Source organism: Ovis canadensis, chromosome 14 (assembly GCF_042477335.2).
Source record: "Ovis canadensis isolate MfBH-ARS-UI-01 breed Bighorn chromosome 14, ARS-UI_OviCan_v2, whole genome shotgun sequence".
In the NCBI taxonomy this organism is placed as follows: Eukaryota; Metazoa; Chordata; class Mammalia; order Artiodactyla; family Bovidae; genus Ovis; species Ovis canadensis.
The window spans coordinates 54,529,304-54,601,392 of record NC_091258.1 but is presented as its reverse complement, the minus strand read 5'-3'; positions in this window follow the sequence as shown (position 1 = coordinate 54,601,392).

Below are 72,089 nucleotides of genomic sequence, written 5' to 3'. Positions count from 1 at the left end.
AACTTTCTGGGCCTCTTTTTCCTGATTTTACAAGTGAGGGATTCATGTTTCATAACATTTTTGATTCTTTCTAGCTTTGATGTTTGAAGATTCTAAGTGGTCCTACTTGGCCTCTTGCAAGTTATTATTGCTCTTTCTAACTATGGCAGTGGTGGTGCCCCAGAAGGAAGATGAAAGAAGGAAAGGATGGTGGAAAGGAGGCCTATTACAAGATAGTATAACAGAATTACTGTACAGTACACATGAAACTTACTCAACATTGTGAATCAACTAAATTCCAATATAAAATAAAGATTAAATTTTTTTTAAAGAAGAGGAAAAAGGAAAAAATGGATTACCAAATGTAAGGCATAAAACCAAAAATTTCTGGGAAGAAAATAGAAAAAAAATTGTGACCTTGGGCTAGGCAAAAATTTCTTAGATATGGCACAAAAGGTATAAACCAAAAGAAAAACAAAAATTAAGCTTCATCAGAATTAAAAACCTTTTCACTGGAGAAAACCACTAATAAAATAAAAAGGCAAGAATATATTAATAATTCTTATAACTTAATAATCAAAAAAACATAAAACCTGGCTGAAATATGGTCAAACGATTTCAACAAGTGCTTCAACAAAGAAAATTCAAAGAAGGCAAATGCATGTATGAAAAAATGTTTAATATCATTGGTTATTCAGGAAATGTAAATTAAAAAAGAGATGTATACCCATTAAAATAACTAATATACAAAAACTGATACTATCAAGTGTTAGTAAAGACTACAATCATAAGTCTCATGTAGTGAAGGTGAGAAAGCAAAATGGTTCAGCCACTTGGAAAACAACTTGGCAGTTTCTTATAAAATTGAATACCTATGTACCTTATGACCCAGAAATTCCACTCCTAGATATTTATTTCCTAAGAGAAATGAAACATATGCCTATGTGAAGACATGTGTGCAAGTATTCTTAGTAGCTTTATTCATAATAGCCTAACACTGGAAATAACTCAAATATCCACCAGCCTGCAAGTGGATAAACAAACTGTGGTATATCCATACAGTGAAATAGTTCTTAGCAATGAGTGAAAAAGAAAGAAGTACTGATACTTATTACCACTTGGATGAGCCCAAAAGTATTATGCTGCATGAAAGTCGGGCAGAAAACAATACATTCTGTCTGATTTCATTTATTTGAAATTCCATAGCAACAGAAAGCAGACCAATAGTTGTGTAGGGCTCATAGTCAGCTACACAAGAGGATTTGGGGGTGATGGACATTTTTGAAATCTTGATTATGTGGCCATTGTGTCACTATAAACCTGTACAAAACTTATGAAACTGTACATTTTAAATTGTTAAATTTTATGGAATATCTCAAAAATGCATCAAAATGCATCAAAAATGTGCATTTGAGAGTGACAAAAATATGCACTTACTTGGGTGCCAGACACCGGATCTGTCATGGTGGGGTGTTGGGTTTCTTACTAGGGTCACCTTGAAGTAGCCTTGAGGGACAGGATGCCCTAATTCTAGGTCTGACTGTGTCACAAGCAGGGATGCTGGGGTATCCCCCACCCCCCACCCCCAGTGGATTCCTCTCCCAAAGGCCACCGCCATTGGATTCAAAGTTCTTCCATGAAACTTTGTAGGGAAGGTGAGGAGTTGGGGTGTTCAGAGACAAGATAGCCTGGAGGACAGCTTGATCATTGCCCCTAACTGATCAGTCGCTTGGGGATGGGAGGAGGGTGACAGCTGGCTGATGGAGCCGGCGCTGGCACAGTATTCCATGAAGTGGCCACGTCTCTCTTAGGGACAAGGGCATCAGTACAAAATTTGTCCTCTGCTTGTCCATGCACTCATATTAACTCACCAAAATAATTTCAGGAAATCAAGTGCCCAGAATGTCTGAGTAATTTGTTGTGGAAATTGAAGGAAGGGTGTATATTGAGCACATGGGTCACAACAATGCAAAACAGAAGAGCTGTCTGATGAGGCAGGAAAAAACCCAGAGGAGGTGACTCTGCAGTCATCACTCCTGGGCCCCATGATTGTGCCTTGCACACCACTGCACACAAGCAGCCTAGAGGGTGATCCCAGGTGGGCATCATTCTGAGGGAAGAGTCTCCTAGAAGCAGAAGGGACCAGGAGGATAAGTGCACTCTCCATCTTTCTAGGGCTGACAGGTCCCCTTTCAGCTTCCATCTGCTCCCTCCACTTAAGGATTTTCTCTCCTTCCATATCCATGTGGTAGAAGAGGGTTGGGCCACCGTCTAGATGTTCTCAGCACTTCAGGACCACCAGTCTACCAGAACCTCAGATCCAGGTTACAAACTCAGGGGAAAGACTGACCCAGTAGAATTAGGTACATGCCTCTGGTCCAAACCACTGGGCCCTGGGCCTCAATTGCCCAACAGAGCCCTCGGGGCATGGAAAGCTGATGGGTAGTAGGATTTCCAAGCGGTCTCTCTAAGGGATCTGGTGAAATTCTTAAAGTTCTGTAACAGTGGAATTCTGTGCCTCTCTGTGCATCTCTGATCTCCAGAAGTGACTGGTTTTGTCTGCTAATGCTCTAAGGACTTCAGAGGATGTGCTTGGCAGGAAGGAGCTGCTGCTGGAGGGCAAGGTTGCCGAGGCCTGAAGTTATTTTCAGAATCCCTTTCTCCTTCATATTCCAGTGGAGATTCCTGGCAGGGAGCTAACCCCTTCCAGTGTCTCCCAGCAGCCCTCCTCACCACCTCGCAATGTGCAGAGCTCTCCTTCCAAAGTGGGCTGCTAGCACAGTGCTCCACCCGAGAAGGGCATGGAAGTGACAACCACGACAGATTGTGAGTGGAATTTTTGTTCCTTTCCCTCAGTCTTCAGCTTAGCAGAGCACTGGGGAAAGCAAACAACCACTTGTTTTCAGATCTTCACTGTTCTCCTCCATAAAATGTGCATAGTTGCCTGGTCTGCCACCTCAGAACACAGAGAAGATCGACATGAAAACTCAAGATGAACAGCCATCAAAATCGTGACATGTTCCTTGATGCTGGGTCTCAGAACTAGACTTCAGGGGGCTGGGGCTTGGGGCAAAAGCCTGACTCATCCTCATCTTTTTCCAAAAAGACAGAGAAAAGCTTCCTGAACCTCTCAGGGTAGCTGAGGGGATAGAAAAAGCAGAGTTTTCTCCTGGCCAAGGTATGAGTTTCCAGATGAGTGTGTGTGTATAAATGCATACACATATAGAAGTGTGGGGCTCTTCTCGTGCAACTTTGGGGCAAATTTAGCAAAACGCAGATCCTTTAACAACCAGCAGCAGGGCTCATGGTGGTAGAGGTGCTCAGGTTTCATTGTTCATCCGTCCCCAGAGCCAGGGAGATGTGTGGTTTTGGGCACTGAGGGTGGAGCAAGAGGGGCAGGAAGGACAGTGTTGGTGTCAGTAGGCCATGTACATTACGATTCAATCCAGGACCAGCTACATAATTTGCAGAGTCCAATGCAAAATGAAAATAGAACACTTCATTTAAAGATTATTAAGAATTTCAAGATGGCAATAGGAGTACCATAAACCAAGTATGGAGCCCTAGTGAGCACGGGGTCCAGGGAAGACTACAGGTGACATGATTGTGATGGTGGCCTGGATTATAGCTCATCAATTTATACCCAGTCTGCAAGAATTTTACCCTCAGCCCTTTCCCAAGCCCTGTCACCACAGGCACACCCGCCTCTGTCTCTGGGCCCTGTCTCTGGGCCAAGTCACCATGGCCTCCCTCCTGGCACCCAACTCCGTGTCTTACACTCAGGATGGATATTTTAACTGCTGGTTGGATTGGCCTGAGATAGTTAACATTTGGTTAAATGCTGGAATTGTTCATCTGATGAAATTGCCACATTTATTTTTATGTCCTGATTCCTCGGCAAATGTGTGCACTGCTCATCAAGAGCTGCAGCCTGGAAGGTGTGCGCTTCCCTCCCACAGCAGGTATTCATTCGCATCCACCCGTCATTTGGCATGGCTTGGCTGAGGGGAAACTTGAATAAGACACCAGGGTAGGAAGACACCCTTGTAGGTTAAAATCAGAGAACCGTGCGAAAGTTCTGCTTTGAGGTGTGACCGAGCTGTCCTGGGACAAACAGCCCTCCGCAGTGGCCCGGGAGGACCTGCAGCTTGAACTCCTGCTCTTAGGGTTTACTGGAACAAAGCCAGTGCTGCCCAGGACCCAGACTACAGATGACATAAGGACGAGGACCAGGGTCGGCTGGCAACTGTGTCCAGAGGCAGAGCTACGTAAGATCAGATCAGGGCACCCCTTCCAATAGCCAGGCTGTTCAAAGAAGAAAAGGATACCAAGAAAGGCCCTTCTGGGCTGAGAGGGCAGCTGGGTTGGGTCATTGGTTTGCTGACTTAGCCTTCCTCCTCGCCCTGGTCTTTGTCATGGTGGACACTTACTGCTAGACTCTGCTCTGAAAAACCCACAGGGATGATCACACATACTGGTCACAACAACTGTATGAGATACACTCTACTTTCCTCCCTTTTTGTAAGAAAAGCATCAGAAGCAGAAAAGTGGTGGAGCCTGATTTTGAACATGGTATTGGGAGAGCAAGCTTGCTTTATTATATTACCCTCCACCCACTTCCAGCCCAGGGAGCACTTTTAAAAATACAAATGGCTAGGCTCTTTGTCCAGAGATTCTGGTCAATTTGGCCCAACAGGCATGTGCATGATTTAAAACTTCCCCAGGCGACTCTGAGCCCCAGACTAGAGGGTTAATGTTGAGAGTCATAGGGCCAGAGGGGTTCCAAGGTCCCTCCCAGCCCCAGGACCCCCTGATGCTCTGATTCTACCTTTTGTACAAAGGATGCTTTGCTCATGCTTTGTAGGGCGGCTCAAATTCCACTTCCCTCTCCTAGTCTCAGAGCCAGATCTAATCACAGGGCCATTTTCCCCTGTCTTTTGTGCCTTACAAAGAATAAAATTAGCCAAATGGATAAAAGCTCATTGTAGGAATATGTAGAGCATTTCAAAGTCTATTTATCAAAAGACTGACCACTGCATTTATCCCATGGAAGCTCCAAGCGCATAGTGACTCTGTCATTTAATTTTGAGGACAAAAAAAAAAAAAAAATCAACAAGAGATGCAAAGTCATAGCCAGCAACTGGAGAGATTTTGTGCTGGACATGGTTTCTCTTTGCAGAGACAGCCAAGTTCAATGCCATCCTCCTTAGGGTGCTTCTCCCGCCCCCAAATTTTTTTTGTTGTTTAGTCTCTAAATCATGTCCGATTCTTTGCAACTCCATGGACTATAGCCCACTAGTTTCCTCTGGATTTTCCAGGCAAGAATACTGGAGTGGGTTGCCATTTCCTTCTCCAGGGGATATTTCCAACCTAAGGATCAAACCCTTGTTTCCTGCATTGACAGGTGGATTCTTTACCTCTGAGTCACCAGGGAATCCCCACCCTCATCCCCAGGTATCTGATCATTAAAGGAAGGAATAGGAACAGTTTAGCTATGTTGCATCTTGCCTTGTCTCCCAGCACGCCAGCTCTTTGTTCTCACTAAGCCGTGTCACTTGACCTAAGCCTAGAAAATGCCCGTCCCCACCAGATGCCATTCCCCACTGGTCACCGCTCTGCTATCATAACACCTCATACCAATGTGTGGTCAAAATGCATAATGGGGTCAGTAGTGATGGGTCCAGAGCTCCTGGAAGGCATTATTTTTAAGAACATGAATTTGTTCAGTCCTTCAGTTAACAAATGTTTATTGAGCACCTAATTTTCCTTATGCTCTGCAGGTTTTCACCACTAAATTGTATTTTGTGCTAGTGTTTCCAATGGCTCAGTAGCACACTAGATCCATAATGTCAATGTGAAGTTTTCATCTTCATTCACACAGGCAACCCTGTCACGGTATGCCCTTTCTCTGCACTATCTGCCTACCCAATGCTGCAGGGCAACTCCTGCATCTATCAGAGCACCTCCATCCTGAGGGACATTGGCTGGTTCATGGAGAAACAGAGCCCAGCCCAGTTCAGTTGTACCCTGGAGAGGGTACAGCCAGGACCGTGCTCTGTAGGACATACCCGTCTCCTGACTGCTGCTTTGCCAGTGCCTCAGACACTTGGCCAGACACCTCACAACCTGCTCAGCTTTGAGGACACACACATTCAGAAGTGAATTTCTTTGATATGGGATATTGAAAACAGTGATGTACATACATATCCATCCATGCCCTTTCCTTAAATCAATCTTCCCATTTTCCCGATATGGAAATTTACACACTGAAGCACACAGATATACTAGGTGAGTATGTCATACAGTACCTTTCCTCCCCCAAAGCCAATTCAACAAGTCTTCACATTAAATCTGGAAGTAGGACTGAGTGCTGGCTGCATGCCAAGAAGTGAAGCACACACAAGGAGCGTGTGAGACATGATTTCTGCCTCGTGGCAGCCCATAAGCTGTGCTCAGACTTGAGAGACGGCCGGCCACGGCAGCCAGGAGCCCCATCCCCCACCGGTTCCAGGAGATAGCCCGGCACAGAAAACCCTCCGCCCAGCCCTGAAGGATCCTTCCTCTCCCGAACTGCAGCCAACCCAGGGTTGCCAAATGTACCTCAAGACCAGTTAGTCTCCCCAGCTTCCCGGACCCCACCTTGATCAGCCTTTGCGGATCAGAGATGGTCTCAATAGCTCCCCTTTCTGCTTCATAATGTGTATTCTTCTTTCTAATGTCTCCTTGAACCCCTGTCCAGGAAACTGATCAGAGAGACTCCTTTGTTGTATGGTTATGAATCAACGGATGGTTCATTTTGTCTTGGACTTCATTTTCCCTTTGTCAGCTAACTCATCAATGACACAACCAGAGCAGCTGTCCAGATGAAATCGGGTGCCAGATGTATTCAGAGATGGGCAGGAGAAGATGGGCTGAGGGGTCCAGAGTGATTTCTCAGAGGAAGTCCGACATGAAGGAGGCCTTGCCATAGGAGCTGGGTAGAGCAGCAGGGAAGGCAGTGAAGAAAAGGATGACCCAGAAGGAATAGGTGCTTTTGTGGAAAAGAGCCATGAACAGAGGTGGGTGAGGACAGTCCTGAATCCCTTCCCTTGGGTGTATGCTTCAGAAATATAAATCCCAAATCAAGACAATTCACAAGCAAATGTTTAGGATGTTGAGAGGAAGGCCAAGTGTTTAGGTAACATCATGAAAGTCCATATATTAAACATTTCTGGTATTATCCAAACAAAGTTGTGACATTTAAACTTCGCCCATCTTCAATCAGTGATAACAGGTGCTGGGCAATATCATGCCATGTACATGCTTTACTCTCTGGAATATTTTCTGAATGTCCTGTCTGTGAATTATCAAGAAGATGCTTGCATGCATTTTATCTTGCTTTATTGTAAGTGATTCAGTCAATCAGTTAATGCATATTAAGTCCTTACCATGTGCTAAGCACTGCTCTAGGCTGGGAAATAGAGAAGGGGGAAAAAAAAGAAAAGGAGCCTGCTCACACAGAACTGACATTCTAGTTGAGGGGACTGACATCTTCTCATCGCTGTTGCTCTCCAGCTTTCTCGAATTTTCCAATGCCTCTGGCAGAGTGTTGCAATTCTAGCTGGTTCTTGGTCAAGAGCCTCTGGGACATCATATGCACAAGTCCACAAAATGATACATCACAGACCTGTTCCTCCCAAGAGAGAATCCAGGCCTGTGGATGTGGCTGTAGATGGGGGCCTCTACCAAAGAGAATGGATACAGCGGTCTAGGAAGTGAAGCTCGGAGATGAGTTAGGCAAGTGATTCACATTGGAGTCCAAGGACTTGTGAGCTGAAAGAAAGATTCAGAGAAGACCACTTCAGACACTGGAATGAGGCTGCAGTCCATCCACTCACTCAGTAAACATTAGTGAGTGTTGCTGTATGACAAATGCTCTACTGAGTACTGCACCCTGGGAAAGCAAGAGTAAGAAAGACAGAGGAGGTCCTTCACCATCTTGCATCCAGTGATGGAGACGACTTAGCAAGTGATCACATGAAAGGGTGACGAATGCATAAGAGAGAAAAAAACAGAGCTCCAGAAACATTCTATAGGGGCACCTAAACTGATCTAAGCGAGAAAGTTTCAGTGAGGCTCTGGACAAAGACCAGATTTTTAAATCCAGGTCTGAAGAGTGAGGAGGAGTGAGCAAAGTGGAGCACATACAGAGGCAACTCACATACCTTGTACAGTAAGTCCCCTACATACAAACAGGTTCTGTTCTGCAAGTGTGTTCTGAAGTCCAAATTGTCCATAAGCCCAGCAAAGTTAGCGTAGGTACCCGACTAACACAGCTCTGTGGTACTGTACAGCAATCAGTTTATAATCTTTTTCACACCAATAATGCATACATAAAAAACAAACACAAAAAATAAAGAAACACTTTTATAGTGCAATACCTTGAAAAGTACAGTAATACAGGACAACGGCTGGCATATAGGGGCTGGCAGGCATGTTCCCATTTTTGAAAATTTGCATGTAGGGGACTTACCAAATGTTTGAGTGTCTGCAAGAAACTTCTTGTAACCATCAGAGTTCTTAATTACAAACACTAGAAATCATCTCTAGATAACTTCAGATGAGGAGGAGTTTCTTGGAAGAATATTAGATGTTGTTTAAAGGACAGGAGGGCTTCAGAACCAGGCAGGAGCCCAAGGAAGCTGGACCTCCTAGACTGTTCGGTTCACTTCAGTCACTCAGTCATGTCCGACTCTTTGCGACCCCATGAATCGCAGCATGCCAGGCCTCCCTGTCCATCACCAACTCCCGGAGTTCACTCAGACTCAGATCCATCGAGTCAGTGATGCCATCCAGCCATCTAATCCTCTGTCGTCCCCTTCTCCTCCTGCCCCCAATCCCTCCCAGCATCAGAGTCTTTTCCAATGAGTCAACTCTTCACATGAGGTGCCCAAAGTACTGGAGTTTCAGCTTTAGCATCATTCCTTCCAAAGAAATCCCAGGGCTGATCTCCTTCAGAATGGACTGGTTGGATCTCCTTGCAGTCCAAGGGACTCTCAAGAGTCTTCTCCAACACCACAGTTCAAAAGCATCAATTCTTTGGTGCTCAGCCTTCTTCACAGTCCAACTCTCACATCCATGCATGACCACAGGAAAAACCATAGCCTTGACTAGATGGACCTTAGTCGGCAAAGTAATGTCTCTGCTCTTGAATATGCTATCTAGGTTGCTCATAACTTTTCTTTCAAGGAGTAAGTGTCTTTTAATTTCATGGCTGCAGTCACCATCTGCAGTGATTTTGGAGCCCAAAAAAGTAAAGTCTGACACTGTTTCCACTGTTTCCCCATCTATTTGACATGAAGTGATGGGACCGGATGCCATGATCTTAGTTTTCTGAATGTTGAGCTTTAGGCCAATTTTTTCACTCTCCACTTTTACTTTCATCAAGAGGCTTTTTAGCTCCTCTTCACTTTCTGCCATAAGGGTGGTGTCATCTGCATATCTGAGGTTATTGATATTTCTCCCGGCAATCTTGATTCCAGCTTGTGTTTCTTCCAGTCCAGCATTTCTCATGATGTACTCTGCATATAAGTTAAATAAGCAGGGTGACAATATACAGGCTTCACGTACTCCTTTTCCTATTTGGAACCAGTCTGTTGTTCCATATCCAGTTCTAACTGCTGCTTCCTGACCTGCATACAGTTTTCTCAAGAGGCAGGTCAGATGGTCTGGTATTTCCATCTCTTTCAGAATTTTCCACAGTTTATTGTGATCCACACAGTCAAAGGCTTTGGCATAGTCAATAAAGCAGAAATAGATGTTTTTCTGGAACTCTCTTGCTTTCTCCATGATCCAGCGGATGTTGGCAATTTGATCTCTGGTTCCTCTGCCTTTTCTAAAACCAGCTTGAACATCAGGGAGTTCACGGTTCACGTGTTGCTGAAGCCTGGCTTGGAGAATTTTGAGCATTACTAGCATGTGAGATGAGTGCAATTGTGCGGTAGTTTGAGCATTCTTTGGCATTGCATTTCTTTGGGATTAGAATGAAAACTGATCTTTTCCAGTCCTGTGGCCGCTGCTGAGTTTTCCAAATTTGTTGGCATTTGAGTACAGCACTTTCACAGCGTCATCTTTCAGGATTTGAAACAGCTCAACTGGAATTCCATCACCTCCACTAGCTTTGTTCATAGCGATGCTTTCCAAGGCCCACTTGACTTCACATTCCAGGATGTCTAGCTCTAGATTAGTGATCACACCATCATGATTATCTGGGTCATGAAGATCTTTTTTGTACAGTTCTTCTGTGTATTCTTGCCACCTCTTCTTAATATCTTCTGCTTCTGTTAGGTCCAGACCATTTCTGTCCTTTATCGAGCCCATCTTTTCATGAAATGTTCCCTTGTTATCTCTAATTTTCTTGAAGAGATCTCTGGTCTTTCCCATTCTGTTGTTTTCCTCTATTTCTTTGCATTGATCGCTGAAGAAGGCTTTCTTATCTCTTCTTGCTGTTCTCTGGAACTCTGCATTCAGATGCTTATATCTTTCCTTTTCTCCTTGGCTTTTCGCCTCTCTTCTTTTCACAGCTATTTGTAAGGCCTCCCCAGACAGCCATTTTGCTTTTTTGCATTTCTTTTCCATGGGAATGGTCTTGATCCCTGTCTCCTGTACAATGTCACGAACCTCATTCCATAGTTCATCAGGCACTCTATCTATCAGATCTAGGCCCTTAAATCCATTTCTCACTTCCACTGTATAATCATAGGGGATTTGATTTAGGTCATACCTGAATGCTCTAGCAGTTTCCCCTATTTTCTTCAATTTAAGTCTGAATTTGGCATAAGGAGTTCATGATCTGAGCCACAGTCAGCTCCCAGTCTTGTTTTTGCTGACTGTATAGAGCTTCTCTATCTTTGGCTGCAAAGAATATAATCAATCTGATTCAGTGTTGACCATCTGGTGATTTCCATGTGTAGAGTCTTCTCTTGTGTTGTTGGAAGAGGGTGTTTGTTATGACCAGTGCATTTTCTTGGCAAAACTCTATTAGTCTTTGCCCTGCTTCATTCCACATTCCAAGGCCAAATTTGCCTGTTACTCCAGGTGTTTCTTGACTTCCTACTTTTGCATTCCAGTTCCCTATAATGAAAAGGACATCTTTTTTGGGTGTTAGTTCTGAAAGGTCTTGTAGGTCTTCATAAAACCATTCAACTTCAGCTTCTTCAGCATTCCTGGTTGGGGCATAGACTTGGATAACTGTGATATTGAATGGTTTGCCTTGGAGACGAACAGAGATCATTCTGTTGTTTTTGAGATTGCATCCAAGTACTGCATTTTGGACTCTTTTGTTGACCGTGATGACTACTCTATTTCTTCTGAGGGATTCCTGCCCACAGTAGTAGATATAATGGTCATCTGAGTTAAATTCACCCATTCCAGTCCATTTTAGTTCGCTGATTCCTAGTATGTCGATGTTCACCCTTGCCATCTCCTGTTTGACCACTTCCAATTTGCCTTGATCATGGACCTGACATTCCATGTTCCTATGCAATATTGCTCTTTACAGCATCAGACCTTGCTTCTATCATCAGTCACATCCACAGCTGAGTATTGTTTTTGCTTTGGCTTCATCCCTTCATTCTTTCTGGAGTTATTTCTCCACTGATCTCCAGTAGCATACTGGGCACCTACTGACCTGGGGAGTTCCTCTTTCAGTTTCCTATCATTTTTCCTTTCCATACTCTTCATGGGGTTCTCAAGGCAAGAATACTGAAGTGGTTTGCCATTCCCTTCTCCAGTGGGCCATGTTCTGTCAGACCTCTCCACCATGACCCGCCCGTCTTGGGTTGCCCAGCAGGAATGGCTTGGTTTCATTGAGTTAGACAAGGCTGTGGTCCTAGTGTGATTAGATTGACTAGTTCTCTGTGAGTATGGTTTCAGTGTGTCTGCCCTCTGATGCCCTGTTGCAACACCTACCATCTTACTTGGGTTTCCCTTACCTTAGGCGTTGGGTATCTCTTCATGGCTGCTCCAGCAAAGCACAGCCGCTGCTCCTTACCTTGGATGAGGGGGTATCTCCTTACCGCCGTAGTCAAGCTTATCCCATAGGAAGGGTTCATTAGGACATTATTGCTGAAGTCCCATCACTGGGCACTTGTCTGGACGATCTGAGTTTATGAACTCATGTGTGTGTTAGTCACTCAGTCATGTCCTACTCCTTTTGACCCCATGAACGGTAGCATTCCAGGCTCCTCTGTCCATGGAATTTTCCAGGCAAGGATACTGGAGCGGGTTGTCATTTCCTTCTCCAGGGGATCTTCCTGACCCAGGGGTCAAATCTGGGTCTCCTGCATTGCAGGCAGATGAGCTTCTAGGGAAGCCCACATCAACTCATGAAAGATGCCAAAGAGCAGAGAAAGGGAATATCTACATCCCTTTGGGTGTAGATTCACGCTGGGGATTTCCCCTAATCAAAGTAAACTATTCAGATGCTGGGCAACCAACACATGACAAATACCCACAAAAACTTTATGTGGTTGAAGCAGAGAACAAAATAAAAAGAAGAAAGAAATGGAGAATTCCCATTGGCAATTAGCAGACACCAGTAGGCCCAAAAGTCTGAAACTGGGTTAGGGAGTTGGACCTTTATCCTCAGAGCGATAGAAAGCCATTCATGGTTGTTCAGTGGGGATGGGAGCGGTGGTGATGGCAGTGACAGGCACGTGGAGACATCGCTCACTGTTGGAGTGTGGGGATGGATGGAGGGTGAATGGCTGGAGGCCAGAGAGTACTCGATAAGAAATCGCAGAAATGAGGTGGGGGAGAAGAGTAGGAGTCTGAGTCAGAGCTGGAGACAAGCCCAGGGATCTGATGGGTATCTAGGAAATAGGATCAGAGTGAAAGTGAAGTCACTCAGTCATGTCTGACTCTTTGCGACCCCATGAACAGTAGCCTGCACCAGGCTCCTCCGTCCATGGGATTTTCTAGGCAAGAGTACTGGAGTTGGTTGCCATTTCCTTCTCCAGGGAATCTTCCTGACCCAGGGATCGAACACAGGTCTCCTGCATTCTAGACAGACACTTTACCTATCCTACTTTATCCTATCTAGGAAATCGGATCAGAGTGAGGGAGGGACAAATGCTTAAGAATAAGCCCTAGGCCATTGGTTTGGGCTACAGGGTGCTCAGTGATAGACCTCATAGATGCAGGGGCTCCTAAGGAGGTCCAGCTCAGGGATGATGGGGAGAGGCAGAGCTAAATGTCTGTGAAGCATCTGAATGTTCTTTCTCAGTGGGGCTCAGGAGAGAGGACTTGGCTGAAGAGGGCAAGCAGGGGTCAGCAGGCCACAAATGGTGAGGCCAGACTCCCAAAGACATCCCTTTTTTCCTCAAGAGGTGCTAAGGAGTACTTGCCCCAGGGTAGGGTGTGAAAGCTAATGGAGTCATATTAGAAAAGGACAAACAGATTACCAGGGTCAAGGGTGAATAGAGGTGAGAGGTCATGTGTGGAAACTCGTCCTTTGGATCTAGTGGCAGGAAGTGCATGGTGTACGCAACTTCACTGCAGAGAAGCAGAAGGATTTTCTCTGTGTATTTAGGAGGAAGAAATCACAGGGGTGAAGACAAGAGTTGGAGGTGGCTGTGAGGGTGAGAAAGAATTTCTTCCTAAATATGAGAGATTTGAGCACTTGCAAATATCAGCAGAAAGGAAGCAGGGAGAACCTACCCTTGTTTAAAGCTTATGATGAGCCAGCTACTATTATGAGTGTTTTCTATGTACTAATTCTTTCAATCTCCAAAACAAGCACATTAGATGGAAACTTGTATCATCTTTTTGCAGATGGTGGCAGCAGGCACGGAGAGCCCAGGTACCATCCTTAAAGTCACCAGGCTAGGTAGTTTGGCTCTGAGATAGAGCATTTCAACACCGACCAGAAAACAGCTCATGAGGAAGAGAGATGTCTGAAATAAAGCAGAGATTGGAGATTCTCAGGGCCTCAGAGGAGGCAGAGAGACAGGACCCCTCCACACACACACAACGGGATGGATCAGCTTGGACGGAGGGGCCCTTCTCTCTCCTGACAGAAGGAAAGAGAAGAGGATGGGGTTTGATGTGAGGGGAGTGGCGGGTGTGCTAACATTTTGGGGTGCACCTCAGCTGGTGGCTTCTGTTTTGTCTCTAAAGTAAGAGGCATGATCATTGGCTGAGAAGGAGGGGCAAGATGAGGAGGTGGTTCAAGGATTTGAGGAGGATGAGGTCCAGGAACCTTGTCAACCAGCAAAATCTAGGAGATGGTGGGCAATTTAGAGGCTCTGGCCTGGCTGGATGAATATGCCCTGCAGCTGACAGCTCAGACATCCCTCTCCCCTCGCTTGTCACTTCCATCAACAGACTGCCTCATCCTTGATCCTTCAGTAGGCCTGGCACCAGAGAACAGCTTCAGTTCAGAAGTACAGACCCAGGAGGCAGTTCAGAGACCATGGTTTTGCAGATCTGGGGCTGGGAGTATGAGAAGGATACAGGAGGAGTTTACCAGGGAAGGACTGGCTGGGAATTGTACCTGATACACTTTCCTTCCTCTAGAGTGAGGCCCCACCCAACGGATGGATGATAGAAGATGAATTTCCCTTTGGTCTGTTTTCACTATTCCATTTTATGAGACTCATGGTCACTGAGGGAGCCTAACATCACTATCACTGTTACTTTCTGAGCACCTCTTCAGTCTTAGGATCTGCCTTCTGGTTACAGCACCAGGGAGGCTGGTGTTGAAGCAACAACCATCACCAGTGGTTTTCTGGGACCCTGTCCTGGTGGTCCATGCTGCTGGAGGCCCACATCTCACTGGTGCTGCCCTAATGCATTCCAAACATCCTTCAGCTCATCTTGCTATTCTTGAAAACCAAAGTAGGAGATCAGGGGCGTTAAGGAATCTGTGTGGAGCTGGGCCAACCCAGCTGTATTTTGGAGTTTTTGCCTGCTTAAGAAATATTTTTCATTGTTTTGAGTTTGATGAGAATGTGTTTTCCCATTAATTTTTAAACCAAAATTGGATCCATATGTTTTCTGATTCATGTCTGTTTCACGCATCTTCCTGCTTCAACAGAGCATTTGATGTCCAAGAAACCTCTTTATATACACCCTTTCCTGCAGATTGATGAGAAAGGATGAGGAATTGAGGAAGCTTTAATGACCATGAAATCCTGGAGTTCTTTTGGAATTGTAATCACAAATTGAAATGGTCACCTCAGGTTTTCCCAGAAAACAGCTCTTTCCAGGGCAAAGTGTCTCTGGGACCCTTTTCATTTGGGGGAAATTGTTATATAGCCTCCTACCTTGAGCACCCCTAAAGTCAGAGGTCAAACCTGTGGGGCTTGAAGGTAGCCACTGTGTTTTCTCAGTGAGCTGGAATGGAGGGAATGGTTCTGGCTCATGTTCTGCCCAGTGGCCATGGCAGAGTGGGCCTCCCAAGTTGACACTGGGCTTTGGTCTACATTTCCCTGAGACCTCTGTAATACCAGGGCAGGTCTGTTGTTCTGAGCCCTGAGATAGGCCCAGAGAGATAGAACCCTGCCTCCATTGGAAACTCTCCAGTCCCAATGACTCCCAGGCTCATGGAAATAAGGAATAGCCTTCACCATCAGGCCTGTCAGAAACCTGTCAGATGGCCCCACAGATTATATGAGCCTCAGGGGTTTTTTTCCTTAAATGTACCTCCATTGCAGCTTTGTTGCAGGAAAAGAAACATCCTGTTTAAAAATTTAAAAACCACGCAGAGTGGATGCTGAACATTGCTGTGAGTATCCTCAAACTCCTGTTTTGGTTTTGGTTTTGTCTTGATCTTCTGAGAACCTCAATTTCTCTATCTATAAAGTTTGAATAATAATACTTGGCTCAATATGGTACAAAGGATTGATTTTGTTAAACACTCTTAAGCTGTAAAATGCTTCGGGCAGTTGTATAATAATCATCTCTTGCCTCTTAACCCACTCCGGAGGACCCACAACTGGAGAAATGGACTAGTTCCCACTCCCTACCCGTCAACACACACATACACACACACACACACACACACACACACGAACACTCACGCAGCAGAGTATGAGCTTTCCAGGATCTCGAAGTGACAGCAAGGTTTCCAAGCAGGAGGAGTCAGTTCCAGGATTTCCCTCAGCACCCTCTCTTCCCTTCTCCATGGGCGTCAGTCTCTCCATTTGGTTGTTTGAATTTGGTAGTGGTCCAAGCAGAGACGTTTAATTCTCAAGACTGTCTGCATCTTCCCCGTTGGTGTGATGTTTAAGTGCCTTGTTGATATTCACTTGATAGCCTCTAGAACGAAAGAATTCGGTTCAAAGGGGCAAAAGACCTTATGGTTTTACATAACCCCTGCAGGTTTCCAACTGCCAACAGCCACAAAACCAGATCAAGGATTCAAGGTGCAGAAAAGTCCTTGAGAAGAAGCGAACCAGCCTCACATATGGTTGGTCTCTCTTTCCCTCTCTCTCTGTCTTTGCCAGGAAGAAGTGTAGGACCAATTTATGCACAAATTGGTCACATTTTCACACATAACTCCAATTATCTAAAAGGGGTTTAACATTATATTTATATTGATAAGCTTAACAATGTTGAACTGCGACTCTCAGCTGATCTGTTACGATTCACATCCAAAGAGACCAGAAGGAATAATTGGAAACCCTCCAGCATCTCAAGAAATAGAGGCAGCCTTGAAAAAGATGAAAACTGCTGCACAAGGTCTCGGTTTTGCTGAAATTACCACATAAATTCCAAATGAAGGATGGCCAAGAATATTCCAGCAATTACAAATTCCTCTCCCAAAGACATAGAGAAGCTACCAGGTTAGAGAGAGTGAAGACGTGAACTATCGTCAAAGTCTCCAATGGAAAAATAAAATTAATGCATAGCAACAAGATAGGCTCAGCACTCGGTGAGGTGCTTGATAGAAAATTTTTGAATGTTCTACAATTTCTTAGCAAAAAATAATGAAGTTCTAGGTTGGGATTTTAACGACAAACAGTTCTGATTGATATCTTACACTTCTGATGCACCTGTCATTGCAATAATCTTCACCACTGACAATAAGGTTGACTAGATTAAGCTATTTTACCCTTTCACAAATTATCCTTGGTGAACTGCAGTGGCTCTGGCTCTCCCACTGTTGTCACAAGGTTCAACTGAGTGCTGGCTGGCAGTATGGAATGAGGACAGGGTTTAAGACCTGGCCTATGCCTCTGACTCTGGTGGTAACTCCATTGTGAAAAACAGCTAAATGGATTGGCAGGTTTTGATCATATGCGTCAGTAATGCAGATTAATATGATTAAATATAAGGTCAATTTGGTCAATTGTATACACTTTGCTAAAGTACTCCCCACTGAAGTTGCATTGTTTGCTCCCACAGAGGGAGACCTAGAAACAGCACATGAGTATACCTCCAGCGGCATTTCAATGTCCAACAAAGGTTGACTGTGTCCATTCTGGACATAAGCTTTCAGCCTTCATGTTCACGAGCATGTAATCCAGTTGCCGCTCTTCAGATCACCAGTGGCCCTGAGGGAGTCGGAGAGGTGACGCTATGCACGAGGTTTCCAAGGAAGCCAGGACCAGAGATTCACAAGATAGAAGGCTGACAACACAGTTCACTCCACCCTTCCGAGAAAAACCAAGTGCACATTAAGTCAGATAGAGAAAGACAAATGTCATATGATATTACTTACATGTGCAATCCAAAAAAAATGATACAAACGAACTTATTTACGAAACAGAAATAGACTCACAGATGTGGAAAACAAACTTATGGTTACCAAAAAGGAAGAGCGGAGGATAAATTAGGAGTTTTAAATTAACAGATACAAATTGCTATATATAAAATAGATAACCCTACTATATAGCATAGGGAACTATACACAATATCTTATAATAACATATAATGAAAAAGAACCTGAAAAGAATACATATGTTCACATATATTCAAATATATATATTTAACTGAATGGCAAATAGATGGGAAAACAGTGGAGACAGTGGCTGATTTTATTTTTCTGGGCTCCAAAATCACTGCAGATGGTGATTGCAGCCATGAAATTAAAAGACGCTTATTCTTTGGAAGGAAAGTTATGACCAACCTAGACAGCATATAAAAAGCCAAGACATTACTTTGTCAGCAAAGGTCCATCTAGCCAAGGCTATGGTTTTTCCAGTGGTCATGTATGGGTGTAAGAGTTGGACTATAAATAAAGCTGAGTGCCGAAGAATTGATGCTTTTGAACTGTGGTGTTGGAGAAGACTCTTGAGAGTCCCTTGGACTGCAAGGAGACCCAGCCAGTCTATTCTAAAGGAGGTCAGTCCTGGGTGTTCATTGGAAGGACTGATGTTGAAGCTGAAGCTCTAATACTTTGGCTACCTGATGCAAAGAGCTGACTCATTGGAAAAGACCTTGATGCCGGGAAAGATTAAGGGCAGGAGGAGAAGGGGACAACAGAGGATGAGATGGTTGGATGGCATCACCGACTCAATGGACATGGGTTTGGGTAGACTCCAGGAGTTGGTGATGGACAGAGAGGCCTGGCGTGCTGTGGTTCATCAGGTCACAAAGTGTCAGACATGACTGAGCGACTGAACTGAACTGACCTGAACTGAATCACTTTGCTGTATACCTGAAACTAACACAACATTGTAAATCAATTTTACTTCAATTAAAAAAAAAACAAATACATATTTGTTATCTATATATATTATATAGACATTTTAAAAAGGGGATGTTTGGCTTTTACCCCTGTTTAATATTTTGACTTGCATTTCCCAGGTGGTTACAATGGGAAGACCCCATCTGAGTTGGTATGGTTAGCCCTGCTAGCCACCTTGGCCCATAAGTCGTCAACTTTCCTTCGAAAGCCCAGTCCCCAGAGTCATCTGGCAGGTGGGAGAAGGTACCACTTTAAGAGGTAACATGGCTATGTGAGGAGAACTCCAGGGAGCCTTGAACTTGGAGATAGGTAGGCGTGGTGGGAGGAGGCGAGGGCTTGTCAGGGTGTTCCTTCTCCCCATGACGGCTCCTAGGAACAGAGGCTGAGAGAAGCTGAGGTCATCAGGGGGGCCAAAGGGCACAGTGCCCACTGTGTGCCACCCTCCAAGGTACTGAGGCAGGGCCCAGCTTGACAGGACCAGGACGCGTGCTCTTCACAAGAGCCTTCAGTTGCCCATTACAACTCCCATTAAATCATTGTGTGATTTCCCATGAGATATCTGTGTCTTCCACAAACTGCACTCCCAGAAATCAGGGACTACTCCTGTCGTGGTCTCTGCTAGACCTTGAACTTGGCATATTTCCCCAGGGTACAACAAGCAAGAATCGAAAATTCCATACACTTTGCCAGTCCTTTCATTTACAAGGAAGCTTGCCATTCCAGAGAAATAAATGGCATTTGCAGAGGGCAGAGAAAGTCATGGGCAGACAGGGCATCTGACCACCATGTACAGGATACCTGCTGAAAGAGGCTATAGATGCAGCGACAGGAAGACGAGTGGCCATCAGGGCCTTGTGCTCAGGGACGGTCGAGATGTGGAACAGACAGGCACACGAGACACGAGCGAGTCAACGAATGGGGCAGATTTTCAGTGTCGCTAAATCCTGCAAGCCGGGGCAAAGTATAGAGTAACCGGGGCTTGGGAGCAGTAATACAAAAGAGTCTCCAAGAAGGTGCAATTTGTGCTGAGAACTGAGTTGACAAAGAGGAAGACTGAGCCTTCCACAGTTTGGCCTTTGCCTCTGTAAGAAAAGCATTCATATGAAAGTGACTGTTGAGAACAAGAAATCAGTGCATTACTGGGGACTTGGAGATCTGGGCCCCTCTAAGGACTTTTGGGGCTGCCCAGGTGGCACTAGTAGTAAAGAATCTGTCAGTACAGGAGACTTAAGAGACATGGGTTTGATCCCTGGGTCAGGAAGATCCCCTGGAGAAGGGAATGGGCTACCCACTCCAGTATTCTTGCCTGGAGAATCCCATGGATAGAGGAGCCTGGAGGGCTACAGTCCAGAGGGTCACAAAGAGTTAGACACCAGTGAAGCGAATTAGCACGCACAAAGGCTTTTTAGATGCTCCCTGAAATGACTCCTAATCCCTAGCTGGCCTCCCCTCCCCACCACCTCCACCTCTTCTGGTGCTCATGGGCCCTAAGAGTGAGGGGTGCCCAAGTTTAAGGAGCATGAGCTGCCAGGAGCTTCTCTCCTGGAGGCCCCACATAACAGACTGCAGGAAGGGCAATATGAGCTCTGGGATGCACGTGTGTGCCGAGCACGTGGGTAGGAGATGGAGAGGAGATAAAACCGTGATCAGGGGCCAGACAGTGGGAATCACAGGGCAGGTGGTGCTCACTGTGTCTCAGGTGTGAACACCAAAGATGCAGGTGCCCAGCAGCCCCACCCAAGCGGGAGTGCAGGTAGATCCGATCCGGAGCACCTGTCGCCACCTGACTCAGAACTCACCCAGTGCCAGCGCGGGGAAGTGAGTCAGGCAGTGCAATCTGTGGTTCCTCGCAGAAAACGCGCTGCCATTCGCACACCGGCCCTTAATTCGATTCCTCCTCCTATTTTCCTTGCAAATGTATGTTTTGTGTGGTGTTATCCGTCACCCAGGCGCTGTCAATGAGATGTGTCATTCCTCTGTGTGTGCGTTCTGATAAAATGGCCTTAATGCATATGCAAATCCGTCTTCTCGAGAAGGAAGTGTGGGGAAACACTCACATTTGGCTGGAAGTCTTATACTGTGAAAATACCGAAGAAGCATATGCGTTAATTTTACCTTAAATTGCAGACAGAAGCCACCCACCCTGTCCTTGTCACACAGGATGGATCAGATTTGAGGCCTCAAATATATCATGAGATCCGTGTCAAGTTAGCTGGAGGAAAGTGAGCTAGGTCCAGGAAGGCCAGACAAGGGACCTCAACTCCCCCTGCCCTCCCTTCCTCCCTTGTTTCCTTCCTTTTGCCCCTCCACCTCCTCCTCCTTACTTGTCATCTTCTCCTCCTCCTTCTTCTTCATTTTCTTCTCCCAGGTAACTCTTCCTAATTCAGAGTCATATCGTAGAGAACTACACTCCTCTCTGTATTTTTCTCCAGACAAAAAGACAGCATTAGACCAAGACTGAAATGATCCTCAATGTGAATCTACAATCACATGCCAGATAAAAACTATCACATAGCAGGTAAAAGCAGGAAAACAATGATGGTGCATCAGTCATGTCAAAGGCCAGGTCTGGAAGCTCCAAGTTTCCATGTGGCTTTGGGTTTCTCTGCTGTTTTAAGGTCCTACTAGGATCACACCTTGGGAGACTGAATAGTGACTGATACAGAGATAAAGCATGTGGGTAGAAGAGATCCATGAATTAAGGGTTAATGAAGAGCCATGAATTAACGCAGAATTAAGGGTTTCCTGGGAAGGGGGATGCTTGAACTTCAGCTTTCAAGGGTCTACAGATCAAAAAGAAAGTGAGAGGCCTCTGCTATCTCAGAAGACAAATCTTCATATCTTGCCCAGGAGTTGAGTCACTCTTTCCTAAGACACATCTCACAAGAAAAAAGTAACCCAAGACCCCTGGTTTATTTTAAAGCTTGACTAAATACTCATTAAAACCCTGTGAAGTAGACACTCCACAGTATTGGAGGGGAAAGTAATGCTCAGAGAAGTAATATGTCCAAAGCCACCCAGCCTCTCAGTGATGGGCAGGGATTTGAATCTGAAGATTCTAGCCCTAGAGTCTTTGCCTGAAGTACCGAATGGCCTGCAAAGATAGGAGTGGAGAGAAGACACGGCCTTTTCCAAGAACAACAGAAGTTTCCAACTGGCTAGATGTGAAGAGAAGAAATGAGGGAATAGACATAAAGCTAGAGAGCTAGTTGAGGTCGAAGAAAGGAGCTGTGGCAAGAGCCCACACTTGAGCTGGGGCAAGGAGGAAGCAAGGATTTCCCCCAAGGTGGTGCAAGGCTGGTTATATTAGGAAGATTGTTCTGGCTGTGAGATGCGTGGCATCTCCGAGGGTCAGCTCAGAGCCGGGCAGGGTCTCATCTACGGCAGAGGCAGGGGCAGAGGGAACAGAGTGTGCACCAAACAATGAACAAATTAGAACCGTGCTTTTCAATAATACAGTGTTATGATTATCAACTGCCCTTTTTCCATGCAGTTTACTTTTCAAAACCCCCTTTTATGTGATTTGCTCCACTTGAGTTTCCTGGTAAAGCTAGGAGAGCAGCGTTCTGACTCCTGTCCCACTGCTCACACGCATGAAGCAGCCAGCAGGCGAGTTCAGCCAGAGCAGGCCACGTGAGCCCGGCATGGGATGACCTCCACTCTGAGGGGTCTGAGCAGACCCAGATCTCTACCATCACCCATGGGTGACACTGCTTGAGTTCAGTGCTGTCACTCTTTGCAAGAGGCTGTTTGGAGAAACCTTCCAGGACCAACTTTCCAGAAGCTCTAAATCACACACCAGGACAATTTCAAAGCTTTAAACATATTGGTACGTTTGATCACTATGATCATCCTACACCAAAAGTCTTATTCTTGCTCCCATTTTATAGAAAAGGAAACAGTGGCTCAGAGAAGTTAGAAAATTTGCCTGAGATTACACAGCAAGTGAGTGGCCTGAGGCAGGACTCTGCTGAGCTGCACCTTCCAAAATAAATGAACCCAAGTCATGCGGTCCCCCTCAGACTACAGCCTATGAAACAGCTGCCTAGGAGAACCCCAGTAGGTCAGGCTTTTAAAGAACCCTTTACAGAGCAATTGTTTCTTAGAAATATTGGAAGATGAAGGGATCAGTGCATGCTAGGGCATCTCACTGATTTGCTCATAATAGATATCATAGGTATTAAGTGCAGTTTATCCTGAGTGTAATTAGCAGATGTTTTTCAAATGTGATGATAATTGCAGTCCTTTGTTTCTACAGTAATTTACAGAAATAAGGAAACTCTACTGCTGCTCGTTTCTGGAAGAGAGGGGAGAGAGCTCCCAGTCAAGAATCAACTGATGTTTGTGGCCAAATAATGCAACAGTCACTGGTCATGGTTACCAATGGGACCTCACACCTGCAGAAATGACCGCTTGCACTAATATTCTCAAGATAAAATATGATTTGCCTATTTGGTTGGGACTCAAAATCAAGGGAAAGAAGACTAGCATACCTGCTGTCATTTAGGCTATAAGATGTTTACTATTTTAAAATCTCTGCAGATAGCCACCTCTGATCTCCTGGTTAGAACTGGGAAGTGCCTTTCTCTGATGTGTCTAACTGATGATGCTCTAAGAACAATTTGGTCACCACTGGTGGAGCATCAGCTGGGCTGCAGAGGCGTCATGCATCCCAACCCCCCTCCTCCGACAGACAGTACTTTCTGCTGAAGACCGAGAGCTCACAATGAGCAAAGGTTTCTTCTGGACAGTCACAACTTCAGGGCATCTGGTATCATGCTGGTACCTTTCAATGTCATGATATAGAACTCTTTAGCTAGTCCTACACTACACGTATCACCCACGCTCACATCGTTTGTTTGCTCATGAGCCCAAGGACACAGCCTTGGGAGGAACCTTTCACTTCTCAATCCCAAACCTGCAGGTGACGGCAGAGGGGTTTTGCCCCTGCGGTGATTTTTGTTTATTTACAACATCATGCTATTTACCTCTCCTAGCTTTTTACCTCCAATCATCCTCTTGAGTAATTACATTTCTTAAGGCAGAGCTGTCTTTTGACATCTATCAAAACAAAGAGGGAGAAGGCTGCTAATAGAAATCCTTTTGTCAAAGCCAATCTCTACAGGGACAGGGAGGCTCCTGCATGTGACTTCTGCTGTCAGAAACTGAATGATCTCGGGGTGTCAAGAACATTCCATCAATGGCTGAGGCCAGCTCAGCAACGTCTAAGGCAAAGGTGAGATTTATGTCAGAATGAAAAGACTGGGGCTTATGAAGTCCAGGTCAAATTAGGTTAGGCCATTTGACAATGTCTTACCCTTCAGGAAGACCGCATAAGTTCTAGCTGTCCTGGTGTCTGAAATATCCCTACAGGAAGAGACAGCTGGGACACCACCCAAGGCTGGCCCTCCCGGGCCTCTGCCAGGACTTGACATTGCACTCTGAGGCAGCTCTTGCTGGGGAGCTCTTGCTGACTGCTTCTTATCCCACTGGGCTCTGGAAGCAGAGCTTCCATAAATTCACACGTACACATTGCCTGCTACCCCACCCCCACCCTGGCAACACTGGGCAAATTTCAAAAGACACTAAATTTGATAACTAACACTTATTACTCATTGCCCTCTCCACATATTCTTGGCAGAGGTTAGAAACTGACATTTGCAGCTGAAAATAATGCATTGTCAAATAGGAAAACTGCAGGCTATAATTTTTAACACTTGTATCTGTTATTTTAAACATGAAACATTGCATCAGTTTGACATTAATTTATATAATGGGGACCGAAAAGGATAATGCAATCTTAGTGACCACCTCCATTTAATTAACTGACAGTGAGAGCCACTAACCAAAACTATGGAATTACCACACATAAAAACAAAGGCTGTTTGTACACCTTCCATCATGTATTATTGAAATGCACCATGTCATTAGGGAAAATAATCAGGATGCTAGTGTGAAGCCAGCCACTGATAAATGCAGACACAAAACTTTTATGAAAGTTTGTAAATACAGTATTGTATGGAAATTCTGATGCATATTGGCTTCCTGAGCATCGTAAAGTGTTTTATTATGAAAAAATTGGATAAGATACTTATCTTTTAAATTGGAGTTTAATATTTTATTAGTGCCAGGCACATAATTCTCATCAAATGGCAGGAAACTCTTTTTTGTATGGATATAAATGTCTAGAGTTTAATATTTCAAAGATAAGTACCTACCGCTGCATCTATCACACAGCAGCTTAATGGAATTTACTTTTTCTTAAATATTTATACTGTATATGTGTTTGCTAGTCAAGTGATTATAGAACTCTAAGGTGGAGGGCAAGGCTGGTCATGTTATTAAGAAGACAAGCCGCCACTGCATTTTACTTTTCTGTATGTCATTAACCTGGACAGGGAAAGAAATAATTAAGTAATTCAGAACTAGGGGCCGAAGAAGGGAAACAAGAAAGAGCTGCTTCTCAAACAAAAGAGCCAGAAAGTTTCTTTGATGTAACCTGAGTTTACAGACAACTTCTCAGAAGAAATTAAGTTTAACTAATTAGAACAAAATGAGGGGGAGAGAAAGGTGCTTGGCTTTAAAAGGGAAATTGCATTGTGTTCTCAACATCTCTCTCCCTCTGCCCCCTTGCCTCCACCAGGCAAGCTTCTTCCCAAGGACTGAGGGTGCAGCCACTGCTCCCCACTCCTCAGCCCTGCAAACTCTTTCATCGGGCCTGAGAAATGCTTTCTGATCCATGCTGATACAATTACCTAGCCTTTATTGGCAATTTAGACCTGCTTTTAGGGACATTTTAGAGCAAATGATGTTTTCTTGATATTTTAAAAAAAGCAGTGCTATTCCTTATACCTTTGGGATAAGGTAGAAACCAAGTTAGAGGCTCATTAGAGGGCTGATTGCTACAATGTGGTTTGTTTGTTTGTTTGTTTGTTTTGTTTTTGTTGATGTTGTCAGGAACTGAGCTATCCAAACTGCAGGCGTGGGCCGGGTGACTCTATGCTCTCCTTCAAAAAGTATTTTTATTTTCTGTTTTTGGGTGAAATGTGAACCAAGATTTACTGCTTCTATACTTAGAAAGGTCTTAAAAATCCTCCCATTAGTAGAAAGATATGAAAATGGGCTCAATAAATTTTCTCATCTGCACATATGCCAGGGAGAGGTGGGGGGCTGTTTCCTTTAGCAGGTGGATGTCCAGTTTATAAGACGCATGCTTCCCTCCCTGATGGCGTTCAGGCCGGTATTAACCAGGGAGCGGATATATTGACAGTAAATAAAACCAGCTGTCCTGAAGGGCTTTCTGACAGGGATTTAAATAGAGTGACATTGAAAGCCACACAATGGAATTAGTGAGGTCGCAGAAGCCCACAACGTTTCCTGTCCACCCAGTGAGCTGCTGAACCAGACACGCCCAGCAATATTTAATTCAGACACTGCTTTGGCAAAACCACATCCCCAAAGGGGGCCAGCTCCTGCCCTGGGGTCTGCAACAAGAGAGGGCAGCAGGAAGATGGTGTGTGGCCATCAGCAGGGGAAGCCTGGGCTCAGGCTCTGTCTCCCAGAGACACGGGGTCCCGACAGCGGGTCTGGCTGTCGGTTCCTGTCCCTGCTCCCTCGGGCTGCAGAAAGTGCAGGTCCATACCTGGTCGGGGAACTAAGGTCCTGCAAGCCAAAAAAAATAAAGAAAGAAAAGAAAATTCTCTTCAATGAGACTACATCAGCAAGAGAGAACTCAGCTGTGAGAAATAAAGCCTGTTTATTTAAAACATATTCTTTCAAGAAAACGGTGCTTCCTAGATCCCCGTGGGCACAGGCCCGTGCCAAGTGCATATTTTCTGCACTGGGACAGGGTTGACTTCAGCCGAGAGCAGGTCACAACTGCTGAGCCCTCCCAGGGCTCATCCCACATGCTCAGCTGAATCTGGGCTCCTTGTCTGCTCTGGGATCTGGGCCCAGCTGGCCTTCAGACCACACTCTGATGCTCCTCCCCATCCTGTGTCCAGGGCACTCGCCATGCTCGGGCCACTTCTGGCCCCTGTCCTTGCTTTTCCTCTGCCGGAAATGCCCTCCCGTGTGGACGCAGTGGTTCCTCCATCGCTGAGTCACCATTGGCTTTTCGGTTGTGCTGGGTCATTTTTTCTCTAGTTGTGGCAAGTGGGGGCTACTCTCTAGCTGCTGTCCTCTAGCTTCTCATTGCACTGATTTCTCTTGCTGCAGAGCACAAGCTCTAGGCACATGGGCTCAGTAGTTGAGGCTCAGGGGCTTAGTTGCTCCATAGCATGTGAAATCTTCCCAGACTGGAGATCAAACCCATGTCCTTGGCACTGGCAGGCAGATTCTTATCCACTGTACCACCAAGGAAGTCTAGTTGCCACTTTTCGAGACTCACTGGGACTATATCTAATGTTGATACCTATAGCTTCATATCCATTCCCAGCACCCTGTTTTATTTCATCCATGGCCCTTCTCACTACCGAAAATTATCATCATTTGCATCTTTCTGGGTGGCCTGTCACCCTCGCTGAGCTATATGGCCCAAGAGAGGAGAGGCTTTGTCTTTATAACATCCTCAGTGCTGAGCCTCACAAAGGTACACAGTCGGTATTCAAGTCGTCCCTGTTGAAAGACAGACGAGACCAGAAAGACTTTACAGGGAGACAGGGCCAGCACCAGGTGAAACTTTTTCCGTGCAGGGGAGCAGCCTGTACTTGCATGGGGAACCTGCTGCTGCTGCTGCTGCTGCTGCTAAGTTGCTTTAGTCGTGTCCGACTCTGCGACCCCATGGACTGCAGCCTACCAGGCTCCTCCGTCCATGGGATTTTCCAGGCAAGAGTGCTGGAGTGGGTTGCCATTTCCTTCTCCATGGGGAACCTGCAGGCCTGTTAAATGAGGTCGATGTAGCTCAAAGCCACAGGAAGTGTGCAAATCGGCCAGCAGGGGGCACTGAGGAGGCATGCATGTGTCCAATGGAGCCAGTCGCTTCCAGGGTGTCAAAGCTCTCCACAAAGTGAGTATGTGGATTGATGCCTGCAGTGTTCTCCATCGTAGGCTGGAACTCCAGCGAAGGCTGCCAGGTAACCTTCGCCAGCAGTAAGCTCGGACCACTTGGGGAAGTCCCAGCCCCCACACCAAGGCAGGTCCGAAGTCAACAGAGTGACTGAGGTTCCAGAAAGCCAGGATCACTCAGATCTGGCTGTCATATTTGAGTGGCCCAGGGAACCCCAACCCAGACCTCAGGGCTGAGGGTGACTCTCCAGGCACCAGACCCCAGGACCAGCCAGAGAGTAAGAGATGTGGAAGCAGACTACGCATTTGGGATACGTAGGAGCAGGGTCAGGTCTGAAGGGCCCACACAGCTTCAAAAGTGTCCCATTGTGGGTGGCCAGGACCTGCATGCGTCCTACCAGGACCCTCAGGTGAGGCCCTCGGGCCTGGCTCGTGGGCATGCCCTGGGCAGCAGAGAGTGCAGTGGGGCATGTGTGCCTGCCAGGGGTGAAGAGACGTAAATGCAGGGCCTGCAGTGCCCAGTAAATGCCCTGGCCTGTAACTCAAGAAGTGTGGCAGTTCTGTTCCCTGGTGCTAGGAGGCTGGGTTAGGTGGTGACAGCAACCTCAGAGAACATCCTTGTCTAGAGAAGACAGGACAACCCATGTAGGTCTTGGGACAGTGCAAATTGTCTCCCAGGTTTCAATGGCAGGGCACTGGTGTCATTCTTAGCTGTCCCCAGAGTTCGGAGCTCCTGCCCGCATGGCAGAAGTACTGAGTGCTTGTTCACCGGAATACATCTATCACTCTCTTTAACCGTGGGGAGAGAGCAGGATCCAGGGCTCAGCAGATAAGAGCAATTAAGGGGGAGACAAGCCCCCCCCCCCCACCCCGGAAGAAACACTGTTGCTTTTAGATAAGTTTTCAAACATGCAACTCTGGAAAAGCACATCCTTCTTCCTTTTCTCCTTTCTAGGACACATTCTGAAAAAACAATGATACTTTGTATATGTGTGGGGTGTAAGGATACAGATAGCTTCTTGTGTGTCTAAATTCTCACAGTCCTCAAATGGCTTTTCCCATATGAGAATTCTCTCTCATCAACATGGCTCCCTGCATTTCCGTAAAAAAAAAAAATACATAAATAAATAAAGTTAAAAAGTATAAAGATGGTGCAATGAGACCTCTGGGTCAGGCAAAGCCTGCTGAGCTTGAGCCGGTTACCAGACAAATACAAGGGAGCAATTATTACAGGCCACACTGCCTCCCGCTTAGCATGAGGGAATCATTTGGGGAGAAAGATTCAATTTCATAAAAATGATTTCCAAGAGCTGTTTTGTGAGTAGTAGAATGTTGGGTATCTTTTTCTTTCTTTTTTTTTTTCCTCCGCTTTCACCAAAATGAATAAAAACTTTATGTTCAGTGCGGTACTTAGGTATTGGTTTTGTTAATTTCTTAAAACAAATTGGCTCCCCAGTAAATCCCAGACTTGGACAGCCACATTAAGCTAGCAGTGGGGAGGCAATCTGAGCATGATTATCCTGCAAGAGAATTCCCAGAATTTCATCCAAACTGTGATTTGTTCTGTTATAAAAGGCCTATAAAACCCAGTATAGAAATTCCTGCAGGAAACTCGAGTGTTTAAATATCTGCAATTACTCTCTCATGATTAAAGAAAAAGATGAAGGACAGGACATCAGCACCCAGCAGAAAGTTCGAGGTGTGGCCTGAGCCATATATCACAGAGAGGGCGGGGGAACCTTGAGGCTAATTCACAAATCAGCTCAGGGCTCCAAGATGTTCTGTATGGACTTGGCTGGGATGGGTAAGAGCCTGAGCTGGGAGGTACACGACATGCCTTACAGCTAGGTTCATGGAAAATCACCTTGAAACTTCTGGTAAAGGGAGCTCCTGGTAGCCTGGAACCCCTGTGATGACAGGGCTCAGTAGGTTCAATTGCCATTTCACCTTTCTGCAGAAACAGTGCTTCTGGACTGCCGAGAACATAAGCTTTACTGCCTCACAATTGCCTTATTCACAGAAGCCCACACCACATATCCCAGATTCTGGCCCTCCTTTCCAACTCCTGCGTTGGTTCTGTCAGGCCTTGTATATGACACTTCTGAGCTGGCTTGAACAATTTCCTTTTCCTAAAGCTCCATCTTCTAAATGGTGATCTTTAATCCCATTCCCTACAATGACATCTCAGGGTAACACCCAGCGGTCCCAAGTTACAGATGAGGAAGCTGAGGTCCAGACTGGCACAGAGACCAGCCCTGGAAGGAAAGCCCACCATCCTGATTCCTCACCTCCATCACACTCAGGAAACCATCCGTCACCTCTAGAGTTCTAGCCAGGCTGCAGGGCACCTTCACCCCAGCTGGACTTTCTTCCCCTCTGCAACATACCAGCTGTCAACCCCCAGCTGTCCTAAGCCTCTCTGGCTTGCTGCTTGGCAGGCAGGAGCTTCAGAGAGCAAATTCATCTGCAAGGATGCCTAAGAGCTCTGGGTTCATAGAGGATGGTGGATCAGCCAGTGGCTGACACCGTCTCCAGGTTCAAGGAGCAGACCCAAACCCTGAACAGTGACCTCGTCTCATCCCTCTCCAGTCAGTGCCAGTGAAGTTGCTCAGCCGTGTCCGACTCTTTGTGATTCCATAGACTATAGCCTACCAGGCTGCTCCATCCATGGAATCTTCCAGGCAAAAGTACTGGAGTGGGGTGCCATTTCCTTTTCCAGGTCTCCAGTCAAAGAAGCCTGAAATTGCCAGTATCAGAGTGCTCTCCATCACCACTGCCGGTGTACTTCCCAACACCCTTGTAAATCATCTCCAAGATTAAACTAGAGCTTTCGCTGATAACATGTGTGGTGCCGAGCTCCTGGGGGCAGGAGCTGTCAGTTCCCCTCTCCATCTTCTCCCAGCCCAGTGCCCAGCACAGAGTGGGCACTCATGGGTATATTGTGAGCGGATGGTTGAATGGCTTTAAAGGACATTCTGTGGAGTTTGCACATCACCCTGGAGACCATATGTTGAATGTCTTGGTTAATTCACTCCCCTTCCTTCTCACTGGTCTTTAAAGAAGTAGATCAGGGCTGCTCCCTCTGGGAGCAGCAGCCTGACTTCTCGGGCAGCCAATGAAGGGTACCCATTACCGAGCTGACCTCAGAGGGGCTAGGATGATATTGGCACCTGGTCTCCAAAACAGGCCAGCTGGAACCAGCACTTTTGGGCATTCTTTCTCAATCTCTCTCTCTCTCTTTGAATTCTACTACCTCCCTCCCTTCTTTCCTCTTTCTCTACCACTTCACTCAGAACTGGGAACAATATACTGACAGGTCAAAGCAGAGGATAATGAAGACCATGGAAACACACGTAGCTCGGGTTCTTGTAAGCCCCAGAACATCTGTGTAGGTCAGAGATGACAAATGGCAGAGCCTTGGAGGTGTGTAATCCATTTATTGATTTCTAGCTGTTCCTCCCTCTCGTTCTGCAGGCCTCTAGGGAGAGAGAGGCACAGATTCTTAGGGCTGAAATTGTGCAGGAAGGACACGGGTTTCCTACTGGCCAGACATCTGAAGCTGCTCAGCCAAAATATGGAGCCCATTACAGGGAAACATGGGTCGTGTTTCCAATGGAGACGAATAACCCCACTCCCACTCATGGGCTGGGTCTCTGTGTCACTGCTGCTCTGCTGCTAAGTCGCTTCAGTCGTGTCCGATTCTGTGCGACCGCATAGACGGCAGCCCACCAGGCTCCCCCATCCCTGGGATTCTCCAGGCAAGAACACTGGAGTGGGTTGCCATTTCCTTCTCCAATGCATGAAAGTGAAAAGTGAAAATGAAGTCGCTCAGTCATGTCTGACTGTTAGCAACCCCATGGACTGCAGCCCACCAGGCTCCTCCATCCATGGGATTTTCCAGGCAAGAGTACTGTAGTACTGGAGTGGGGTGCCATCACCTTCTCCGCTCTGTGTCACTAGAAAGGCCAATAGCGGTGGGCAGCCCTTCTTCCTAACCATGTGGTGCCGTCCATGAGGGTCGTGGACTGATAAGAATAAAGGGAATACTATTTAACAAGGACTGAAGGTATGCTATATGGTGGGGACTCTTTAAACTCACATTTGCTAACTTCTTAAACCCCCGCAGCTCCTATGCAAAACAGAGTCTGTGTTTCTCATCCCAGGTCTGAATTAACCTGCAGGCCATGGGACCCCTCTAAGTGTCAACATTTTCAGCTATACAATAGAGATAATTGCACAGCCCTCCATTTGGCCTAAGTAAAGAAAGAAAACTTCTTTATATGTATATAACTTCTCAGGACATTCATTCTTTCCAGAAATATCTCCACTAAGGATCTGGAAAAATTAGTCCCAGGAATGAAGATGGAAGAGAATGAAAATTGGGGATTCTAAATTTTTTTTCATATAGGCTATAAAGTAAATGTTTTAGGCTTTGTGGGTCTCTGTAGCAACCCTTCAAGTCTGCAGATTGAGAGCACCCAGAGACAATATGTGAAGGGAAGGAATGACTATGTCCCCATAACACTTTATGTTTTTATTTTTATTGAAGTATAGCTGCTTTACAATGTTAATTCCTGTTATACAGCATAGTGATTCAGTTACACATGCATATATGTATATATATGTGTGCGCATATATATATATATATATATTCTTTTAAAAATATCTTTCCATGATGGTTTATCATAGGATTTTTTTTTTTAATTTTCAATGTTGTGTTAATTTCTGCTGTACCAGAAACAGGTCAGGCCAGCCATGGGCTGAATTTGGCCCCCAGGCCATAGTTTGCCAAATTCTGAAGAAATCTGCAAAGTGTCTTCTCCCATCGTGTCCAGGGCACATCTACCATAAAGTGAAAGAGTCATCAAAGGTGGTTCTGAGATGTAGAAATCAAATACTATCATCTCCATTCTTCTCCCTTTTCATTTTAAGGATGAATGAACAAAATAGGGTGACACTAATCAAAAATGTCTGAAGTCTGAAGATCTCTAATTCACACAGTGAATGAGCCTGGGGTTTTCATCTCAAACATGGAGAGTTCATGAACGTAAGTCTCTGGCATGGTTTACTGGATTATAATTGACAAAAGAAACAGTAAAAATAGATTAATGCTAACATGAGTGATCAATTTCCCCCTGAAGTACCACGCAGGATTACTTTGCACATTTACTTCATTTCTACAGCTTCCTTCTGACAGTCTCGAATCCTCTGCAGCAGGCTCTAGGATTCCTTGTACTACACTGGGGTGATGGTACCATGTTTCAAAGTTATTCAGAACCTGATTGGCCGTGTTCCTGCAATACATTTTCCTAACCTCAAGATAAAGATCCATGCATCTCTTTACCCTTTAAACAAAAAAGCTATTGTAATGGCATGTAGTCTGAGGCATGGTCTGAATACCAAAGCCTGTACATGCACTGCTAAACTGTTTAAGTATGGAAGAAGTAGTGTCTAATAGCATCAGGAAATTGAAATTTAAAAATTTTTCTCACTCACTTATTTGATGAGAACTGGCTATGCTGACAGGTGAAGCAGAAAGCCATTTTTCAAGTTAAATGCCAAGTGGTTATATAGCATAATATTCAGTCAAAATTAACCACCTCACTGCTGCACTGACACCCAGCGTATTTAATGCCAATGGTTCCTGCAAAGAAAACGGCAGACCTTTGGGATTGCCTTCAGAAGGGGAAAGAAACTGTTACTAATACTTCAATTATTCAGTAGGCGCCCCGACTCTCTGAGTGGGAAAAATGGACTGGCAGCAACACTGACTCTCTCAAACACCACATGGAGCTGGAATCACTGCCTTCCAGGCCCCTCTGGGTCTGCCAAGCCAAACTTTAGAAATTTCTGGATTTATATGTGCCTCTGGCAGACTCTCTACAGCCAAACCCTTTCAAAAAAAAAAGCAAGTAGACACCTGCCTTCAGGCATTGGCACCAGGGATGTAGGGGAGACTGGTTTTCTGAGCTAGTTTCCTTGTGCCTGTAAAGTAAGATCCCCCAACCTCCAGGAAGCCAGAGATCTACATACCAGAGCACTGTGGGTGCAGAGCCCTGGGCACAGGCAGCAGGGAGGCATCCCAGGCAGGAGCTTGGGAATCCCCATCCGGGGGCAGGCAGAAGGACAAAAAGAGCCTCTTCTTGGAAATTCTAGCCACTTTTTTCCTGGATGATTTTATCAGCGAACATGCCCTGATGCCCCAGCTAATGTCCCAGGAAGTGTATCCCTCAGATGCCAACCACAGAGAGAAACAGGCTGTGGGATCCAGTCGAAGCTTCCAGAGGGGCCTCTTCTTCCTTCACACAAAGGTAAGGATACCTGTCTATAAACAGGTGCCTCCTGAGTGTCCTGGGACCTGCCAGGAACAAGAGGATAGCCAGACTAGACCCAGGTCCATTAGGCATTGATCAAAGTCTTCCTGCCAGAAGGATGATCTCAAAATGTTTCCTCTCTCCAGCTTTCCAATCCCCCCACAGTGTTTTGCTGACCCCTTAGAACCACTCTGGGAGATAAGAAGAGATTACTAGGGTCAGCTTATACCCCAGAAAGGGATACTGGTCAGCCCAAGTCATGGCATCTACTGGTGGACAGACCAGACCTAGTATCCTGATCTCTTGGTTCCAAGTCTTATGTGCCTTCTTTAAAAAGTAACTGATATTAAAAATATTTTTTTAATGAAAACAATTAAAGAAAAATTTTCTTGTCAATATTTATTTTTGCCAACTTGGATAATATAGAAAATTAAATTTAAGGGGGGTGGTCCTAAGACGGCAGAGGAATAGGATGGGGAGACCACTTTCTCCCCAACAAACTCATCAAAAGAACATTTAAATGCTGAGTAAATTCCATAAAACAACTTCTGAATGCTGGCAGAGGACATCAGGCACCCAGAAAAGCAGCCCATTGTCTTCTAAAGGAGGTAGGAAGAAATATAAGAGACAAAAAAAGAGACAAAAGAGGTAGGGATGGAGCTCCATCCCAGGAAGGGAGTCTTAAAAAGAGAAGTTTCCAAACATCAGGAAACACTCTCAGTGCCAAGTCTGTGGCCAGCCTTGGAAACACAGAGGGCAACATAACAGGGAAGAAAAATAAATAAATAATTAAAATCCACAGATTACAAGCCCAGTGGTAACTTCTCCAGTGGAGAAGCAGTGCATATGCCTGCACTTTCCACTAGCAAGTGGGGTCTGGGCAGAGAGGCATGGGCTGCATTGCTTAGAGTAAGGATCTGGCCTGAATGCCCCAAGGGCAATCTGAGCAAACTAACTTGGGCTAGCAAACCAGACTGCGGGACAGCTATCATGAGAAAAGCCCTAAGACACCGCCAGAACAAAGGACTGAACAGAACTAGCCTGCTGCAGACCATCCCCCTCCGGTGACAGGCAGCCAGAGCTGGAAGGGGCAACTGCAGCCCCAGAGAGGCATTATCTACCAAACTGCAAGCAGGCTTCTTTGCTAACTAAGACTTCTTGGGGTTCTGGACAGTCAACATCCACCTGAGAAGGTGCGCCGGTTGTACACGCAGAAAACCGAGAGGCAGGGATGGGGAAGGTGATAAGATGCAGCAACCGCACTCGCCAAACACCTCATCACCTGAGCTGCTCGGACCTGGGAAGGGCACAAAACACAGGCCCAACTGAGACTGTGCCTCTGAGGACTACCTGAGTGCCTGAACCTGAGTGGCTTAGACCTGGGAGGTGCATGCAGCCCAGGGCAGGCCTCAGACGGTTCCCAGCAGAGCAACCTAGAGCCTGAGCAGTGTGGGCAGGGAGGGCACACGCGCTGTGAACAGGGGCAGGCCCAGTGTGCCCGAGACACTGCGACCACATGCCAGTGTTATTTGTTTGCAGCATCCCTCCCTCCCCACAGCATGACTGAACAAGTGAGCCTAAAAAAGTGTCCACCACCACCCCCCTTGTGTCAGGGCGGAAATCAGACACTGAAGAGACCAGCAAACAGAAGAAGCTAAAACAGAGGGAACTGCCTTGGAAGTGACAGGTGCAATAGATTAAAATCCTGTCATTAGTACCGACTACATAGGAAGGGGCCTATAGATCTTGAGAAATATAAGCCAGACCAAGGAACTAGCAGATGACACCACCATTATGGCAGAAAGTGAAGAGGAACTAAAAAGCCTCTTGATGAAAGTGAAAGTGGAGAGTGAAAAAGTTGGCTTAAAGTTCAACATTCAGAAAATGAAGATCATGGCATCTGGTCCCATCACTTCATGGGAAATAGATGGGGAAACAGTGGAAATAGTGTCAGACTTTATTTTTTGGGCTCCAAAATCACTGCAGATGGTGATTGCAGCCATGAAATTAAAAGATGCTTACTCCTTGGAAGAAAAGTTATGACCAACCTAGATAGCATGTTGAAAAGCAGACACATTACTTTGCCAACAAAAGTCCGTCTAGTCAAGGCTATGGTTTTTCCAGTTGTCATGTATGGATGTGAGAGTTGGACTGTAAAGAAAGCTGAGCACCAAAGAATTGATGCTTTTGAACTATGGTGTTGGAGAAGACTCTTGAGAGTCCCTTGGACTGCAAGGAGATCCAACCAGTCCATCCTAAAGGAAATCAGTCCTAGGTGTTCACTGGAAGGACTGCTGTTAAGGCTGAAACTCCAATACTTTGGCCACCTGATGTGAAGAACTGACTCATTTGAAAAGACCCTGATGTTGGGAAAGATTGAAGGCAGGAGAAGAAGGGGACAACAGAGAATGAGATGGTTAGATGGCATCACTGACTCAATGGAAGGGAGTCTGAGTGAACTCCAGGAGTTGGTGATGGACAGGGAGGCCTGATGTGCTGCAATTCTTGGGGTCGCAAAGAGTTGGACACGACTGAGCCACTGAACTGAACTGAAGGAACTATCTGAAAATGAACTGACCCCACACTGCCCACAACACCACCATAGAAAGTCCTAGATACATTTTTACTATTTTTACGATCATTCTTTTTTTTTTAAATTTTTTAAAAATTTTAAGTCCTCTATTACTCCTTTAATTTTCATTTTTATAACTTACTATTACTTTGCAAAAAAAGACCCTATTTTCTAAAAGCAAACTTCATATATATATATATATATATATATATATATATATATATATATAGTGACTTTGTCTTTTTTTTCTTCTTCTTTTCTTTAATATTGTATTTTTGAAAATCCAACCTCTACTCTAGATTTTTAATCTTTGCTTTTTGGTATTTGTTATCAATTTTGTACCTTTAAGAACCCAATCTTCAGTACCCATTTTTACTTGGGAGTGAGATTACTGGCTTGACTGCTCTCTCCCCCTTTGGACTCTCCTTTTTCTCCACCAGGTTGCCTCTGTCTCCTCCCTCCTTCTCTTCTACCCAACTCTGTGAATCACCAGTGTGTTCCAGACAGTGGAGAACACTTAGGGAACTGATTACTGGCTGGATCTGTCTCTCTTCTTTTGATTCCCCCCTTTTATCCTCCTGGCCACCTCTGTCTCCTTCCTCCCTCTTCTCTTCTCTGTATAACTCTGTGAACATCTCTGAGCGGTCCAGTTGTGGAGTGCACATAAGGAAGTGATTACTGGCTAGCTTGCTCTCTCCTCTTTTGATTCCACCTCATCTCATTTGGATCACCTCTAACTCCCTCCTCCCTCTTCTCTTCTCCATGTAACTCTGTGAACCTCTCTGGGTGTCCCTCACTGTGGAGAAACTTTTCATCTTTAACCTAGATGTTTTATCAATGGTTCTCTATAGAAGGAGAAGTCTTGAGACTACTGTAGAAATAAGACTGAAAACCAGAACCAGGAGGCTTAAGTCCAAATCCTGAGAATATCAGAGAACTCCTGACTCCAGGGAACATTAATCAACAGGAGCTCATCAAACGCCTCCATACCTACACTGAAACCAAGCACCACCCAAGGGCCAACAAGTTTCAGAGCAAGACATACCACACAAACTCTCCAAAAACACAGGAACACAGCCCTGAGCTTCAATATACAGGCTGCCCAAAGTTACTCCAAAACCACTGACATCTCATAACTCATTACTGGACACTTAATTGCACTCCAGAGAGAAGAAATCCAGCTCCACCAGAACACCGACACAAGCTTCCCTAACCAAGAAACCTTGACAAGCCACTTATACAACCCCACCCACAGCAAGGAAACTCCATTAGAAAAAGAACTCCACAAACTGCCCGTATACAGAAAGGCCACCCCAAACTCAGCAATATAAACAAGATGAAGAGACAGAGGAATACCCAGCAGGTAAAAGAACAGGATAAATGTCCATCAAACCAAACAAAAGAGGAAGAGATAGGGAATCTACCTGATAAAGAATTCCTAATAATGATAGTGAAAATGATCCAAAATCTTGAAATAAAAATGGAATCACAGATAAATAGCCTGGAGACAAGGATTGAGAAGATGCAAGAAAGATTTAACAAGGACCTAGGAGAAATAAAAGAGTCAATATATAATGAATAATGCAATAAATGAGATCAAAAACACTCTGGAGGCAACAAATAGAATAATGGAGGCAGAAGATAGGATTAATGAAGTAGAAGATAGAATGGTAGAAATAATGAATCGGAGAGGAAAAAAGGAAAATGAATTAAAAGAAATGAGAAAAATCTCAGAGACCTCCAAGACAATATTAAATGCTCCAACATTCGAATCATAAGACTCCCAGAAGAAGACAAAAAGAAAGACCATGATAGTTGAAAACTTCCCTAAAGTGGAGAAGGAAATAATCACCCAAGTCCAAGAAACCCAGAGAGTCCCAAACAGGATAAACCCAAGGCGAAACACCCCAAGACACATATTAATCAAATTAACAAATTAAACACAAAGAACAAATATTAAAAGCAGAGAAAGACTTTGACAAAATTTAACATCCATTTATGACTAAAAAAAAAAAAACTCTCCAGAAAGCAAGAATAGAAGGAACATACCTCAACATAATAAAAGCTATATATGACAAACCCACAGCAAACATCATCCTCAGTGGTGAAAAATTGAAAGCATTTCCCCTAAATTCAGGAACAAGAAGGGTGCCCACTTTCACCACTGCTATTCAGCATAGTTTTGGAAGTTTTGGCCACAGCAATCAGAGCAGAAAAAGAAATAAAAGGAATCCAAATTGGAAAAGAAGAAGTAAAACTCTCACTGTTTGCAGATGACATGATCCTCTACATAGAAAACCCTAAAGACTCCACCAGAAAATTACTAGAGCTAATCAATGAATATGGTAAAGTTTCAGGATATAAAATCAACACAGAGAAATCCCTTGCATTCCTATACACTAATAATAAGAAAATAGAAAGAGAAATTAAGGAAATTCCATTCACCATTGTAACAAAAAGAATAAAATACTTAGGAATATATCTACCTAAAGAAACTAAAGACCTATATATAGAAAACTATAAAACGCTGGTGAAAGAAATCAAAGAGAACACTAATAGATGGAGAAATATACCACGTTCATGGATCAGAAGAATCAATATAATGAAAATGAGTATACTACCCAAAGCAATCTCTAGATTCAATGCAATCCCTATCAAGCTACCAATGGTTTTTTTCACAGAACTAGAACAAATAATTTTCACAATTTGTATGGAAATATAAAAAATCTTGAATAGCCAAAGCAATCTTGAGAAAGAAGAATGGAATTGGAGGAATCAACCTGCCTGACTTCAGGCTCTACTACAAAGCCACAGTCATCAAGACAGTATGGTACTGGCACAAAGACAGGAATATAGATCAATGGAACAAAATAGAAAGCCCAGAGATAAACCCATGCACCTACGGACACCTTACCTTGACAAAGGAGGCAAGAATATACAATGGATTAAAGACAATCTCTTTAACAAGTGGTGCTGGGAAAACTGGTCAACCACTTGTACAAGAATGAAAATAGAACACTTTCTAACACCATACACAAAAATAAACTCAAAATGGATTAAAGATCTAAATGTAAGGCCAGAAACTATAAAACTCCTAGAGGAGAATATAGGCAAAACACTTTCTGACATAAATCACAGCAGGATCCTCTACGATCCATCTCCCAGAATATTGGAAATAATTGCAAAAATAAACAAATGGGGCCTAATTAAACTTAAAAGCTTCTGCACAACAAAGGAAACTATAAGCAAGGAGAAAAGACAACCTTCTGAATGGGAGAAAATAATCTCAAATGAAGCAACTGACAAACAACTAATCTCAAAAATATACAAGCAACCCCTGCAGCTCAATTCCAGAAAAATAAACGACCCAATCAAAAAATGGGCCAAAGAACTAAATGGGCTTTTCTCCAAAGAAGAGATACAGATGGCTAACAAACACATGAAAAGATGCTCAACATCACTCATTATCAGAGAAATGCAAATCAAAACCACAATGAGGTACCATTTCACTCCAGTCAGAATGGTTGTGATCTAAAAGTCTACAAGCAATAAATGCTGGAGAGGGTGTGGAGAAAAGGGAACCCTCCTACACTGTTGGTGGGAATGCAAACTAGTACCAGCCACTATGGAGAACAGTGGGGAGATTCCTTAAAAAACCGGAAATAGAACTGCCTTATGACCCAGCAATCCCACTTCTGGGCATACACACCAAGGAAACCAGAACTAAAAGAGACACATGTACCCCAATGTTCATCGCAACACTGTTTATAATAGCCAGGACAAGAAAGCAACCTAGATGTCCATCAGCAGATGAATGGATAAGAAAGCTGTGGTACATATATACAATGGAGTATTACTTAGCCATTAAAAAGAATATATTTGAATCAGTTCTAATGAGGTGGATGAAACTAGAGCCTATTATACAGAGTGAAGGAAGCCAGAAAGAAAAACACCAATACAGTATACTAACGCATATATATGGAATTTAGAAAGATGGTAACTATAACCCTGTATGCAAGACAGCAAAAGAGACACAGATGTATAGAACAGTCTTTTGGACTCTGAGGGAGAGGGAGAGGGTGAGATGATTTAGGAGAATGGCATTGAACATATATATCATGTAAGAAATGAATTGCCAGTCCAGGTTCGATGCAGGATACAGGATGCTTGAGGCTGGTGTACTGGGATAACCCAGAGGGATGGTACAGGGAGGGAGGTGGGAGGGGGGTTCAGGATGAGGAACACGTGTACACCCGTGGTGGATTCATGTTGATGTATGGCAAAACCAATTACTTTACAATATTGTAAAGCAATTAGTCTCCAATTAAATAAATTTTTTAAAAAAATTTAAATTTTTTAATTTAATTTAATTTAATGTCTGCTTCTAATTCTACCACCTACCAACTGGCAGTAATGCATAGGTCTCTTTCTCTTGGTCTTTTTTCTGTGTATAACTTGTGTGTGTGTGTGTGTGTGTGTGTGTGTGTGTGTGTGAAAGGATTTATGGGGGGGCATTCTTTTTCACTGAGTTAAAAATTGCATATATTGTGTGATAATAAAGTTACTCGCAGGTAGTTTTAAAATCCAGAATATATCATAGTTTATTTAGCCAATCTATTAGCATTGACTATTTAGGGTTTTAATTTTGTTGTTACTAAAAGAAAGAAAGAAAGTGAAGACACTCATTCATGTCTGACTCTTTGTGACCCCATGGACTGTAGCCTACCAGGCTCCTCTGTCCATGGGATTTTCTAGGCAAGAGTACTGGAGTGGCTTGCCATTTCCTTCTCCAGGGAGTCGTCCCAACCCAGGGATCAAACCCAGGTCTCCCGCATTTCAGGCAAATTCTTTACCTTCTGAGCCATCAGGGAAACCCTTTGTTACTGTTGTTATTACAATTCTGAGTGTCTCTGTGCATATTCCTGTATCAATCATTCTGATCACTGTCTTTGGGGCAAAATTCTAGATGGGAAATTACTTGCTCACTTCACTTTCCTGAACTACCTTCCTGGGCCTGCACCAGGTTCTTCTCCAAGTAACTCAAGCCTGTCTCCTTGGCCTCTTTTAGAGGGGAGCCAGTCCTGACTCAGGACTCTTTCGAGCCACACCAGGGGTTCCCAACCTCAACCCAGGCACTACTGAGATTCAGGGCCATAGAATTATTTGTCATAGGGGCTGTTCTGGCCACTGCAAGGTGTTTAGAAGCATCCCTGGCCTCCACCCACTAGATGCCAGTAGCACCCTCTCATTCATGGCAACGGAAAATGCTTCCAGAAATTATCAAAGGTCTCCAGAGGGCAGAACTCCCCTTGAGTGAGAACTACTGAGCTAGACCTTGGTCTGGCAACACAACTAGATGGAAGAGTTAGCAACTGCGTGAGTAAAGAAAAATCTAATTCCAAGAAAGTCAAAGTGTTAGTTTCTCGGTCATGTCCAACTCTTCAACCTCATGGACTGTAACCCACCAGGCTCTTCTGTCCATGGAATTCTCCAGGCAAGAATACTGGAGTGAGTCACCCTTCCCTTCCCAGGGGATCTTCTTGACCCAGGGATCAAACCCGGGTCTCCTGCACTTCAGGCAGATTTTACCACCTGAGCTATGACTAATTACTCCCAAATCAAGCCCTGTGTATTACATGTTCAGTTCAGTTCAGTTCAGTTGCTCAGAAGTATCAACTCTTTGCCACCCCATGGACTGCAGCACACCAGGCTTCCCTGTCCATCACCAATTCCCAGAGTTTGCTCAAACTCATGTCCATTGAGTCGGTGATACCATCCAAACATCTCATCCTCTGTCATCCCCTTCTCCTCCTGCCTTCAATCTTTCCTAGCAACAGGGTCTTTTCCAATGAGTCAGTTCTTCATATCAAGTGGCCAAAGTATTATAACTTCAGCTTCAATATCAGTCCTTCCAATGAATATTCAGGACTGATTTCTTTTAGGATTGACTCATTTTATCTCCTTGCAGTCCAAGTGAATCTCAGGAGTCTTCTCCAACACCACAGTTCAAAAGCATCAGCTCTTTGGTGCTAAGCTTTCTTTATGGTTTAACTCTCAAATCCATACATGACTACTGGAAAAACCATAGGTTTGACTAGATGGATCTTTGTCAGCAAAGCAATGTCTCTGTTTTTCAATATGCTGTCTAGGTTGGTCATAGCTTTTCTTCCAAGCAGCAAGCATCTTTTAATTTTATGGCTCCAGTCACCATCTGCAGTGATTTTGGAGCCCAAGAAAATAGTCTGTCACTGTTTCCTTTGTTTCCCCATCTATTTGCCATTAAGTGATGGGACCAGATGCCATGATCTTCGTTTTCTAAATGTTGAGCTTTAAGCTAGCTTTTTCACTCTCCTCTTTCATTTTCATCAAGAGGCTCTTTAGTTCCTCTTTACTTTCTGCCATAATGGTGGTGTCATCTGCATATCTGAGGTTATTGATATTTCTCCTGGCAATCTTGATTCCAGCCTGTGCTTCATTCAGCCCAGAATTTCCCATGATGTACTCTGCAAATAAGTTAAATAAATAGGATGATAATATACAGCTTTGATGTACTCCTTTCCCAATTTGGAACCAGTCCCTTGTTCCATGTCTAACTGTTGTTGACCTGCATACAAATTTCTCAGGAGGCAGGTCAGATTGTCTGGTATTCCCATCTCTTTAAGAATTTTCTACAGTTTGTTTTGATCCACACAGTCAAAGGCTTTAGCATAGTCAATGAAGCTGAAGTAGATGTTTTTCTGGAACTCTCTTGCTTTTTCTATGATCCAACGGATGTTGGCAATTTGATCTCTGGTGCCTCTGCTTTTTTTTAAATCCAGCTTGAACATCTGGAAGTTCTTGGTTCACATACTGTTAAAGCCTAGCTTGGAAAATTTCAAGCATTACTTTGCTAGTGTGTGAGATGAGTGCAATTGTGCAGTAGTTTGAACATTCTTTGGCATTGCCTTTCTTTGGGATTGGAATGAAAATTGTCCTTTTCCAGTCCTGTGGCCCCTGCTGAGTTTTCCAAATTTGCTGGCCTATTGCGTGCAGCACTTTCACAGCACCATCTTTTAGGATTTGAAAAAGCTCAGATGGAATTCTATCACCTCCACTAGCTTTGTTCATAGTGGTGCTTTCTAAGGCCCACATGACTTTGCACTCCAGGATAGCTGCCTCTAGGTGAATGATCACACCATCATGGTTATCTGGGTCATTAAGATCTTTTTTGTATAGTTCTTCTGTATATTCTTGCCAACTTACCTTAATATTGTCTGCTTCTGTTAGGTCTATACCATTTCTGTCCTTAATTGTGCCCATCTTTGAAAGAAATGTTCCCTTGGTATCTGTAATTTTCTTGATGAGATCTCTAGTCTTTTGCATTCTACTGTTTTCTTCTGTTTCTTTGCATTGATCACTTAGGAAGATTTTTTTTTTTTAATCTCTCATTGCTGTTCTTTGGAACTCTGCATTCAGATGGATACATCTTTTCTCCTTTGCCTTTAGCTTCTCTTCTTTCTCAGCTGTTTGTAAGGCCTTCTAAGACAACCATTTTGCCTTTTTTGCATTTCTTCTTCATGTAGGTCTACATATATACCAACAAGTCATCCCTTACACTGGAGGAGGGCATGGCAACCCACTCCAGTATTCTTCCCTATAGAATCCCCATGGGCAGAGGAACCTGGCAGGCCATAGCCCATGGGGTCGCAAAGAGTCAGACATGACTGGATAACTAAGCACAGCACACAGCATCCCTCTACAAAATTAACTTCTTTCTTGTTCCCAGAGCATAGTACCCACACTTGTACACTGCTGAGTGATTACTTGATGATACCATTGTCACTTTTTTACTTATTTTTTCTCTCCTTTTCTAGACCTCTGAGTCTCAGGGGTAGAGTGCCCTGGGTAGAGTACCCATTTTTTTGTCTTTGATATAGAACAGTGTTAGTACTGAGTAGATTACATTGAATGTATGAATGAATGAATCTAAAATGAGTCCAAGACACACATGCACACACATATGCACACCTATAGCCCATGTGTGTGTCCACATGCATGCTATGTGTGCATACATAGGCACGGGCTGCCACCAATAAATGCATCTTTTGTTTTTGACTACACACTGATTTCAGATGGCAAAATTTCTCTATGGAAGCATTAAAAATTTCCTCAATCTGGATAGAATAACATTTGGGGAGTCAGGAGCAATGTATTTTCCAGTGAGGTAGGGCCCCTACTTTTAAATAAGGGTACTTAGGGTTGTCAGAAGAGAAGGAAACTTTCTCTGTTGCCTTAAGAGACAACTTACTGCATCATTAACACATGTCGTTTAATGGAAAGTCCTGTTATTTTTGGAGAAAGAAATGTATATTCCATACTAAATATAATAACAACATAAACCTTTAATAAATAATTGTAACAGTTTATAAATATTTAAATAGTAAATCTAAAAGTCCTGAGGGACTATAGAAGGCAAGGAGGAAAGATCTGACTTGTAGAGCACTAAAAATAGGCTCTGACACATTTGCTTTTAGATTTTTTTTTGTGTGTGTGTGTGGTTTTTTTGTGTGTGTGTTTTTTTTTTTTTTTTTTTTTTTTGCAGGCAGGAGAATATATAATAGGGCCTTTTTGCAAAAATAATGGTTAGAGCAAAGTGATCATCCTAGTAAAGAAACTGTTGAGGATGAAATGGATCAAAAGGCTTGACCAAGCAGAGAAGAGCCCCCAACCTTACATGTTGTGTCTCTCACTTCAGCTATAGACATCTAAAATATTCACACTCAACACTGGGTAAGCAGAGGCAATCCATGTCAGAGCAGACAGCTGGACCTGAAGGAGATGCCAGAGAAGTCCCACTACTTGTTTCTGAGAACAACTATATGCCAAGTTGGGTAGTGTTTCAAGGGGATCTTGCCACTGGTATGCACAAGCTTTTATAATCCAAGATCTGGTATTAATAATATCCCTTTGATTACAGATGACAAATGGAGATCCAGCGAGGTTAAGAAATGCCACCATAGGCCACCTGCTACTGAGCAATGGAGTTGGGGTTTGAGTCTAGGTTTGCCAGACTGGAAGCACTTCCATATCAGGAAGAAGTACATGGTTTTCCCCAGACCCACCCCAGTGTAAAGAAGCCACACCTCATTTGTCCTACTCAGCAGGAACAAGTTTCATTACTTTATCTAACTAGGCACAATGGTGGCCAACATCCATTTCAGCCACACCATTTTCATTTTAAGTCAATCCCATGTATCTCCTAATTCTTGCCAAGGAAACACATGTAGGCATCTCTCAAGGAGGGTGGTACTTTGGGGACAATGTCCTCCCTCCCAAGAGAGCGGTTTCTCCTTGTTTCTCTGGTTGTCACACATGTAGTTGCAGCAAACACCTTGTAAATATAACAGGAAGCAGCCTTAGGGTGAAGCAGCTCTGATAATAGGAGAAAAGAGAGATGGGAGCAACTCAGGCCATTGGTAATGATTGAGGCCATCTCCTGGGCACACCCTAGCTCTGAACATGACATAATATATTACTTTATTATTTAAGACAGCCAGAGTCAGGATTGTCTGTTACTTGCAGCCAGAAGCATTCTAACTGATCAAGGGATGCACACAAGGGAACAGTTAGTCATGGTGTGGGTGTTCAAGTAGGACTGCAGAAAGGGTGGCTGATTGGACAGCAGTCCACATGGGGTCAACTTCAGCCAAGGGGCAGCTCCTGATTGCCTCCCCAGCTTCCAGCGTAAACTGCTTGTTGTTATCTGAAAATTCCCTCCTTTCCACACGAGGATTTCCCCTCCCTCATTCTGTATCAGATGTGTAGCTGGGAAATGACCACTCTTCTGATGGGAGGCTGTCCTGGTGGGAAGCACTGACTGATAGGTCAAGGCATAAAGCCCAGCCCCCTAGCCATCATGTTGGTTCAAGAATGATCTTGGGTTCTATTTCAGGCCAATGAGATATGAAAAGAGGTTTTCTTAGGACTCCCATAAAAGGAAGTTTCTCATTGTTCTAAAACAGAATTCTTTCTCTCCTCTCTATTTTTCCCTGGGTTTGGTCAAGAAAACAATCAAACAAACCCGGGATTCGCTGGCAGCCCCCTTTCTCACAAAGGGAGGTGGTAGCCACACGATGAAGTGGGGGCCATAAGCAGCAGAAAAGAGAGGGAGAAAGGAAAGCATTGCATTGGCCTTACAGTCCTTCCCACATTTAGAATTCCCTGTTACCTGAACCAATAAATCCCTTTTATGGTTCTTACCAGTTTGAGTTAGAGTGCCTATTACTTGGAAACAAAGGCATTGTAGCTGGTACACATACATCTATTTGCCCGGCTTTCTAACAGAAACCCCAAGGCAGGCATTTCCGGATTTGCTCCCAGAGACTGGAGCCAGACATGTCCAGCCCTCACTGGTGAGTGGACCAGCAGCTGCTGGGTTTCAGCAGCCTCCATACAAAGCTGGAGGAGAGAGCACTGGTGGTACATGTTGGAGGTTGGTACATACTGGAGTGGCACATGGTGAAGAAGAGGTGGAGAACCAGCACAAGGGGGTCTAAGAAGATATTTCCAGACTCAAAGGGTATTTGCTCAAGCCACTGAACTTTGGGCAGCCCCTCAGAACAAGCCCTTTCTGGGCCTTGTGGACGTGTCTGTCTAGACATGCAAGTGACCAAAACAGAAGAAGGGAGCAGATATCCCCTGCCAAGAAACCATCTAAGTCTTCTGATTCTTGGGCCCGAACATCATCCCTACTAAGACAAGGGGTCAGAAAACTTGGTCTTTCAATCACTGTTTAAACAGTTAACAGCTATTTACTCTATTTTCCTGAGAATGAAATAAAGGCTTCCCCATGAAGGCCAGCTACATCCTATATCTTTCTGGGGCCGAGATGGTATCTCTCTCTTTTATCCAAGCATCTCACTCATTTTCCTAAACCCCATGGCATCAGCCATTATACTCTGCTCCTTTTCATTATCACAGAAGTTAAAATCGTGCATGACAACGCATCTCCTCCATTGGAACCCGAGGCACGGGTGGATTGTGAAGAAGTGGCAGATAGAGCTCACTTGTTTAAGGTGGAATTGGCAGGGCTCCTTCCCACTCCCCCAAATCTTCTGCTCTTGGGATATTCTTGCCTCAAATTCACCGCTCCTGAGCCCGGAGGGGCTGGGTTTCCTCCTTCTGCTCACTGTCGTTGGAGTGTGAGCTGGCACTGAGCGTTCTGTCCTAGGGTGCTCTCGCCTGCAGAGTGCTGAGCCCGGCAAAGCCCCAGGCTGGGTAGCAGGGCTAATACTAGTCTAGGGCTCTGTATCTGGGGCCATTTTAGAAGTTCATAGAGGGCACCTGCTCTATCATTAAGTTCCAATCTTATCCCAGGTTTCGTTTACCAAAATATCATTTTCCTTATGAAATTTCAATAGCCCCCAGCTGCCTGAATGACGCTGGAGTCTGATCACATGACATTTAGAGGCTTTCACTGTCTTTCTGCAGCCCCTGGTTCCACATCGTTCCCCACTCCTTCTGATTACAGTTCACATCAGTACAGAAATGCACCAGCTCCCCCAAGGAGGCCTTGCGCAATTCTGCCCAGATGCCTTTCTCAGGCCTCCTCACTGCTATCCAATCAGCCTGGCGAGAGTCCTGCATCCTGCATGGCCTCTCCATGGCCACCCAGCACCCCCTGAGTCTCTCTCTAGGATCTCCCCAAGCACCTGCCAATTGTTAGTGTTGCCCACCAGGGTTCTTGACCTCCTTAATCAGTGGGAATTGATAAAAGGCCAGACAAGAAATTCAGACAAGGCTTTACTGGGGCCCCTGCTGTTAGCAAAGGGGAGCAAGAATCAGTAATAGGTTCCCCTGCTTGCTCCGGAAGTAGACTGAGGGCAAGCTGGTTCCTTACACGATGGGAGGTTAGGGCAGGTCCAGCAGTAGAGCTGGAGGGATGCCTTAGGTGGTTTGCCTACCACTTTGGTGGGGTTGTGTGCAGGGCACATGTGCAGTACCCTGCTTTTGCTCCTCACTCTTTAGAAGCAGCAGTTGAGTTTTTGGTCTTTTTGTATCTTGTTTGAAATGGCAACTCACTCCAGTATCCTTGCCTGGAAAATCCCATGGACGGAAGAGCCTGGTAGGCTACAGTCCATGTGGTCGCAAAGTCGGACACAACTGAGCTACTTCACTTTCACTTCGCTTTCCCTAATTTGCCCCAACTCCACATGCACTTAGTTATTTTTAGTCCCTTATAGTTTCTTTGCATTTTGTTGCTCCAGGACAGGTTGCTCTAGGTACAAGCTCTGCGGCAGAGAATCCCAGGTTTCAGGCTGTCTCGTTAGCACCCACTGCTGGTGTGGTCACTTGTGTGCATGTGGGTCTGCCTTCTTTCCCTGTCTAGACCTCATGCTCCAGCAATAGAGGGACCAGAGTGCTTCTTCTCACCTGCAGCACTTACTACAGAGATCTCCATGAAGGGTGAAGTCCTGAGAGAGGCCCTGACCATGCTCCCATCACCCTAAGGTAAGCCGGGCATGCACAGGTGGCAATGTTATCCCAGTGCCTTCCAAGACCATGACTCACTTCAGCTGGTCCAGAAGGTCCTAGGGCAAACCCACAACTGCCAACGTGAGCTGTAAGAGGTGATGAAAGGGAAAACAGCCCACTGAGCCTCAGCAAATCAGAAAAAATCATTGTCTCTTGGATCCAGAAAGGGCCTTAGGAATTCTCTAACTTCAGCCCTTTATTTTGTAGGCAGATAAACTAAGTACCAGAGGAATGTGATTTCCCCAAAGTCACCGAGCTAATTAATGGAAGAGTCTAGACCAGAATCCAGGTCTCCTGACCCCTGGCAGATGGTTCATTCTCTTGCCATGCCTCCTTTGATTAATAATCAGTTTCAGACTAGTTCTGCCCAATTAAGAGTTTTTTCAAAACGGATTCTTCAAGTTTTTTGTAGGTATGACATGATGACAGGGTACTGTGGTCAGATAAATGGGAAAAATGATGAACCAAAAACTAAATTGATTTATTGATTCAGAACATTTCAGAGCTTTTAGTGTGTTAATCCATGAGGGTAGTATTGTGTGTAGCATTTCCCAAATTTAACTGATTATGGAATTCTTTCTCATCTATTGTCCAGCAAAACATCTTGAGACACAAGAGTCCTGGGGCACATAACTAGGGAAATGGGGGCCAATTGACATTTCGGTGAATGAAATCTCATCATTTCCCCTTTGAAAGCCCAGCACCACGTGGCTGTAGGCCTCTGTATCCCAAGACACAAGAACCCAGCACCACCAGGAAGCAGCTGGGCTTGTCAGCTTGGAGAGTTTTAGGCTTTCATTCCTTGAGAATGTCTGGAGAGTGGGATTAGGAAGTGTATGTGTGGGGGTTGCTTTCTGTTTTGTGAAATTTTAAGTGAAAATTTAATTTTAAAAAGTTAATATTTAAATCTCAAAAAGCATCCATTTCTAATTACCTCTAATGTGCAGCACCAAAGAGCTGTTGAACACATGGGTGTGTGTCTCACCAGTTCAAACACAGGCCCCTTCTAAGACTCCTAACTGGTCCCTCCAGAGCCGTTGGAGACAGAATGGCACAGAGGGGACCTCAGTTGTGCAATGGACCCATCAGATAAACTCCCCAGCTGGCTGTGGCACAAGTTATCTCAAGAAAAGGCATTATCATTATGCATCTTACCACACATTTCCAATTGAGTTATCACAAGGGTATTACAAAAAAAATCATAGGAGTTGGCAGTAACTCAGTAAATAAAATCACCATTTTAATTGCTCCAGTGTAACAGGTCGATCATTATCAAGAAAGGTTTTGATATATTTTTTAATTAAATGGTGACTCTGTTGATCGATTTCTCTGATAATCAAGCAATCCTCTCCACTTCCCCCACCCTCCAAAACAGTTTGCTTCGTGAATAAGATGGTTACTTGGTGGTGGAAACATGGGGACCTAATTAGCCAGCTGTGCATCCTCAGGCAAGTGACTTCCCCTCTCTACACCTCAGGTCCCCAGTCTGCAAGGAGTAGAGAAGGAGCAAGGATTCTCAAAGCCACTCCCAACTCTGGAAAGCTCCAGGAATGCATGATATTATTTCACTGGACAATATTTTTTGCAGCAATAGGAAGTGGGACTTTCATTATTCATTTCCAAGAGATAGACAAATATCAAGGCTCAACATAGGCCAGACTGTGCTGTCCTTAGTTGCTCAGTAGTGTCCGACTCTTTAAAACTCACTAGACTGTAGCCCACCAGGCTCCTCTGTCCATGGGATTTTTTTCAGACAAGAATCCTAAAGCAAGTTGCCATTTCTTCTCCAGGGGATCTTCCCAACCCAGGGATGGAAGCCACGTCTCCTGTATCTCCTGCACTGCAGATGAATTCTTTACTTGCTGAGCCATTCAGTTCAGTTCAGTTGCTCAGTCATGTCCGACTCTTTGTGACCCCATGAATCGCAGCACACCAGGCCTCCCTGTCCATCACCAACTCCCGGAGTTCACTCAGACTCACGTCCATCCAGTCAGTGATGCCATCCAGCCATCTCATCCTCTGTTGTCCCCTTCTCCTCCTGCCCCTAATCCCTCCCAGCATCAGAGTCTTTTCCAATGAGTCAACTCTTTGCATGAGGTGGCCAAAGTACTGGAGTTTCAGCTTTAGCATCATTCCTTCCAAAGAAATCCCAGGGCTGATCTCCTTCAGAATGGACTGGTTGGATCTCCTTGCAGTCCAAGGGACTCTCAAGAGTCTTCTCCAACACCACAGTTCAAAAGCATCAATTCTTCGGTGCTCAGCCTTCTTCACAGTCCAACTCTCACATTCACACATGACCATAGGAAACACCATAGCCTTGACTAGACGGACCTTAGTTGGCAAAGTAATGTCTTTGCTTTTGAATATGCTATCTAGGTTGGTCATAACTTTTCTTCCAAGGAGTAAGCGTCTTTTAATTTCATGGCTGCAGTCACCATCTACAGTGATTTTGGAGCCCCCAAAAATAAAGTCTGACACTGTTTCCATTGTTTCCCCATCTATTTGCCATGAAGTGATGAGACCGGATGCCATGATCTTCATTTTCTGAGTTGAGCTTTAAGCCAACTTTTTCACTCTCCACTTTCACTTTCATCAAGAGGCTTTTTAATTCCTCTTTACTTTCTGCCATAAGGGTGGTGTCATCTGCATATCTGAGGTGATTGATATTTCTCCCAGCAATCTTGATTCCAGCTTGTGTTTCTTCCAGTCTAGCATTTCTCATGATGTACTCTGCATATAAGTTAAATAAGCAGGGTGACGATGTACAGCCTTGACGTACTCCTTTTCCTAATTGGAACCAGTCTGTTGTTCCATGTCCAGTTCCGCAATTAGGCCACCATATATCCCTCTAAAAGATCCCATTGTCTGCCCTCTCCACCTCCACTAGTAAGTGGATACTCCCTAAATTAAGCCTGTTTATGGCTTACAGAGTGGGAATGGTGGTTTCTGGTTTACACTTAAAACCCAACCTTCCCTCCTTGTGGGTGTGCTGAACCTGAACATCTGAGGGTCATCAAAAGCCCCCTCCACCTTATCTCAGCCACACTCCATGCGATCCCTATTCTTTGAAGGCAGCACAAAGGCTGAACTTGCAGGCAGTGTAGTAGGGGTGGGGGAGGGAGAGCTGGCTGACACTGAGCTCCATTGGGTTCTAGCCAAGTGACCTGGACAGGTTGCTTGGCCCCATTTTATAAGTTAGAACATTAAGGTACCAAGAGGTTGACAGTAGTTGCTGCCTTCTGGGCACAGTAGGAGTGGATGGTTACCACACATGTAGAGTGCTCAGAGTGGGGCCTGGCATATGGCAAGCACGCATCACATTTCAGCCCTAGTTACCACCAGCCTGATTCCACATCACAGTGACTTCCATAAAATCATCCATTTAAACCAGCGAATTCATGAAATAGTGGCTTTAGTAATGCTCTGGGTGGTCCTGTAACCATGGTGGTCTTGCTTCCCCACCTAGTGGTCTCCCTCGCCCAGGCTCACAGTCTGCCTCTCACTGGCATAGGTTCCCTCGGAAGATTATGCCTTTCCCAGATGAGGGCCCACAGCGGTGACCAGTCAATGTGAGGAAGCAAAGGTCCAGCCTCATCTTCAATTTGGAAAAGCTCTGTGGTCCCTCCTAACCACAAAGCAAGTGCCCTGTGGGATCACCTGAGCTCTCAGTGGTGAGGCATTGAGGTCAGCCTCCCTTCTGCCCACTCCTGCCCTGTACAGGGGTCTCCCCCAATAAACCTTCTGCCTGTAGCTCTCCACCTGCCCCTCCCCAGGGACTCAGCCCTCCCCAGAGAGGCTCAACTGTGAAGACTTTCCTCTTGGTGCTCTTCCAGAATGCTAGCTGGAGGACAAAGGGCTTCTCAACCCAGGCCTAGCACCTCAGAAGGGAAATGCCAGAGGCTGCTGAACACGTCAAAGGACCAAGCAGCAGAAGGCCGGGGCCCAGGGCCTGGCACGGTGCCCTGTAGGGTGGCATGGGGGGCGGGGGCTGAATCATACCCCACCTGCTGGGAGGAGGCGTTCTTTCCTGACTCCCCCAGAGACCTGGAACCTGGAGGAACAGGACCTGCTCCACCTCCCCGGGGCCTTGGGCAAGGTCTCTGGGGTCTTCCAACCTCTGCAGATTCCCGCGCAGCCACCACCCCACCCTCCCTGCCATTTCCAGGCCCCATTTACTACCAGGATGTAATGCTACTCTGTCCACATCACAGGGATGCAGAAGCGCTTTGATCTCTCCTGGGTCCCTGGTGGCTCTTGTTCACTCATGTCTGACTCTTTGCGACCCCGTGCGCTGCAACTCACCAGGCTTCCATCCTTCACCGTCTCCCAGAGCCTGCTCCAACTCATGTGCATTGAGTCAGTGATGCCATCCAACCATTTCATCCTCTATCATCCCCTTCTCCTCTTGCCCTCAATCTTTCCCAGTTCCAAACTGGGAAAGGAGTATGTCAAGGCCATATATTGTCACCCTGCTGATTTAACTTATATGCAGAGTTCATCATGCAAAATTCTGGGCTGGATGAAGCACAAGCTGTACTCAAGATTGCCAGGAGAAATATCAATAACCTCAGATACGCAGATGACACCACCCTTATGGCAGAAAGTGAAGAGGAACTAAAGAGACTTTTGATGAAAGTGAAAAAGCTGGCTTAACACTCAACATTTAAAAAATGAAGATTATGGCATCCGGTTGCATCACTTCATGGCAAATAGACAGTGAAAAAGTGGAAACAGGTCCCTGGGGAGAGGGCTAAACCTAGATGTGGCAGGGACACTTGGAAGGGGAAGGAAAACAGAGGTGGTCCTAAGGCTGAGCCATAGGGTGCAGAGTGAGGTGTCTCCCAGCCAACTTTGTGGAGGCAGCCTGCACTTAAATTATCCAATTTATTCTCAGCCCTTTGGACACTCGAGAGCTTTCTAGAAAACTGAAGAAAGAAGTAATCATAACTCTAACGGGGGAGAGAGGAACTGCAGAAAAATGATCTCAGAGAAATACTGTGGCAGCTGGGGTGCTGCCGCAAGATTTGACTTCAGACAGGCACTCAACTAGCTGCACAGAAGCTGGTAGCAAGGACCCTGCACGTGGAAGCCTTTCTGCCTCTTTTCCATCCTCCATGTTCTTCCTCCTCTTGGTAGACAAGTTGTGTAAAAAGAAAGAAAAGGGGCGGATCCCTCTAGATTAGGTTTTTGACTTTAGCAAAGTTTACCTTTGAGATCTTTAACAGTCTACCCACTAGACACTAGTGGCAACTCCCCACCAGCTATGACAACCAAAAATTTCTTCAGATGTTGCCAAATATCTCTGCAGGGAAAAATCCCACCCTCCCCCTACAAAGAACTACTGGTCTAAATGTGTCACACTGGGCAGGGATAAAAGAAGGGGTCTTTTGTTTTTATCTAATAATTTATAATCTATGGAGTAGTTTGCCCTAACTCTGCTCACCTTTTCCACATGACCAGTATTATGATCTGAATTCCATGTCCCTCAAATGGGGCTTCCCTGGTAGCTCATCAGAAAAGAATCTACCTGCAATGCAGGAGATCTGGGTTCGATCCCTGGGTGGGGAAGATTCCCTGAAGGAGGACATGGCAACCCACTCCAGTATGCTTGCAAGGAATATTCCATGGACAGAGGAGCCTGGCAGACTATGGTCCGTGGGGTCGCAAAAGAGCGGTACACAACTGAAGCAACCAAGCACATAAATTCATATGCTGAAGACTTAACTCCTAGTACCTCAGAATGTGATTATATCCTGGTCTTTAAAGAGTTAGTTGGGACTTCCCTGGTGGTCTAGTTGTTGGGAATCCACCTGGCAGTGCGGGGGACATGGGTTTCATCCCTGGTCTGGGAAGATCCCACATGCCGGGGAGTAATTAAGCCTGGGAGCCGCAACTACTGAGCCCACAAGCCCTAAAGCTGCACTCTACAACAAGAGCAGCCACTGCAATAAGAAACCCGCGCACCACAACTAAAGTGTAGCCCCCACTCACCACTGCTTCAGAAAGCCCATACAGCAATGGAGACCCAGTGCAGCCAAAAATTTAAAAAATGAACAGACAAACAAAAAAGAGGTAATTAAATTACAGCGAGGCCTTTAGGGTGAACCCTGATTCAATATAAGGGGTGTTCTTATAAGACAAAGCACTTAGGACACAGATGCACAAAGCAGGAAAAGCAGAAGACCCAAGGAGCAGCCAAGGAAAGGCCTCAGGAGAAACCAACCCCGCAGACACCTTGACCTCAGACTTCTGGCCTCCAGAGCTGTGAGACAATAAATGCCTCTTGTGGAGGCCACCCTGTTTATGGCGCATTATCATGGCAGCTGGAGCTAACTAATACTCTCTTCCATGAGCCTGGCAAGGCAGAGTTCCCATCTCAGAGGGAGTAAAGAACACCTTGTCTAGAGGCACTGATCTGTCCCCAGGGTGGGAGTCCATACAGGAAACATGGCATTCCAGGCTCCTACCAAATAGCCTCTTAAGATTTGTCAACCTGTATTTAATAAGCCACATAGGATTTTCTACTGAGAGAAACTCTAGGCTTCTCTCTATGATCAATACAAAGGAAGCAATACCAGCTCTGAACGTAGCATTTTCATTTATTTGGAATTGTCTCTTATTTCATTTTCTGTTTTCTGTTTTGTTTTATGTTTTTTATTGGTCATAAACCTGAATTCTATTAGCCGTTCTCTCACACTACTGAAGATAAAGGAAACTTCCATGCACTCTAGGTCATATCCGACTCTTTGAGACCCCATTGACTCCTCCCCCCCCCCCACCCCCCGTGGCCCACCAGGCTCTTTTGTCCATAGAATTCTCCAGGCAAGAATACTGGAGCAGGTAGCCATTCTCTTCTCCAGGGGATCTTTCTGACTCAGGGATCAAACCCAGGTCTCCTGCATTGCAGGCAGATTCTTTACTGTCTGAACCCCCAGGAAAACCTGGGGACTTAATACAGGTTTGTAAATTCAGGTGAAAAAAAAACAAACAAAAAAAAACTTGTCTTTGGTAAATAGAGGCTGCCATGTATTACTTGATTATTTCAGTGACTATACCCCCCACTTCAGGTGACCTGGTCTGAGAATTGAGGATGTGGGACTCTGTGCACGCATCATAAAAGCACAAACAAGGATGCCTTACAAAGACAGGCCTTGCAAGACACTCTGTTTTAAGGACTTCCTCAGGCGGGAGTGGGACAAACGTCCATTTGGCCATGCAGATAAAGAGTTGTGGCCTGGGGTAACTAGATTCTTTCCAGAAATATCCCCACAGAGGTTAAACAGCATTAATAAGAGGTGGCCCAGTAGCTGCCTGACAGTTCCTCCCTTCATCTTGTTCTGCTTCTATGACCCAGTGAGGTCACTTCCTGTATGTAGATTTCATCTTAAAGCTCCTCAAACTGGGGCACCAGTCTCTTCCATGGGAAAGTCCTGAGCTCCTGCAAAGACCACAGACCACCCCTCCTCTCACCCTTCTCTTATATGGTCTTTCTAAAAGGACTTGGGAAAAATTCTCCAGAATTAAAAACCACTAAAATTTAACCTAACTCAGATTTTCTAGCAATGTGATATTTTTTGCATATGTAATAGTTTTCAGGTTCTGTTGCTTGGACTTTAAAAAAAATGCTAACAGTAATAGACACATGATCTATCTTTAAATTTTATGGTATATAGAAAAAAACAGAAAGTATCATAGATTTGTATAATTTTTTTTCCAAGAAAAGATGTATTGTGCTGGTACTAGCAGTAAGATGAAGAAAAACCATGAAATTTTTCATGGTATTATATGAAAATTGTCAAACTGCTGGGCTACCCTCCTTGCCCACGAGCCAGCCTCAAACACAGTATTTATACGCAAATTTTTCAGTGTCTTTGGACAGTAGCTTGAGTCTTGTGCAGTTGTAAAGTCCCACAAAAGAGTATTTACTTTATCTTGTCAGAAAATGTAGTCATAAAAGAATCATAAATGCCCTGTGTTTATCAGGCTGTGTCTGCATACTGGTTGTCACTGGAGACACAGCTTGTTTTTTTCTTTCTCTCTCTCTCCCGCTAGAGAAAATGAAATGTCCATTGCTCTCTTCAACAAAAATACCAAGGACCCTATGACATCAGGGAGAGCCTGTCTTCCCGTTTGTACTATGGTAGTGATAAACAATGTTTTATGCCCCATAATTAAGGTACAGGTAATGAGCAATTATGTAGATCATGAATTAATTATATTTAAAACAGAGGCCATTACAATCAATATTCACCACATTTCAAATGCATTCCAGAATTAATCTAATTAAAACTTTCAATTGGCAGTGATCTGTTTATACCACCTTTGTGAAGAATCACAATTAACAGCTGTCTTCGATAACTACACTTTATGTACACACACACAGACACACACAGACACACACACACACACACACACACACACACACACACACACCATGGATTGGGGGTATGAGGCTGTCATCTCTGCTCAGGCGGATTGATCAAGACAAACTTGAAACAGAGTGATTCCTCGTTCTCCCAAGCCAGTTCCACTGGAGAACAGCTTAGATATCTTTATAGTGGGTGCTGGAGCCTGGTCCTTCTACTTTCAAGCCTCAGAGCAATTGTTTCAAAGTGAGGTTGGAGGAACGGCCGTGGTTGGTGGTTGGTTGGCTGTGCCCTCCACCCAGCATTGGCTTTTTGAAGGACTACTGTTTCCCCACTCTCAATCCATGTTGTCAGTGTGGGGCTGAAACTCCTCTCCCCACCAGGCTGGGCCCAGTTCTCAGTCCTGACCAGTCACATTACTGTGCTTTGCTGGCCACAGCAACTGGTTTGGACATAGGCTTTTGAGCTTATGAGAGCTTAAGAGCCGCAGTAACTGTGCTGTGACTTTTGAGACTGAAGTTCTCTTGGTTTCCAAGGAAATTAAACCCACTGGGATGGAGATCTAGAGTTTCTGTTAAACACTGTGCCCGGCAGGGCTGAACTGGAAGAAAGAGCCAATCCTGGTGATGTCATGTATACCTGAAATCCAGGTGTGTCTGAAGCATCTCATTCTGGAGCTTCCCCTCATATAATCCAATCAGAAAATTATCTATTTTATGTAAGCCTTTCTGTGGGTCTTTGGTCACTTGTACATGTACCTTATAAACCAATTCCCATGCTTGGTTGACATTATTTCATTGGTTATTTTGCTAAGTCACCTCAAACAAATAAAAGTTTTGGTCAGCCTAAGGAGCTAAGGGTGACAGAAGGGTGATGGCTGGGGAGTTGGGCGGGAAGGGAGAGAAGAAGATGAGTCTCACTTTAGAATGAAACATCTAGGGGTCAATATCTGCTTTCTTTAAGTATTCAAAATACATTGTCAGCTCATGGCAAGTACCTTCCTGAAAATATTGACATTATTTAAAATCTGGCCTGTGGTTTAGGGTCCCTCCTTCCCATTCTTCACATATTCCTGATGACAAAGGACAACATGAGTCAGCAGTAGTCTTTAGATCTCCCCTACTCACCTTGAAAATAAGTGCCTCTTTCTAATTGGTTTTGTGGGTAAGAAAGATGTTTCCCCAAAATATCACTGAATATCTTCAGTGGTATAGAGAGTATCTTAAGCACACTAAACTCTTTTCTTAGACCTATTTTTGGTACAGCAACTTGCTATTTACAAAAGACTTTTAGATCCATAAGGCTTTTAGATCCATTATCTTGTTTGATCCTCACATCAAGAGCCGTGGCATTCATCCATTAAACTATCCATCAGTTTATCAGAAGTACCAGTTCTCTGAGCAGATAGTCACTGGGGCCTTCTAAGCAGTAGGTCTGAGTTCAGACACAAAGTTGTGTTGAGATCCAAGAGAGATGGATCCCCTGTTCCATTTTTTGAGGACACTGCTTCAAGAGATTGGGCTAAAATCAATGGCTTAGATTCTAGTTCACAACTTTCAACTTCATTTGAAAAGGAAAGTAGAAGCGCACTCCATTACAATCCATCCAACAAGTACACTCATTGCTCCTTTCTCTATCCAAAAACACACTGTGAATGGAAGCAATTCTACCCTGAAGCTGATGCAGCTTGAATTCAGGGCTCCTTCCCTGCACAGGGTCCTGCCATGCCCTTAATGTGATTATATATGGTCCTGTTTTTGAAGCCTTTAGAGGTTTTAACCACAATTGGATGAGAGCACTGTCACTTTCTACCTTAACATCTCCTCCTCCATAAGTCCGCTTGGGTAGGTTAGAGCTGGGGTGGCCATGGGCATTCAGGGATCTGGCTAAGGAGAAATTGAGTGCAGTTACATTCATCTGGGATTTGGATGGGTTATAACTTCCCTGATGGCTCAGACAGTAAAGAATCTGCCTGCAATGCAGGAGATCTGGGTTCCACCCCTGGGTTGGGAAAATCCCTTAGAGAAGGGAAGAGCAGTATTCTTGTCCACTCCAGTGGACTCCACTCCAGTATTCTTGCCTGGAGAATCCCACACGCAGCACAGTGTGGCAGGCTACAGTCCATGGAGTCATGAAGAGTTGGACATGAGTGAATGATGAACACTTTCACTTTCATGGATGTATAGTCACTTTTGTATACAGTTGTGTGCCTGTCATACTGATGACTTGTAGGAATGACCCAAGGAATACGCTTTCTGTCCTCTACCCCAATCTACCCCATGTCAGCCATGGAACTGCAGGACCAGAACTCTGTTGAGATGTGCAAGTTTCCATGGTACCTATACAAGAAACATGTGGACTGTGGAGGATTAACTAGGTTTGGGGTCTTTGGAGCTGAAGCTCTTCTCTGGAAATTCTTCCAATCATCAGACATGTAAAACTGTTATTGTAGGATTAATTACTATTGATGCCTAGTCAAAAAGTCTTCTCCTGTCAGGGATATATTTAACAGAAACTATACTATGTTCTTGCCTGGAGAATCCCAGGGATGGCGGAGGCTGGTGGGCTGCCATCTGTGGGGTCGCACAGAGTCGGACATGACGGAAGCAACTTAGCAGCAGCAGCAGCATACTATTATAAACACACCATACTTCCTTTTCCTTTTTGATGAAGCATAAGAAAAGCAAAATGTATGAGAATCCTTATGTTTGTAAGGCATGAATCTGCAGGATCATGTCAGTCAGCAAATCCATCTGAGTGTGAATGGACATGCTTTATGCATGCTAGAAGGATCTTTCTATTTCCACTATAAAAGGTGACATTATAAAAATGTTGATCAAAGAGAACACAGACCAAAAAAAAAAACTGTGGGAAAAAAATGAACTAGAAGATTGTGTCAGAATGTTAATTAATAAAATACACTATTTTCTGAAATATTTGTGATATTTGTCAGCTTTTTATTTATTTAGTTTTTACTTTACAATATTGTATTGGTTTTGCCATACATTGACATGACTCCGCCACGGGTGTACACGTGTTCCCCATCCTGAACCCCCCTCCACCCTCCCTCCCTGTACCATCCCTCTGGGTTATCCCAGTGCACCAGCCCCAAGCATCCTGTATCCTGCATCAAACCTGGACTGGCGATTAGTTTCTTATATGATGTTATACATGTTTCAATGCCATTCTCCCCAATCATCCCGCCCTTGCCCTCTCCCACAGAGTCCAGAAGACTGTTCTATACATCTGTGTCTCTTTTGCTGTCTCGCATACAGGGTTATCATTACCATCTTTCTAAATTCCATATATATGCGTTAGTATACTGTATTGGTGTTTTTCTTTCTGGCTTCCTTCACTCTGTATAATAGGCTCCAGTTTCATCTACCTCATTAGAACTGATTCAAATGTATCCTTTTTAATGGCTGAGTAATATTCCATTGTGTATATGTACCACAGCTTTCTTATCCATTCATCCGCTGATGGACATCTAGGTTGCTTCCATGTCCTGGCTATTATAAACAGTGCTGCAATGAACATTGGGGTACACATGTCTCTGTCAATTCTGGTTTCCTCGGTGTGTATGGATTTTTTATGATTTATTTTCTCCTCTGTAAGTAGTTATTTCCAACCCAATTTTTGTAGGCAAAATGTATTCTTTAAAGAGAGTCTTTAAAATAGCATAATCTTGTATAAAATCTGGAACCATGGCCAATGGAACACTCCCCACCTTGAATTCTAGTGACAACCTCAAGGGCTATATCTAAAGTCCTAGATGAGAGATAAAAGATACAGGGAGGGGTGAAAGGAGACAATGGGCTGTGGATCTCATAAAATTTTAATATAATTGAGAAGATACGACTCACAGCAAAAAAAGAAAAAGATAAAGAAAAACAAACAAAAAACAGGGAAAGACAGAGTTAAGAAGTGTCAGGCAGAAAAGTGTAGCTAAATAACACAGGGGTATTAAGAGAAACACACGTTTATCTATGTCTACATCTATCTACATAGCAGATCTGGATACCTTAGAGGTTCATTAGAGGATCAAGGTGGTGGTGGGTGGTCCACATTGGATGGCCTGCTCTCCCCACTTCCTTTTCTGGAAGCTCCTTCTCTTCTCACACCATATGAGAAGACAGACTACCTAACCTTCCTTCCCATTCCCAATCCAGGCCAATTAGCTCCTTTCCTGAAAATTTGGAATTGGGACTAAGAGATCCTAGCCTCCTTCTGATTGGTCTCTTGTGCAAAGAAAATATAAATTCAGGAGCTGTGGGAGGCTATTTTCTCCCATGTGGATTGGGGAGCAAAAAAAGCAAGCAAGCTGTTCACCAAGAGAGAAGGAAACAGATGAGGGATAAGGGGAGTGAGGAGATACTCCTGAGAGCATCTTGTCCCAGTTCCCATCATTCTTTTTTTAATCTATAGTTCACATATCATATAAAATATACCCTTTTAAAGTGCACAGTTCAGTGATTCTTAGTATTAATACATTTAAAATTAACAATCACCACCGATTTCAGAATATTTCCATCATCCCGAAAACCATCACACCCATCAGCAGTCACCCACCCTCCATCCCCTCTTCTTCATCCAGACCTTAGCAATCACTCATCTACTTTGTGTCTCCATAGATTTGCCTACTCTGGACATTTCACATAAATGGAGTCATATAATGTGAAGTATTTTGTGACTGGCTTCTTTCACTTAACACACTGATTTCAAGGCCCATCCCTGCTGTAGCATCATCAGCCCTTCCTTCCTTGTGTGGATATAATATAGTGTACCCCTTCACGTTTCCCACTCAATAGATCACATGGTGAGGGCTGAAAATACCTTTTCCCTTTGTTTCCTAGCAATAACTACATGTCCTACTCCTGTGTAAGTTTTACTTTCTGCTTAAGTCCACAGGACTCAAACTTGGTTTCTTCCATTAGTCCTAATACAAGACAAATTGCCTGATAATAATTCCTGAAAGAAGTGGAGCCTTGAACAGGGCCAGGAATGAGAGCAAAGATTTGATAGCGGGAACAAAAGGGGTTAAAGTGGAGAGGAAAGCCACCCAGGGCAGTAGAGATAGAACTAGCGAACATATGGGGCATGTCCCCAAGCATGGATGGAGAGCAGCATGGCTAGAGGAGGAGAATATACTGAGGATATGCAGTAAATGTGGAGAGGCAGGATGGTGCCCCAGTAAGGAATTACTAGACTGACTAAGGTTTAAAAGATGCTTCTCTGTATCCCTGTCTGTCTACAGGTGGCATTTTTGTGACAACACAAAATGTATTGGCTTTGAGAATGACTGCCTTCAAAGGCCTCCTCTTCATCCATAAACTCCATCCAGCCAGTTGCTTCTCAAAGGCCTCAAACTAGGAACAGAATATAGGCCAATTCCACTCCCAGTTACGCTATCAGTTTCCCCCACTTCTTGAGGCGAGGCAGCGAGGCAGCCTCACAGTTGACCCACAGCACATAAGATAAAGAAATCTGAACAAGGGGCTGAGGCCTCTCTAATAATTAATAACTGAGTGACTCTTAAAAAACAATCCTTAAAATAACCCCAGATATGCAGATGATGCCACTCTAAGGACTGAAAATGAAGAGAAACTAAAAAGCATCTTGATGAGGGTGAAAGTGAGTGAAAAAAACTGGCTTGAACTTCAATATTAAAAATACTACAATCGTGGCATCCGCTCCCATCATTTCAAATAGAAAGGGGGAAAAGGGCAAGTAGTGACAGATTTTGTTTCCTTGGGCTCTGAAATCACTGAGGACCACGACTGCAGCAATGAAATTTTAAAAAAATGCTTGCTCCTTGGAAGAAAAGCTATGACAGCATATTAATAAGCAAAGACATCACTTTACCAGCAAAGGCCCATATAGTCAAAGCTATGGTTTTTCCAGTAGTCATGTACTATAAAGAAGGCTGAGCACCAAAGAACTGATGCTTTTGAATTGTGGTGCTGGAGAAGACTCTTGAGAGTCCCTTGGACTACAAGGGGATCAAACCAGTCAGTCCTAAAGGAAATAAACCCTGAATGTTCATAGAAAGGACTGATGTGAAGCTGAAGCTCTAATACTTTAGCCACCTGATGCAAAGAGCCAACTCACTGGAAAAGTCCTTGTTGCTGGGAAAGATTGAAGGCAAAAGAAGAAGAAGGTGGCAGAGGATGAGATGGCTAGATAGCACTACCCACTCAATGGACATGAATCTGAGCAAACTCCAGGAGATAGTGAAGGACAGGAGAGCCTGGCATGCTGCCATCCACAGGATCACAGAGTCAGACACAACTTAGTGACTGAACAACATCAATGACTCAAAAATTGCTTGACCTCCAAACCTTGACCTATTTTTGTTGTTGTTGTTTATTTGTGGCTAGAACATATCTTGTTGGGTGGTGGAGGGGATCAAAGGAGATGTGAGTTGTTTGTAAAAAGATTGGCAAAATCTACTCTATTATTTCTATGTACAATTCCATTCATCTATTGACCACAAATATCCATTGAAAACCTACAAGCAAGGCAGAGTTGTAATTCACTGACGAAAAAATAAAAAAAATAAAAATTCAACTCTGCATTTATTGACCAAATAGCAAATTGTTTCTACAAGTCTATCCATGTCATGGACTATATTCTAAACAGGAGAAATCATTAATGATGCATATAGGCCTTCCTCATCCCATGCACCCCACTTCATCAGCCACCACGCATCCATGACCCTTGAAGACTCACAGATGCATCCATCTATACTCCTTGGTGAGCCAGCTTCATTAGTGAGCACTGTCTTGGTCTCTAGAAGGCACCTTGGCGAGTAGGCAGGCCTGGCTGTTTTACTCTCAGCCTGGCCCTGTGATTTCACTCTTTGCTTGATGTGAAAATGAAAAAGGCAGGTTAGAAGAACCCAAAGTAATTGAGCGGATTTGCACCACGACGTGTGGTGTTGCCCACAGCTACACCTTGCAATCACCCCATTCATATTTTAGGTTCTGACACCAGAGTTTGCAGTCTTTTACAATTCTCTGTTCCATGTCAGCAGCTCACTGTACAGTTGAATATCAGTCCTATTTAAATCTGCAGGAAAATAGCTTCAGGTGACATAACCTTTCGTGTCGTACCACTGTGTACATACACAAATAATTGGGGCTCTTGACCCTGTCTGGGCCCATACAACTGTAAGTACAAACTTGACATTTTGATACTGCTGCTAGCCTTTCTCGTTGTTATTTTCTGTTTCAATAATCCATTGCAGGTAGAAAAATGAAAGAAGGAAGCATGAATGATTAATGCTGTCAAGCTAAAATAATGTATTTAGAAAAATCTATAAATCTGTTATTTGTGGCATTTTAAAACTGAACACGACACTCCTCGGTGCCGCCGCCTGTTTCCCGGCAGATGAATGGGAGTCCTTTGCAGGCACGAGGCGGCCAGGCGGCCTTTGGAGTCCAGGCTGAGCTGGGCTGCGGTCTTCTTGGGACAGGCACAGTGGGAAACTTGGCTTTTTCCCGTCACCAAGGTCAGGAGCAGAGACCCACAGGAGTCTTTGCTGTGTGCTGTCAGTTTTGCATTTCACGCCAGAGTGAGGGGGTGAGACGGGGCTTTGCCTCTCAAATGTTCCTGGTTGGCCACCCCCAGCGGCTGCAGCCCAGAGGCCCCAGGCAGCCAGCTGTCTCTTGCTCCAACCCAATCTCTATTGGATTTAGTTCAAGCTCAGGCTGAAAGTTGATCAAGTTAGGCTCCTATGAGGCTCAGCGCCGCTCCAGGCAGTCTGCTGAATGCTGATCCCAGCACACATCTCCACAATTATCAGAAGCCCCGAGTTGTAAGGACCCAGACTCCAGGGTAGATGGCAACCCTGGGGCTCTCACCCAGAGGTCCCCAGTTCTCAGAGGGCAAACACTGCTCTCACCCATGGCACAGTTCTCAAACTCTGTCCTCTCCATTCTGGCCAGAGAAGCTCTAGTTAGGAGAGTGTAAGGTCTGCAAAAAGCATGAAAATGGCTGGAAATCAAACTGCCGATGATACTTTGGCAGCCCCACTGATCTCATCAGCATGTTTGTTAGATTTGCTCAGAGAGATGCTCAAATGTCTGCACACAAGAACATTAGCAATTCATGTCAATGATCTGATTATCTGCAAGTTCAGAACTATTCAGCATCTGGTCAGAGTGGTCATACATGCCACCTTAAATGACAGTGGGGACAGCCTGGGAAGGTAACTTAGGAGTGTCGCTGCCCTGGCCAAGGTGGGGGAGCAGCAGAGGTAGGGGGTCCTGGGAGAGGTGAGGGGTCTCCTGGGAGCATCGCTGTCCAGGCAGAGTGTGGGAGCTTCGGGAATGGGCCCCGCACATGCAGAGAGGAGGGTTGGGACTCTGCTGGCCCTAGAGCCCTGGCAGGTAGATCCAGCTCACCTGTTCTGCTTGGCCAATTCTGTATATTTCTGCCAATTTCTATCCTACGGCTGCAAGTTTGATCTTAAAGCAATCTAGCAGAAGAGACAGCGGGCACCCAGGATACTGAGGTGGTAGACACCTCAGGTCACAGGAAGAAGCATACCAATGACCACCCTTTAGAGGCACTGCACACATATAACGTTGAGGTCGTCTCGGCAGATGCAGGAAGCCACTCTGATGTCCATGAACAACTGCCTGACGTCCTGCTCGTGGACAGGTGGAAACCCAGGCAGGAGGCCTTGAGAACACAAGCAAAGGGACTGGCTCCTGTTCCTGCTTACCTGTAACACGATCTTCATTTGTCTTGCTCGTCTGCCACTCAGAGCTCCTTGAGGATGTGGCATCTGTGCCCAGTATCATGATTGGCAAACAGAGACTAAGGTCCTATGAGTCATCCCTGGGTCTTGTGGAGAGATTTCACCTGAAACTCATCCTTCTGGTTGCCTGGCCTGTTTCTGCCAGAAACCGGTTCTGGCAGAATTCACGATAGCACCAGTCTCTCTCGACACCATCATATATATGCATCTGGCCAGAGGAGAAATGGATTTTAATCCAGTTTGTGTTCCTGCATTAGTGGAGCCCATGGATGCCCAGTCTGTTGGAGGATGCTAGCTCCACTCAGGTGCTGGGCCTCAGTAATTTAAAATTAACTCAACTCTTTCAGCATTAAAAGTAACGGCTGTGTCAGAACCCAAGTGCGGGATGTCTAATTTAGGGTTTTACATGCTAATTCTGAATAAATGGATGTGTCGTGAGAAGGAAGGTTCTCTTTCTAAGTGCATGAAGGCAGCCCATGAGTTAGGGGAGACCATTAAAGCTACATCTAAGTGTCTCAGGTTCCATGATCGCCAGACCCAGAGCAGTCGTGGAAGCCTGTCCACCGAGCGCCTCCGGGGCACAGCCTTCAGCCTCCCTATTGAGATGACAGACAAATGTTTCCTTCCTGGCAGTCTCTGACTTTGGAGTTCAGATTCCCCTCCTTGAGATGGGCTGGAAGCCCAGCGTGTCTTCCAGGTCACCCATGTTGTGATGGCCAGTCTGCAAGGAGACACTGCTGGGTCCCAAAGGCATCAGGCTGCGGGCATTCAGACAGCGGAAGAAACTGGCTCTTCTCTGTCCACTTTCCCTCTAGGGTCTGCACGTCAGAGAAGAATGCAGGGGGGCTTGGCACACGAGGAGAGTTACCTGCCTCAGTGTGTGACTCCACGAGTTTCCTGGGTTCCCCAAGGTGACTGGGCGGAGACCACCTCATGTGCCCACCTCATGCAGTGCTCCCTGTGTCCCATCGCCCTAAGGCTTCTGAGTCTGGGACTAGCTCTGGTCCACAGGATCCCTGAAGAAGCTAGGATGGAGTATTGGTTTCCAGCTTCCAAACTCACCTGCACCATTCATTCTGGCCTGTTTGGGACAGAGAGACTTGTATGTAAAGGTCTCATGCACGCTGGCTTCTCTGTAGGAACACAGAGGCCAGTGGCCTTGTTCTGAAGCTTGAATAGCGTGTGCTCTGAGACCCCAATCCATGACTGTAGTCCCTGGTGTGTGGTGGGAGAAGGGGTCAGGCCAAGATGAAGTGGTGGCGGTGGTCAGCCTGGGCCTGACATGCAGCCTTAGTTAAGCCCCATTCTCCCCACGGCCCCTTTGCAGGCATTAGTCACAGCCTAGCCCTCAGCGCCTTTCCCAATGAAATACAGGGAGAGAACCCAGGAGGGGAGAGACTGTTTGCTGGGGTTTTGACACTTAGCAAAATGAAGCCATGAATTTATTTCCCTGCTCTAGTAAATCTAATGGGCTTCTCTGGTGGTTCAGATGGTAAAGAATCTTCCTGCAGTGCAGGAGACCCAGGTTCAATCCCTGGGTCAGGACGTTCCCCTGGAGAAGGGAATGGCAACCCACTCCAGTATTCTTGCCTGGAGAATCCCATGGACAGAGGAGCCTGGTGGGGTACATCCATGTTGCAAAGAGTCAGACACGACTGAGCAACTAACAACAGTAAATATAACAGTGTTTCCACGTGTTCTCCATGGATAAATCAGGTCCACAGGCTCCAGCACACAGGTGGACCACTAATTTCCTGAAGCCATATCAGTGAGGCTTACGTGGTTTCCAGGACCAGTTGCAGCGCGGCCCATTTCTTTCTGTTGACCTGCTCATCACTGTCCTGATCTGGCACAGGGCAATGTCCACAGATAGAGGGCTTGTGGAGAGACCTGTCCCAGTTGCTTGATCATCCTGCAGGAGCTGGATCGTCACTTGGAAGGTCATGAGACCTTGGCAGGTGTGGAAAGCAGACTGTGAAGCCCCAGCACATGGGACCCTGCACAAACCAAATGGCAGGTGCAGGTTTAAGGGATCCCTCTGCATCCTCGCTGTTGCTGGGAAGGCTGCACTACTCTGTAAAGCCCCCGTGTCTGAGTCCAAGGGGCTGTTCCCACTTTTAAATGCAGAAAGTAAAGGAGTCCCACCGTGTTCCGCAGGTTCTGGCCTTTTCTATGTATGTGCTTTAAGATGAAAAAGTGGAATCAGTGTTCAGAGCCTTCTTCACCCCCACAGATATCCCCACAGATAAATCAGGTCTCCTGGCTCCAGTATACTAGTGGTGTGTTGGTCCCAACTAGACTCAGAGATCCTCTTTAGCTTCTCAGATTTGCCCCAACCAACGTGTTTCCCACCTCTTTCCCCCAAAGTATTGAGCATGATGAGGATCAGAGCCTTTGGAGAAGCTCCCTTCCACTCCTGGGGACTCCGGGGCTGGCTTCTGTCTTGGGCTTCTCACCATGAGGCCTCTGAGGATGCTCCTGTGTCTTTCTGGACACCGTGAACCGCCCGGGTGGGGCCAGGACCCTGCCCAAAACTTTTATGTCACCACAAGAGCTCTGCATGGTGCCTGCCCACTACAGCTGCTCAACACCCTTTATCTAACTGAATTCCTGTCTGAATCAGTTCAAACGTCACTTGGTTCCCAGGATGAGATGTATAAAGTTTGTTTTCATTTCCATGGGAAAAACAAACCTTGAAATAAATGCTCTGTCATTATTTCCTCAAGGTTTATCTCTCAAAGGAGGTGAAAACTTAAAAATGTCTTTAGAGAAGACTGTTCCATCTTTTTGGTGAATCCACCTGAACAGCCCCGCAGGGTGTGAATGAAAAGCACTTACTCTCCCAATGTGCCCTGAATTCAGGAACCAGGGTTTGGATGGGGGAAGTAAATTGACATTCGAGATTGATCCAGCACTGGATCTCACATGGAGTTGTACTTGGGGCGGGGGGGGGGGGGGGGGGGGGGGGGGGGGAGGGGTCGGTGGGAAGTGGGGAGTAGCTTTTATATTTCTGGATTGAGAGAGCAGGGTACCTACAAATGGTGGTATGTTGCGGATAAGCAGTCACTCTGGGTCATAGTTGAGTGCCGTCCACTTGCAGGAAGGAGACAGCCATAGAGACTCCCTGTGACCAGTCAGAGGGAGTACAGATCATCCTGTTCTGTGCTACTGATGCCTCAGTGTGGGAAGGTTAGTTCAAACAATTCCAAGGACTCTGCTCTTCTCCTCCAACTGATCTCCCAGTGACCATAATCAAGGAGGGTGGAGGTGGGAAAGTTCCTCCTGAAATAATTGGACTCTTCGACTGTCAATCATCAGAGCAGAGGGACTCAAGGAAGAGTAACTAACAAGACTGGCCTCAGGCTAAGGACTGTTTCCTTCTCCAGGGCTCTTCCCAGGCTGGATTGGGTCCAGGGCAATGGAGGCATGTGTGTGGACTCTGTCTTTCCAAGGATAGGTCAGCCCCTTGCAAATGGGGGTTCACTGGCAAGGAGTTAATTGCTGGACAGGGCCCTGAGCACACCTCATGAGGCTGGCCTGGGCCTGTGGGCTACATGGGTAGCCTCATCTAGACCAAGCCTTCAATAAAGTCTTTCCAGGGTCGTAGCCTGACCTTAGCTGTGTTAGAGATAACCAATAAAAGGGCCCACTCCATGTTCCTGCCTGGTGGCCAGCACAGTGTGAGCCCTGGGAGGGAGGTGGTCTCTGAGCTTCCAGGGGATTCAGTGGGCAGAGTAGACATCAGGCTGGGGGGCCAAGCGACAACAGCAGTGAGCATTGTGGGGAGGGGGTACAGCAACCCACCAGAGACGCTGGCACCCTGGGAGCTCGCTAAGACAAACAAGAGAGATGTGAGATGGGGACTGGAATCCAGTGAACACAAGCAAACAAAACCCGGAAGTAGATACCGCCTCCGTGAGACTTCCGGGTGAAACTGCCGGGGCAAAATGATTACCCAGATTGTGGCCCCGGTGGCCACTCCTGTAAGGCCAGAACCCTCTTTCAACACTGACCTAAGCTTTAACAGATTCAGGGTGCCGGGACTGCCCCAAAGATAAAGACTTTCTCTCCAGTGTTGCACATTCTCAGGAGCTTCCCAGAAAGGTTACCTGCATGCTGCTCGCCACTTCCCGCTGCCCCCAGCGCATACGCTCGATCACGATCGTGCCACAGGCTCCTGCACGCACGCCACGCTCTGCACCCACCCAAGCCCTGAAACTAGGTCCCACGCCCTCACTCAGTATCAGCGCCCTCCTCCTCACTCTCACGTGGCCCCACGTGCATCCATCTGCCGGATGTGTTTTGCCGGCTCCTGCCGGGAGGATGAAGTTCTGTAGGTTACTTTTCAGGATCAATGCAGCAAGTTCCAAGTGATGTGTGTGGTTAAAAAAAAAAAAAAACTCTGCCCTCTGTGCAAAGAATACAGACCATTATGTACTTGAGAGAGCTGCGCTCAGCCCGCTATTTGTTGTTTGTTGACTGCTGTCAAATACAATAAACTGAAATAAATCTCTGGGAACAGAAAAATTAAGGCACCTAAATGTGCTATTGTTTTGATTCTATACTGGACTCATAAAATGGTACTTTTCTTCCCTTCCCGAGTGGTCAGATAAATAAATTAACTATAAAGTCTGAAAGAAAAACACATCCATGGAAAAGTGCTCTTCTGGCCATAGACTCTGTTCTCCCTTCCCTCCCTTCCCTCACCAGGAGCTTCTGATTTCTCTGCAGCTCCCTGAGATGAGGTTCATGGAAAGAGGCTGGTGGTCTCCCCAGAGAAGTAGCCCATGCACTTGGCTCCGGGAGTTCTCCCTGCCCTGGGTTCTCCCCTCGCCAGGTTCAGTCTCATTTCCCACAAAGGCAGAGTTTCACTGCTCCGCCCAGACCCCTGCAGCTGTCATTTGGGGAGGTCTGCCCTGGGAGACTAGAGCCTTGCTCTGTTGTTCCCTTTAAGTATGAAATGCCCAGGAATTTTCACTAAGACAGGGTGAGGGAGTGCATCACCCTTAACCCAAAGCTGAGAGATGGGAAAGCCACAGCCCCTTTGCTAGGATTGAAAGTTCTTACTCTTAACTAACCCTCCAGAGTGGCCTCTGAGATCAAGCATGCCCACCCTCGGTGAGACTTTGCAGGGCACTCCACCTGTGCCCAGCCTCTTCCTCCTCCCTACTGTTTCTCCTCCTGCCTTCCCAGTTCCGCTGGAACCACTGCCTTACCAAATCCATGCACACAAACCTTGGGCTCAGGACCTGCTTCTGAAAACCGTTCCTAAGCCGTTCTCCAAGGAAGCAGTGAAAAGAGAGGCTGGGGTGGGGTGGGGTGCAAGATATGCTCCCCTGTCTCAACCAGAGCAGCTCTGCCCAAAGCCATCTTACCTTATGGGATTGCTTGTGGAATCCTTCCTTAAAGTTTTCACTGATTAGAATAATTTCCCAAAACCACTGATCAGGGATGTTATAAATGCCATGTCACTTGTGTGGGCTGAACACCAGCCTTACTTTAGGTCAATGCTGAACTTTCTCTATGATGTTCTATTAAAAGAGAGGGCTTTAGATTAAGCCCCCACCCCCACTTTACCCATCCCCCGGCTGTTTTGTGGAATCACATGTGTGCTGTGCTGTGCTTATTCGCTCAGTCATGTCCAACTCTTTGTGACCCCATGGACTGTAGCCCACCAGACTTCTCTGTCCATGGGGATTCTCCAGGCAAGAACACTGGAGTGGGTTGCCCTGCCCAGCCTCCAGGGCATCTTCCCAACCCAGGGACTGAACCCAGGTCTCCCACATTGCAGCCAGATTCTTTACTGTGGAATCACATACTTTTCCCTATACATGCAACAAGTAGAGGGGTGCTGATGGAAAGCAGGTACAGCACCAGGTTTCCCAAAGCCATCCAGGTAAAC